Source organism: Aspergillus oryzae, chromosome 8 (genome assembly GCF_000184455.2).
Source record: "Aspergillus oryzae RIB40 DNA, chromosome 8".
NCBI classification, from domain to species: domain Eukaryota; kingdom Fungi; phylum Ascomycota; class Eurotiomycetes; order Eurotiales; family Aspergillaceae; genus Aspergillus; species Aspergillus oryzae.
Window position 1 is genome coordinate 1,355,299 of NC_036442.1, and position 54,851 is coordinate 1,410,149.

Genomic DNA, 54,851 nt, shown 5'->3' on the forward strand with positions numbered 1-54,851 from the left:
AGATTTTAATGAATATAGTATTAAAAAACTTAAAATTATTTAAAATTATATAGAAATTTCTTTATCTAATATAATAGAATAAATTACTTAAAAATTAAAATTCTCTATATAATTCTAATATAAATATATTTATATATTATATAAGCTAGTAGTCTATTAGTGACTTATTTATATAGGATCTAGTTATCTAAAATAATTACTATTATAATAATAGAATTTTTTTTAAATTTATTAATATTAATAATAATCTTTTTATATATTTTAATAAAAATTTTAATTATATTAATATTAATTATATAAAATATTTTAACATATAAAAATTAATTATTAAATATATTTTTATATTAATTAATAGTTTAATTTTATATTTATTTAAATTTTAATTTATAATAAATTTATTTATATATAAAATTAAGTATATCACTATATTTATAAAAAAGAAAAAAGAAAATAGAATATTAATATTCTAAAAAAATAGATTTTAAAAATATAATATTAATAATTTTATATATTAATTTTATATTAGCTATATAATTTATTTAAAATATATACTTTTATATCTATTTTAAATATATTATAATTTTAATATACTAGATTTATAAAATTATTTATAAAAATATGATTTAAATTGTTACTTAAAAAAATTAAAATCTATTAATAGATTTAAAATATTATAAATATTAAAAATATTATTTTTTTTAGAAAAGCTTTAAAATTTTAATTATACTATTAAAAAGATATATAATTATTTAAAAATTCTTTATTAAAATAAAGACTTTTTCTTTATAATTATATAATTTAGGCTAGTATAAAAGATCTTTATCTATGGAATTATTAAAGATTTAAGAATTTTATCTTTAGATAAGAAATTTATAGTCTTTATTTATCTATAATTATATATCCATCTATCTAATTATAATTTTATTATAATTTTTTAAACTATATTTTATTTATCCATCTATATATAGCTTGATTTGTAGTCTATCTATATATTAACTTTAATTAGCCTGCCTGTCTAAAGCCGCACCCTGACAGGTAAATCTCTGACTGTCTTAGATCTATTCTGACCCCGAGCCACTAATTAGTAATTTCTGACCCCCCCAGGAACTGGGACCCCAGCCATTTAAATAGAGAGAATTAGATCTAATTATCTATTAATTTTATCTCTTTGGTTTTAGGTCTATATCACTAGGTAATACTAAGTATCGCCGATTTCGATAATAGGATAGAAAAATCTATATAATTGGATATAATCAGAATATAGAGAATCGGCTCAAGGCTTCCAGTTGAAGATTGTATTATAACAGGTTCAAATATCCAGATGTATCTTGATCCTCAATATGGAGGGGTTGTTGTCTGATTACTTTCAAGTAGTGCCCGCAGTAGTGGGCAATCCAGGAAGTAGCATTAGCCCCGCCCGTTTCACATGGGATGTGAGTTGTAACTACGTAGATAACCTGATAACCACATGATAGATACTCGCCCATCCTCCTGCTCACAGTGTTAAGAAAACATATAACAAGTTATCTTTCCGTGTCCATCTAGTATCGCTATCTTAGGCTTTCTCTTCCTAATCCAAGATAAATGCACACCCGCGATCATACAAGTATTATAATCCCCCACTCTTCCTCTTGCCCCCAATACGGTGGTATTGCTACTATTACCTATCCAACTACTCTTTTCTTTCAACGTATTACATCCTGAGATGGTGGCAATAAGTCGGGCTTAAATCAGGGAATAATTAGGCGAAAAGGTAGGTACAATAAACGAAGAATTCATGTGCCACCATATTTATTCGAGGAAATGCCTAGAATAAATAATATACCTATCTGGAAGAAGGGGGAAGTGACGAGGGGACAGTTTAACTAGCAATATGTCATATCACACTACCGAGCCATCCAAACGGGTTAGGAGATTTTTACCTGAACCCATTGAAACTACTACACGCAAATCCGAGACACATCAGCCAATATCACACGTGGGGAGGAAGTTGCTACACGAACGAGATGACCTTAACACTGCAGAAGGGGGCAAAGAAAACACTGAGTCTCACTCAACCCGCCCTGCGACATCCACCAAATCTCTGCTAAATATAAAACTACCAGCTAGCACTGCATCGGAGGTTGATGGCAACTCACCAACTCGCCTACCATCTAATATTTATCTAGAGAGGCGGCATACTGGGGAGAAACATGCAACAGAATCGCGAGGATTGCTGCGACAAAGCCGTCTAAGTGGTAAACAGAATGAGCTGTTCTCCAACGCAGACAATCCACAACTGCGCCCGAGAAAATTTGTGCCTCAGCTAATGGAAACGGCCAGCCGCTCATTTCGCCGCGACTCGAGCCCACATGCACCCCACGATACATACCGATTGGAGCCTGAAACTGAGAATTTAAGACGTAGAAGTCTTATCGGGGACACACCGGTACATGCTGAGGGTCACTTGGCGCATGAGTCTCGATTTTCATACTCCAGGCTTCGGCAGCGTCAGGAGACAAGACGGCATTCTTTTAGAGTTCCTGATCTCCCCGTGATCCCCTCTAGTGGTAGTGAAGCATCTGAAGTGTCGGATTTATCATTGCCCGTGTCGCCATCTGCCTCCTCCCGACAATCAGTGATACGGCCGAAAGTGGAAGAAGATCGCAGGGAAAGTTGCGACGAGCTTTTTTCAAGCTATTTACTGTCCCTAGCTGCCCGCTCGGCGGAAAAGCAGTTAAGAGAGCAAGCCCTAGCAGCTTTCCCTAATGAACAAGTCTATCAGCCGGTAGATCACTTTGCCATTGACAGAGAAGAGGATTGTTCCAGCCAAGGTGAGCCAGCGATACCTGAAGCAGATGATGTTCTAACAAGGTACCGACGTGGGTCATCTGCGGATTTGTCGTGGGAGCTCGAGTATATGCGGCAACACAAAGAGGAAGCAGAAATGCGAGACCGTGCCATGGCTGGCACACAGGGTTTGCATCTTTCATCGGTTGCTCCTTCAAAACTAATGGCCTGCGGTCAACCAGACAACCATATAAATCCTGATAAAAGCCAGGAAAGAGATCGCAAGTTAGGCCAACAAAGACATGCCAAAAGCCCACCGATGTTAGGTGATGACCTTATATTCCCCCAGAGCTCGTCGCCCAAGACAACTTTCTGTGAGAACAGCCATTTGGCTGAGTGCAATAACGGCATTCACAACTTTCCCAGCCTTTGGCACGCGGCTCCTCATCGAAATGATCACTGTGGCAGAGACGGTCTGTGGATGGGAACATGCCAACGTGACAAGCATTGCTGGACCCCCAAGGACTCTCTTTCCTGCAGTACATTAGCTTCGGTTTCTCAAGTCAAAGGAGAGGGCTGGGTGTGGCCGAACGGAATGACTACATCTGAAGACAAAGCTCATCTCAAGCCCCAAAAGAAGCTAGAACTACCCGATGAGAAGGAGCGGGGCAGCTCTGATGGTGATACTGAACCCCAATTTCAGGATGGGTTCGTCACTCAGATTTATAACTACTTATCTCTAGGCTATCCTTGTGTTGCTCGTTATTATGACTATGAACTGAGTAGAGTGTCTGGCGTTCCCGTACCAGATCTCAGGCGAGATGATATGAACACAGATGCCAGGGGTTATGTTAGCGTCGCCGGAAACAATAGGACAGGAACTTCCGTTAGCGATGTTTGTATGCGTTGGCTGGCTCTTCGCTCGTACATACGTGAGTGGGCTAGGCAGCAACCTATTACGGCTGAAGACAACAGCAGTCATGGGACATGGGGTGTACGCGAGAGAAGAGGTAGTTGGGCGGGGTGAGACGTTTGCTGGAAAGGCATACACTAGGCTTCTCGGCTGAGGGCCGGGGTTTCATTGAATATCGCTTGGGGAAGAGGGAGGGGGCAGGCATCAATGAGCAAATTTTCCTTTTGGAAATGGTGCACAGGGTATCCTTGCACCTATATTGTCTCCTCTAGTGCCTCCGATATTAATCTCAGCCTACGGAGAGCCCAAAACTTGGCTGTAGAACACAAGAACTTCCAACTACAACGTGCCCACGGGAAAAGATTAACACTATTCTCTGATCTACTGAGTTGCCCCAAATAGTGAACGAAAGGCCAGTGATGTATGGGTGTGGCAACTATTGCCTGTCATGAACCACGACATAACCTATAGGACCGTGGCCCAGGTAAAACGGAGTACTATGCATGGCATCGCCCTGTACTAAGGCTGCCTCATGATGGACTTGGGCAATTTTTGACATCTTTACCCCCGTCTTTCGTATCCTTGTCATCTTCAGCCAATGCCCGAGTCAACATACTACCCCGCTGAGCCCTTTCGTGCACAATACCAGGGAATATCTTTTGTTCTGGTAACGTTTCGGGTCCAGTATCCTCGCTAGATTTGGGACCCGGGGGAGTGGAACTTGGGAAGCAAGCCTCTCCAGCGGCGTTGGTCTCAGACTGATTTTGTAAATATTTGGGAGGATTCACCGTATTAGAAGTCTGCAGAAATGCTGTAGCCTGAGCCTCCTTCCGCAAAGCTATCATTGCTGGTGAGTGAAATAGACCACTAGTTGACGGTGCGTAATGGGGCTTACGATGGCTTGGATTGTTCTCATTTTCCGTGGTCACGCTAGGATGCAACTGGCCTCTGAGGGGTAGTGCTTTTGAATATGTACTCAGACTGTCAACATATCTTCCAATCCTGTAGATTATTAGTTACTCTGGATGTCTTCACACGTGCCAGACAACTGAGCTAGGAATCCTTACAGTGCCAGCTCTCCTAACAAGGTTTCATGCCTAAATCTCTCTCGAATGTCTGGAACATTGCTTTTTGCAACATTGTTTCCCGAGACTCCTGCCGCTGAACAGTTTGTGCCAAGCCATCTTTGCTTTAAGGCGAGCTCGAAACCACTTTGTAAGACTGAGTGTTTCGCCAGCTCACACATATCAACCGCGCTAAACTTATAGATTTGTGCCGCAACCGAGTATTCTTCAATCAAGGGCTCCTTGGTGAACGCAAATTGTAATGGATCGTCAGTAGATAACGACACATTCAAGCCTCGCCTGAAAAAATTGGCAAATGGATTTTTGTCATACGTCAGAAACAGAGCATTGTTGCTGAGAGGCGACATGGCAATCCCAATTTGATCAAGGTAGAATAAATACTGCAGTAAAGGGACTTTCCGAAGCAGGATCCCATGGCTGATGCTGTGGCAGCAGAGGAACCCAACCGCAAGATGATCAGGGTCACCAGCTTCGCCACAGTGCGGCCTTAGGACAAACGTGTTGAATCCTCGCCGTTTGCGCCAGATATTCAGGGATGCGATGTTTGCAAACATGAAGTATATCCAATAGCTGTATGGTGGATTTTGTTTCGTATTCCATTCTCTTGGAATAGGATATTTCCTATACAGTCGTCGCTCTGCTTTGCTCTCGTCGTCGACACTGTCAAAACCGACTACACGCTGCAAGAATAAATGAAGTTTTGGATGGCTATTAGGATCCTTTGTCACTTCAAATAGCGGCTGGAAGACGTTGGTGATGACCTGCTCAAAGTTTTCCATCATGCCGCTCGACTTGTACACGTCATAAAGTCGGGGTATTTGGACAAGCCAGCGAACATTAGGGGAGAATAACTTATTGTCAACTACCCAGGCTGCAAGTTTATCCCATTCCTGGATAGACCTGCCGTAAATTGAGATACGCCATTCTACCATTTGGTATTTGCTGGATTCCAAGTCCGAGATGACCTCCTTTGTTATCTCTGCTAGATAACGCCCTTTGATATAATTGTCTGTCTTCAGGAATATTTCTCGCAGTCGAGATTCGCCGACAGGATTATATTTGAGGTTAAACTTGTCAAACCTGTGGAAAGAATCTGTGTGCGCCTTTAAAACTGTTAGTTGCAAACCAGGAATATAACATTGGGTTGTTTCCTACATACGTGCATGTCGAGCGTATCGATACTTAAATCGTAAGCTGTAAGATTGATACTCTCAAAAACCTCCTTCAACGTCAAATGTTTGCCATCCCTGAATAACACGACTTCATCAGGTGACTTTTTCATCTTGCTTTTGATGAAACGAAGGAGGTGCTTCTGATTCATACATGCAGAGTGATGCACATGTGTGTCGACTTTTCGAACATTGTAAAAATCTCTGTGAGGTACTTTCTTGCTGTCGGCTATTTCTTGATATTCATTTAGCAGAGTATAAAGCTGAAACTTTCCCTCCAGGTAAGAAAGGCGTTTAAACGCGAAGCTCTTTGCGGGCCCGTCCGTTGATACATCTATGACCGCGTCGAGATCCATGTAGAAATCTCTCAGGGAAGGAATTTGAACAACAGGTTCATTAGGACAGGCGGTGTCATAAGTTTCGTACACTTGATACACACTATTCCCATCGAGCTTGAAAACCCAGTCTGATGCCTCGGGAAGAGGTAGGCACTCGGCCATGTCAAAATCTTCTCCGATATCTTGACCCATCTTCCTTTTCTTCTGGTCGGGTCGGGAGGTGTCGTTAAATTTTCCAGTTTCATTGTCACCTTCCCATGCTGGTTCTGGCGGCGCAGGGTATACTTTCCAGTCGGAATGATCCTTAGGGTTATCTCCAGCACCTTGCAATGATAGCTGGATGTATTCGGATCGCCGATCGAGTAATCTTAGTATTTTGCGACAAATTACGTTCAATTCTGATGTAACAGCATCGTCGCCCGGAGTAGTATTCAATATGCCTTGGGCGGTACCCAACACATCACCAGCAGAATGGTCATTACCTGCCCCAAATGCAGTTTGACCCAATTGGTCCTGGACTCTGGATGGCATTGCATGCAACCCGAGAGTACCATGAGTATCGTTTACAGCGGAACCATTGGACTGGTACTCTTGAATGAAGTGCGAGTCACGACCAAGCAGCGAAGTGGGGTTTGCAGCGGGCTGAAACTTTGAAAATGTATCATTTTGGCACACGGTGCTGACTGTGTAGTCTTCGGAGCTATTGTGTTCCATCACGGTGGGTGTATAGCTTGGCGTACCCTCTGTCTGTGTGACGGCTGCATTGTGATTTGCAGGTACTGGGTTCAGGGTAGGCTCACTGTCGGCACTCCGTGAGGCGAATTGATGATGCTGATAGAAAAGTTTTGCTTCCGCATGGCTCATTGATTTTTCATACGCATAATCGTAGGTAGGAGTTTTGAGCAGTCTATCCCTTGGTAGAATGTCACCGGATGTTTTTGTCGACGCGGCAAAACTAGATTCATTGGCTGTAGTGTCACCTACGCGTGCCTGCGGATTCCCACTGTGGGAATGCAGGGAAGCCTCGTCTTCCGATGAGGTTTCAGCAGCGTTAACATTGGCATCAAGCCTAGGAGTCATGCTGAGCTGTGACGAAGCCATAAGACTATCCAGAGTTCGTCACACTTGTGCAGATGTTGTTGTGTTGCTGCTGTTGGAATGATTTCAATCAGTCGGTAATCTCTCCGCCCAAAATACTCACCGCAAAACTCTACTAATCAAACTCCTTGCGTTTACTACACACTGCACGGTTTGTTATGGATGTTAGTAAAAAGAAAAAACCAAGAAGAGGAAAACGTTCTATTGGGCATAAGTATTAGGCGCATTTGATAGTAGACTTGTGAATAGTCCAATCGTCTTGATTCCCATTTATCATAGAGGAGAAAATAAAAACGTGAAGAAATAAGGGATAGCGAAAGAGAGAGAGAAAAAGACCATATGCAGTTAGAAACTGTTTAAGATTATTGAAATCAAAAATAAAACCCAATGTACGGAGAGTATGAGAAAACATATGTGGTAACACTCACCTGAAAAGATGTGATAAAGAGTGAGTCTAGACTGTCAATTTATCATTCAGGTGATAGATTTGATTACCAGCCTCGAACTCAACAATTACTAGTACTTGCTACAGAGGTCTTGGCACGCATGTACTTTACTTTTTTCCTAGATACATATTGTGGACATGGATGGTCCCCGGGCGGCATTAGCATTTACTAACTTACTACTCCGTACTATATATAGTATCTAGTACTAGTAGTACACTACTAAATATAATAAGGAACTATTCCTGGATGTCAGGTCGCATCTTAGTACACGGTACCGTCCGTGACTCTCTGTGTACGTATGAGGGAGTACTCCGATCCTTACTACTAGTAGCTAGTGGTGTGACGTACCCTGTAACTTTGCCCCGTACAACAGACCGAAACGCCCACCTTCAGCTAGATACTCATTAGGCAGAGATCAAATCATCCCATAGTCAGAGTCTCTTATCATTCACACATTCTACATCACCCTACATAAGGTGGAATACATGCGAGCATAGTCGCCAATCACAACGCACAAAAGTGACAGTTACTTTCTTCTCCGCCTTTCTATATCCCGCATACGTCGTTCCAGGAGAAGGTGACACGGTAGGCATTTCTGTGTTTGGTCCGGCCCAAGTATGCTCTAATCCACGCTGTTCATGACAAAAACCTAGGACTAACTTGTGCAGCTCCTGATCACATTCTGCAGTTTGTAAAGTTTCACCAACACTGTCACTTTTCTTGGCTATTGTTGTGCCTTGTGGAATCTTTCTGAAAATGGCATCCCTTAACCTTTCATCCAATGGGCCTTCAATAGTAAAGAGCTATCAAGCTGTTGTCAACTCTTCCCCACCCACAAACTCTTCTTCGCCTACATATGGACAATGGGCAGTGTTTTCAGTTTCAGCACCGCTTGTTAGTGCTTTTCAGCAAGACACGGGCAGCAAGGAGAGCGTTCTAAAGGTCCAGAGCACCGGAGGTCAGTCAAACGCTCAATAACGAGGAACACTCGGGCTGACTGAATATGTTTAAGATGGTGAACTTGCCGATCTTATTGACGAATTCTCCGAAGGAAAGATGCAATTCGCCTTTGTTAAGGTCACCGACCCAAATACTGGACTTCCCAAGAGTGTGCTTATTGCATGGTGTGGGGAGGGCGTTCCCGAACGGACGAAGGGTTATTTTACTAGTCACCTATCTGCGGTCTCAAAATTGTTACATGTTAGTGACCTTTAGTCGCACACGTCTCCTAGAGCACTTATCCCATCATAGACTATGCTGCTGACCTTACGCTGCTAGGGTTACCATGTTCAAATCACTGCACGTGCGGACGGGGACTTGACTGCAGAAGGAATTATACGGAAAGTTGGGGACGCATCCGGTGCTAAATACTCTGCAGGAGCTGGACAGCCGGCCGCCGCTCCTACAAAGCCGCCAATCTCATCCAAGCCAGTTTTCACACCATCGCGGACCGATGGTATCAGCTCGAATGCCACACCAGCTGCTCCCCAGAAACCTCTCCAGAAAGATACGGACAATGATGGCTGGGGCCCAGATGCCCCTCCAGTCACCAGGACAGAACTTGAAAAGGTGCAGCCGGCCTACCAACCAACCAGGGTTAACATACAGGCCCTTAGATCAGGAAAGCCACATGTAGCAAACATGCAGGTTCAACATACCACCGAAGATCATAGCGACGTTGTCAAGGGCGGCTATCAACCAGTGGGCAAAGTAGACATTGCTGCCATAAGGAGGCAGGCACGTGAGGCAGGCGAAATGAAGGATGACCGGCCGGAACCAGTGAAGGGAGCATACGAACCAGTTGGCAAGATTGATATTGCTGCTATTCGAGCCAGGGCTCAAAAACCCAGCGAGTTGATGGCAGACGATAGCAAATTAGCTGCACCAAATAACGCCGAGAGGCAAGCGGAATCCGGAAACTACACAAATCCAGGACACTCCGAGCGTTTAACAAGTCTACCGAAGCCAAAGGTCGCGAATAAGTTCGGAGCGAACCAGTCGTTCGTTGGGACCAAACCTCCTCTGCCTAGTGGATCCATGCCAAAACCAACTTCAGCAGTTGCGCCCGTCGGTAGCGCAAGCAGAACTTTTGCAGATGAGGGAGGAAAGACTCCCGCACAACTTTGGGCAGAGAGAAAAGCGAAGGAACGGGGACAAGCTACTGCATCTGATGTACCACCATTGGGGCACGAGGAGCCCTCGCTTCAAACACAGCACAGCGGCAGAGCCGAGTGGAAGAGCTCATACAGCGGTAGAACGTGGACCCCTGTTCAGACCACACACACTGGAAAGTCTCTCGGCAGCAATACATCTCACCAGGCTACGGACCCTACTGCAAACGATGCCACGGCAACAGAGCCTCAAGTCCCCCAAAGTGTCAGTGCTCTTCGAGACCAATTTGCGGACAAGTCACTTGATGACTCGGCTCCCGAGGCTAGGTCCGATGAGCCGTGGGATACAGGACGTTCTGTACCTCTGCCCGGCTTACCAACGGGACCTGTGCAACCAGAAGCTAGCCAGGAGCCCGAAGCTCACCAAGTGGCTCCGAGCCCTCCTGAGCAGCCTCGGTCCCCTACTCCAACCCCTCCAGTACGGGAAGCATCGCCTATCCGTGTTGCCATGCCTGTTGGACGTGGTGCCACAGATATTCATGATGACCAGCGCTCGCCACCCGCTGTTTTGCCCACGGAAAGTCTTCGTCAGACGGTGCCGAAAGATGCAGACCTTGCAGATGACACGCAAGATGTCGCCCGGGCAACGGCAGAGGCTACAGTTGGGAGCAACCTCCAGACCAACGGCATTCAAGCCGTGGTGCAGTACGATTATGAAAGAGCGGAAGACAATGAGATTGAGCTCAGGGAAGGTGAATATGTGACGGAGATTGAAATGGTTGACAAGGACTGGTGGTTGGGTTCAAACGCTCGTGGTGAGAGGGGTCTCTTCCCGAGTAACTATGTTGAGCTACTGGAAGACAAGCCGCAGAATTCTACCTCGCCGGACTTGCATGAGCACAATTTGGACACAAACATTCAAGAGCCTCATGCGGAAATAGTGGCGCCTTTAGCCTCGAGCTCAGCTAATGGACCCACTGCTACAGCGTTGTATGATTATGAAGCCGCGGAAGACAACGAGCTTAGTTTTCCGGAGGGAGCTGAGATCACTCATATCGTAAGTTTTTCCCTCCCCGCACCCTTTCGATTTTCTGTCTTTCCCACGTTCATATCGACGTATGAAGTGTTCGGAAAACTTCTATGGCTAACTGCTAATGGCATGTAGGAATTCCCCGACGATGACTGGTGGTTTGGTAAATATCACAATAAAGAAGGCCTCTTCCCAGCAAATTATGTAGAACTTCGAAAGTGATCCAAGGTGGTGTCTTCCACAAAGACAGGGTTTCGATGGCCTGGAAGTCTAACGCGTTCTGCTTCCTATCTTTGGCTGCCAACTTTATTTGCTAAACCTTTAGGCTTTTTGGCTGAACATACTTTGTCACATTCATATCAGCAAGAAAAGGAAAGAAATGAGAAAGGAGTATTTCCCCTTGGTGCTGCCTTCGTAGATAGGACACGGGCCTTCAGCGGCATATGAAAGACTTTAGTTTGTTGCGTCATGATAGCAATTGTCTTAAACTTGCTATAGGAGCACTAAGAGAAGCGATTCATTTATGGTATTGTTCTAGTGAACTTTTCTGGACTCCATACGCGAACCAAGACTCTGCCAATTGGACAATGGCAGTATTCCTACATAAGTAGGCTATCTTATCAGTGATTGCTTTTCATCATTATAGTAGGAGCTCGTATCCATGTGCCCCTCCTATTACGTGACTATATAGTTGAGGATTAATAGGGTTAATAGATTATGGATGACACCCATATAGTGAAGAGTATATGATGGAAGAATATCCATTAGTACTCTTTAACGTAATAGTTGAATTGTTCAAGTTAATTTACTGTGTTCGTACTAATTCCTGAGTCATTGGAAGCTCTATGCCCATAGAGGCGACAAGTATTGGTACTAAGGTATTTTGTACTCCGTACTGGCGAACAGAAATGTTCAGGAGTCGTTTCACGGGAGGAAACGACCAATGGTATACCAATACTCCGTACTTGTCACCTTCCATATTGATGATAGGTACCAACAAAAAACAACCACGTGACGAATGTTGACATGTTATGGAGCGTACAGCCACCGCAAATCCCGATGTCACATGACCATAAAGTGTAATTTGCATTTACATCCTATCCGCAGAAGCAGAAGAAAGAAGGAAAGGGCGAGCTCCACTTTGTGGTGTATCCTAGGACCAGCCACCCACGACAACACTGAAGCAAGCAATTCGCATCAGACTCTTGCGGCCAAGATCAATAGCCGTGGCTTCCTGCTTGTTAGTGCTAGTTGGCAAGTTCAAAGCTGTACTTGGCGTACAATCTCTGTGTGGCACTTTCGTGAAACACTTTGTGACAGTTGGACAACAGAAAGGTATATCCAATTGAACTCTTTCGAAGAATAACAAGAAGAGACAAAGCCAAGGAGTCAAGAGAAACAGACGAACAAAAGACAAACTAGAGGGGAAAAAAGAAATAGAGATGGCGTCACTTAGCGAAGACTTGCTTGTAACCGTCAACAAGTTGCAAGACCTTGTTTTCAATACAATTGGGAATGATTCTCTTGACTTGCCGCAAATAGTAAGTTCCGTTTGGCTTACAACCTAGATTGATAGCCGGCGCTGATTTTATTTCGAAGGTTGTGGTAGGCTCTCAGTCGTCAGGGAAGTCGTCCGTGCTTGAGAATATTGTCGGTAGAGATTTCTTGCCGAGAGGAAGCGGCATAGTTACGAGGCGCCCTTTAATACTGCAGCTTATAAACATACCCAGCGAACGCCATGACAAACCTGACACCGATGAGATCCACGTTCCTCACACTGCCGCCAGTGTGGCTGGACAGCATGAATGGGCGGAATTTCATCACCTCCCTGGTCGGAAATTTGAGGACTTCGCCCTGGTGAAACAAGAAATTGAAGCCGAGACCGCAAGGATAGCCGGAAGCAATAAGGGAATCAATAGGCAACCCATCAATCTTAAGATATTTTCGCCTCATGTTCTTAATCTCACCATGGTTGACTTACCAGGGTTAACCAAAGTGCCCATTGGCGATCAACCGTCTGACATAGAGAAGCAGACTCGAGCGCTAATTTTGGAATATATAGCAAAGCCCAACAGCCTTGTCCTGGCGGTATCTCCGGCAAATGTCGACTTGGTGAACTCTGAAGCCCTGAAGCTTGCTCGCCAGGTAGATCCTATGGGGCGCAGAACAATCGGCGTTCTGACAAAGTTAGATCTCATGGACCACGGCACGAATGCTATGGATATTCTTTCGGGACGTGTCTATCCTCTGAAGCTGGGGTTCATTGGCGTTGTCAACAGATCCCAACAAGACATTCAATCAGGGAAATCCTTATCTGATGCTTTACAGGCAGAAGTTGATTTCTTCCGGCATCACCCTGCCTACCGTAACATGGCAAATCGTTGTGGAACACAGTTTTTGGCAAAAACACTGAATACGACTTTGATGTCTCACATTAGAGATCGACTCCCTGATATCAAAGCCCGTTTGAATACCCTCATGGGTCAAACACAACAGGAGCTTGCTAGCTATGGCAATAAACAGTTCAGTGGCAAGGAACATCGTGGTTCATTGATCCTGCAACTAATGACACGTTTTGCCTCCTCTTTTATATCTTCCATTGACGGAACTTCATCTGAAATCTCAACCAAGGAGCTTTGCGGTGGTGCCAGAATCTATTATATATTCAACTCCGTTTTCGGCAATTCTCTTGAAACAATTGACCCTACACACAACCTGACAGTGTCAGATATCAGAACAGCAATTCGAAACTCAACTGGCCCTCGTCCGAGTCTCTTTGTCCCTGAACTTGCTTTCGATTTGCTCGTGAAACCTCAGATCAAGATGTTGGAAGCTCCTAGTCAGAGATGTGTAGAGCTTGTGTACGAGGAACTTATAAAAATTTGCCATACTTGCGGATCACAAGAACTCCTACGCTTTCCACGCCTACAAGCAAAGCTTATTGAGGTAGTATCCGACCTCCTTCGTGAGCGCTTGGGGCCTTGTTCAGCATATGTGGAGTCGCTGATTTCCATACAAAGAGCCTATATAAATACAAATCATCCGAACTTTCTCGGTGCGGCGGCCGCGATGTCTTCCATCATTCAGAATAAACAGGAGCAAGAAAGGAAGTCTGCATTAGCAGAAGATAGAAGGAAGCGTGAGAAGCGACGACAGAGAGAACTTGGCGGAATTAACGGAAGTACAAGTCTCTCCCCCGAGGATGAGGAGGAGCAAGCACTAGAGCAAAAGGCTCAGAACATCCCTATCAGGAGTCAGTCTGCAAAAGGCACAAGAAACATGCCCCCTAATATTGGAAAGCTCCAAGAAAGTGGTATCGCGGCAACTTTGAACGGTGCACATCAAAATCCACATGCCATGTTCGGTGGCACAAACACCACACGTGATTCTTTCCTGAATTACTTTTTTGGCAAGGATGGCGCCCAGCCATCCCCATCGCTTCCTCAACCTTCGAGCCAAAGCAGACCTTCCAACCACACCAACGAAGTCAGTACCACCCAAAGTATTCGGCGGACGGAGGTGCGCTCTCCAGTGATGCCGCCCGATGACTATGTACCTGTTCCGGAATATATTGGCGAGATCAGCTCTCTTGTAAGTCGTGATTAGTTCGAATTTTGTTGGGTTACACTAGAGGCTCATACAATGCACAGGAAAATACCGAACCGACTCTCTCCGACCGTGAGCTGTTGGAGACGGAGTTGATTCGCCGCTTGATATCTTCCTACTTCGATATTGTTCGGGAAACTATTGCTGACCAGGTTCCCAAGGCTATCATGCACCTTCTTGTCAATCATAGTAAAGATGTTGTGCAAAATAGGCTTGTCAGCGAACTTTATAAGGAAGATCTTTTTGGGGAGCTTCTTTACGAGGATGATGGGATTAAGGCGGAGAGGGAGAAGTGCGAAAGACTTCTAGAAACCTACAAGGAGGCCGCGAAAATCGTAGGCGAGGTCCTGTAGTCTGTTCAAAATTCACGTCTGGTGGGTGGCCAGTAATCCCTTGATGATTTTTGTGCAGTAGAGGACAATAGGTCGAAGCCCTTCTGTAGCGCTAGCTGCAGCTGTATATTTTATATTTTATGCTAGAATTCTCACTTGAATATTGATTGAACTTTGTATCAAAGTAAGCTGTATCAATATCAACCGACTTTTAATGTTCTTATGATGAAAGCTCTGCATTTGGGGTCTAGTCTAACTGACACCCGTGAAGTGTATATAGAATGAGCTGTAGAAAAAGAAATGATAGTGAATCGTAGCCACGGACATAGATTTTATCAATGCAAGCACAATAATGAACCGGGATGGACGTAGAGGTCTATAACGTCCTCGGAAGAAAACACGCAAAGTCTAGCCCCGACATATTGAAGCCACGCAAATATGTCAATCTTTCTTGTTAGATGGTTTATATGTCTTCCTCAATCGTGCACCCTCGAAACCATACAAAGCACCCCCCACGAACACGAATAGAGCACCCACAAGCACACCAGGCGCAAGATCATTTCCAAACAGGTAGATGGATAGCAACAGCGATATGAGCTTTCGAACGTTGAGCACAATAGTTACTGTCAGTGAGGATGATTTCGCAGAGAGAAGATGCACCCCACGAATACACAGGTATTGTGTAAGTGCGTTCATTAGAAGATAGAATCCCTGTATTGGAATACAAGCCAACACGAATTGGAAAGACTTGAAGCGCTCAAGCTCTGCCAGCAGGTGAGAGGTTGTATTGATGATTGGCATAGGCACTGATTTCACAAAGGCCGTTTTTGAGGCAGTAGCTAAGCCGGTGCCGAGTAGTAGGGGAGAACTTGAGACAGACCCTTTTCTTGCAGCGATAGCAGAAATTCCAGAGAGTAACGACGGTGAAGACAACAACGCCCGCCACTGAGCCAAAAGGTGCGAGTAGGTTGGTAGGAAGAGGGGCAAAGAGAGTGTATGCGAATAAAAGAGGGCCTCCTTCCAATGGTTTCTGCCATAAGACTCATAGAGCCGGTCCGCGAAAATTCCTTGGAAAGCCGAGAGTGCCATTGCTAGGGCAAGGATACTGAACCCAATGAATGTACTAGCCATAGTGGAATCATTTTGATGATACCCAACGCTTATGGATTGACCTTTCGTACGAGCATCAGCTAACGCTGCAGCGATGACGCCTATGGTAAGCATAGCTACCGCGAGGATTTGTCCGTGTGAGTACCTCTTAGCATTGAATGCATACCCAACGATCATGGACGCCACGGGGCCCCCGGATCTCAAGATAATGTGTAATGGGACAGAGATCTTGTACGCAAAAGCCCAATTGTTTAGAAGGTTGACGGTCACAAAGAAAGCTGTGTATACCAGCCATGATCTTAGAGGGATTACACGCCGACTAAGAAACAGTGACTGAGGGCCCGCCGACAGAGACAGGAAGCTTGGAGATGTTAACAGTGCAGTCACGATGAACTGTGCAAATGTTATGAGGGGTCCTTGCGGTGCGAACATTAGAGAAGAAGACGAAAAAAAACTATTTTTGGGATCGAAGCGAGAGATAACAATTACCTGAGCTCGGTTGCTCCCTGTGTCGCGACATCAGTTATCGCTTCTTGGTACTTAATTTGCACACACGACTTACTTGATGATGGCTTCCAGGGCAAAGACCTGTAATTCAACTGTCAGAAAGAGAGGCAATTCATCAAGTACTACCCACCTACATTGGCACAACAACCACCGAAAATCAGCGAGATCATCAAAACTATAGTTGTCCAGCCGGGAAGGACAGTATAAGCCGCTGCAGTGGTTATGCTACCTAGGCTCGCATGTGGCTCCTTTGGTTCGTCACGCTCAGTCAGATGATCATCAATCTCTAAGGTTCCGGCATGTTGTTTGGACATCTTTTCTTGATGAGCGACTATATGAACGTCATAGAAAGGAGAGCCTTGGCTTGCAAAAGAGGATGGACGGGTCGGTTTAGCGCAATAGCGAAGTTGAAACGTCTCTGGATTTTAGTTAAAGAACACATGAAGCACTGTTTGAAGGAACAGATGATCACAGCTGATCAAGTCAATGAGCCTGGTGGAAATTACTCTCTGACTACTAGTTAATTCCTCCTTGTTGACTAGCTATATCTGACACTGATTAGTCATCAGTCACAACAGTACTCTATACATTACGGACGATTCCTGGTACATATGCACATATGTATAGCGGCTAGCCTTACCTTATCAGGCTCTTTTCCTTAACTGGCTCGCCTCCTCTATGGCAATCAACTATCATGACTCATGAGATATAACTAGCGAAAGCTTCGGCTTGATGCCTGCATTAAACTAAGAACTCAGGATCAGCTACTGCAACGAAAGATGTCACAAATCATCAACAATATCATCATCGCTCAAGATAAGCTTCTCCCCCTCTTGCTCGTAGTTTGGTGGCAGCTGAGGCCCAAAAGTGTTGCTTTTGAGATCTGTTGAGTATAGCATTTGAGAGGTACCGTGGCTGGCAGAAGCCAAACCTGAACGGTTTACATCAGGGTTATTTCCCAGGCAATTGTTTGGGCACCCGGATCCATGAAATCCAGTAATCCTCCGAAGCTGGGCAATCTCGGCCTCACCGCGATAAATCTTTGTAAGATATGGTAGGTGGTACAGCACGAGATCTTGGCGGGGTATCATGGTCACAATTCCCCCTGGATCATTGCGGTAATCTTCTACGCGACCTGACTTGCATCTTGTAAACGACGACGCGGACAAGCCAGGATCCGGGCCTGCCGATGTCCCGCGGTATGAATTCAGCAGCTTTTTAACCCAGACATTCGTAAGGCCTCCAATCTCCTCGGCTTCCTGCATCAGTCGCAACGTGCTCGGAAAGAGCATTTTATGGGTATCGCTCGATCGATCTTCACCAGTTGATGTCGCTATACGTCTTTTCACTGGGTAAGGGAGAGCAAACAGTAAACCACGAGCCGCAACTTGGTAACTTATGTCTTCCTGCCGCATGACATCGACACCGGCATTGCTTCTATTCGTACGACTCCCGTATGAACTTTTATGGTCGATACATAACATATCACTGTCTGATAGAGCGACTATACATGCATCGACACAATCCACGAACGACGGACCATCGCAAGATGGTACGTAATTTTCATGCAGGGCACTAATGAAAGTTTGTGTATCAGTTCCTGTCTCTTCCACGAGCTCATTAACAGGGACCTGTGACACTTTCGGCCTGTCATGATGCCGCATATACTCTGGAGGCGATGGTAGTATAGGGCCTTCGGTTGCGACACCCGTATCGTCTCGCTTGTTGTATACGACCTTCCCGACAGCATGAAATATTCCTAGGCTAGCCTCCCTTTGGGTTACTAGCTTCAGTGTCTCCTTCTCCGCGGATGTAAGGATTACGTTATTGCGAGAAGATTTCTTTGCCCTTGTAGCAGGAATTCCCCAACGCCCAACATCAAGGCAGAGAAATTCTAGGGAGGCGACTGCACTTCGAATATCCCCTGATCTAGAAATACTTTGCAATATGGCAGGGCCTGGATCCTTATTGCGCCTGGAATGGCGAGCTTCCTTTTCCAAAATCAATTTCATGGCTTTATACATAAAAGTTGGAGCGATACTGTTGAAATCAACAATGGTTGTGCCGGGGTGATTGAAAAGTACCGGTCCGAGTAGCCGATGGACTGTTAAACTTTCCGATGAGGAACCTGATGTGAGATGGGTTTCTGATACGATTATCACAACAGGAGAAGAGCTGGCTTGGGCCTTGACCCCGCTTCGATTAAGTCCGTGAGAGGGCAATGTATTTTCCATAGCAAGATACCGCTGTAAAGATAGCCTGAATGCAGCCAAACTAGAAGAGCCTCGGTGCAAGAGAGTTGGGAACTCTTCAATCAGAATGATGCGCTGGCGATGGTAGCGATTGGAGTCCTGTGGGAATTCAGTGAGCTCGTCTAAATCAAGCTTTCTAAACTGATCACCGCGGCCTAGGAATTCTTCAAATTGAGCAGCAACAGATACATATGCTTTTGTAGCGAACTCTGAGACCGGGGGGTTCTTCCACTCGAGTATATCAAACCCTAGCGTCTGGGACAATATGTTTATTGTGGTCGTTTTACCGCTCCCCGCAGGACCTCGGAGGACAAGTAGTTTCTGTTATCGTCAAGACATAAACTCTAACGTGGATGCAAAAACAACTCTGGATCAGAAGTACATAAACGGCAGAGGGTGAATACTTACATGTTCCCCAGTTCCTGCAAAGGCGTTGCGAAGCCAGCTTTGCACATCTGAGACCTTTCTCTTATGAACCACTAACTCATCTAGATTGGTAGGGGAATACTGCTGTGCCCAAGGCAGCTTATGGGCCTGAGAATGGATTGGTGATGAGTCGTTATTTTCATGATCAGAGACCAATGGTAGGACGAAGCGTTTGCGTGGGTCGGCAGATTTACGCGCAACACTGGTCCTTCCCTTGGGTGACTGCACTTGCCAAGGCGTTTGGTCTTTAGTCGTATTTCGCACTGCCTCTTCGTTGGCAAGATGTTGAGTAAATAGCTCATCGTAGGAATCATAATCATCATCTATTATATCGTCGTTGTCCTCCTCGTTGCCATTTATCCCTTCCATTGCTTCCTTTGTGGGAAGACATGTCGCCTCGAGATTTCGGGAGGGCCATCTTTGTTCAATAATTGCAGGCCCAAAGAATTTATGGAGGGACGATGCTGGTGTCGTGCGCGTCCCTTTATCGGAGGGTGGAGAGGAAGGGTGGACTCGGAGACTGGAGTAAGTTCGATTTGGACCCGACGGGATACGTCTCGTTTCGGGTTGTGAAGAGTTAGTTGAAAGAGCTCCAGGATCAGCTTTGGCCCTTCTGGAAGATATGCAAGTAGGTCTCTGTTTATTCTCCGTCCCAAGTTCAGCGTCCTGAGCTGACGGTTGAATGACCAATATTCGCTGACGTTTGCTGGGGCGATCAGCCATCATTGGGAGATATGAACATATATAGGAATCATTGTAGGAGAGCTCTTTGCAAAGACACCAAATGAACCTGGTATGCTTGTCCCTTCAATGAAAGCAAAGAGCAAGCCCTTCAACCTTAGCGTTGGGTTGAAGGATTAGAACAAAGGATGTCCTGTTCCCTAGTTATGTGTCAGGTAACGGTATTATATAATAGGTTACGTACGGTACCGTACCTCGTCTCAACAAGCCAAGAAGGTAAGTATTGATGTATGCGTGTACATACTACTTGGTATGTACTATGTCGTTGTCGTCCAGTAGGAGCTTACTGGGATTAAGGTACAGCGAATACAATTATATACTAGGTGAGATAACAGTTCAGGGTTAGGCGTTTAGATGATCTAGTTCAGGGGGTAGGAAAGAAAGGAAAGAAAGCAGAGAGTGGGCAAGATGGAGAAGAAAACAGACAGGGTATATATTAATCAGTGTCAAAAGCCAAGCTGGTTGATAACAGCGCGTGAACAAGCGTTCAACTGTTGTTGAAAACTCGCTGCTATAGTTCCATGGCCGGTAAATGATGAGAAAACAAAACAAAAGAAAAAAAAAGAAGAAAATTGTGAAAAGTATCCTAAGCCCCCCCAAAAACATCATAATAATAATCATCATCCAGGTCTTCCCGTGATGGAACATTTGGAGGTTCACCTGCAAATACTCCATCATCGAACCTAACATTCAATAACCGGATTTTGAGCCCATAGTCGCTGACTAAATTTACCAATTTGCTTGTCTCTGCCGTGATAGGCTGTTGGTTTAGAAGCATAAGCAAGCCGTCAAGCCACTCGGACGCAATACTTGGAGATTGTGGCCGCAGAGTCAATAGAACTGCTTCCCTGTGAGTTGCTTTGCTGGTTGAGCGTGCATGATCCTCGATCTTTCCTGACTCATCTGTGGACGACCTAGACTGAGCATGGCCATGAATAGTGATCTTGGTAGCAGAGAAGTGATGCGACACACTCTTGACCGTCGATGACGAGGAGTCATCGGAGGTCGCTGAAACATTGGAAACTACCGAAGATACAATTGAGAGGTCGACTAATATAGAGTACAGATGATTAGCACAGCAATGACATGGGGCAGGTAAAGGGAAGGAAGCATTCTTACGCTTCTCTGGAAGTGCGTCAAGCTCTGGGCACTGTGTTTTTACGCTATGGAAATGTCCAAAATGCAAAATCCTTCGGTTATGTGACAGCTGGACAAATTTCCAGCTGGGATCCCCGGAAGCCACCATATCCGCCTTGGAACTGCCGTCGTTAGGAAACCAAGCACCTTTCAACAGACATCTGATTCTCTGCTCCTTGACAAACTGTAGGGCTTCATGGTGTAGCTCTTCGCGCACCTGTCGCAAATGTTGCCCCCAAACATCTTCATAGGTAAGCTCCAGGAGTTCCATCTGTAGCTCCCGGAGCCGAGAATATTCAAATTCTGCTAGGTCGTCCTCCACATCTTGTACATCTTTTGTTCGTGGTGCTCCCCCAACAACTGATTCGACAAGGATACGAACAAGTTCCACAATTTTCTCATAATCTTCCACTTCCGCGCCAGTGACCTTCCATAATCGGAAAAAGGCATGTAGGCCTGCGACATGTAGGCGGGTCCAATGTAGCAGTAAAGGTTTGAATATCTTGTCAAAGTTAACGCGAGACTCCAATATCAAGTAACTTTTCGCATCTTCCATCTCTGACTTATCAACTTCAAAATGCTCGTAGAGGATCTGTGTGACAGACAAGGAAGCACGCGCTATGGGACACCGCTTTTGCGCCGGCTTCGTCGACTGCTCTAGAAGCAATTTTTGGAATTCATCTTGGTAGTTCCTGATATAATCTGCCAGATCCATCATTCCCAGAAAACCCATGGTTTCGAATTGCACGGTAGGGCTCTCCGACTCGAACCCCAGCCGGCGCCATTTTTCCGGGTTGTGCCTTTTTGAACGTCGGGCCTCATTGCCACTCTCGGCTTCCTTTTCTAGATCCCGTTCGCTGTTACTGGCCAAATGTATTCCTTTAAGTGCTCGTCTATGTTCTGGCTTTTCCAAATCTAGCGCGACGTCTCTCCATTTCCTCAGAAGGACTTTGGTTAAAGATTGGAATTCGATCAGAGGATGCGCATGATCCTGTAATGCGCTACCTTGCATGAGGGCATAAACTGCTCGAATAACACCTAGATCCTGTAGTTTTTGGATGAACTTGGGCCATTCCAACTCGGAGTCGTTCGTGATTGAGTCACGCATAAGCGAATTTATAAGTTGAAGCGCGTTGGCGCAAAGCGCATGGTCAGCCGATGAGAGCCTGCTAACAAGCATTTCCAAAAACTGCGGATAGAGAGCGATGGCCGGTTTCAAAGCACGAAAGCCGAATGTCCCATTCTGCGACAAGCGACTACCTGTATGAGGGTGTGATACAATGGAAACCAGGATAGACATTGCACCACGCAGAATGTTGACCAAAGGATGCGTTACTATAAGTTCGACGATCTAAAAGGGCCAGGGTCATTTATCAGCATGGGTGTTGACTGATACAGAACCTTGATTAATGCGCGCCAATCCCACGACATACTCTTTCAACTACTTCTTGATCGACAAACTCCCAGCCTTTGTCCACTTCGAGTAGTCTGGCAAGACTTGTCAGGCTATAGGCCAGCGTGTTTCCACTGGCATGTAAACTCAGATAGCGTAGTCGAGTTAGGCCTCCTTCTGCAATAAAAATATCGGCAAACGATGGGTCGCCAATGCTACTCTGAAGTTTAAAGACTGCCATTTTTCGTACCGCGTCTTCGTCGCTCCCTAACCTCTCAACTAGTTCGGAAATATTGTTCTCCATCGCGATGATGCCACGACTCTTTCTTGTCAATGGTCCCAACAGTGTCACTAGGTTTTAGAGACAAGGCGAGTCAAAAAGCCGCTTCTGCGTCACGAGAGTTATTTCTTAAGAAGGCAAGTGACATTGATCGTGGAAGGCGACAGCCATATGCTCGGTAATATCAACGGCATACACACTCCTTAGGGTGAAATTCAAAAGGGCTGATGGATAAGAGGAGCGACTCCCAACTCAGGGATTCGTTAATCGAGCCAAGAACAAGGTAAGATGACTGGTAAGGAGTACAAGTAACTAGACTAATTTAAGAGGTACCCAGAACATAGTAGGACCCACTTAAAATGGATGATGAATGGTCGTGTATTTAGTCTGAGTTCTATCACTATGTACTAAGGAAGTACTTGTTGAACTGTATGGAGTACCTATTAGGAAGGTTAACCGCGTGAAAGCAGGTAAATAACCCAGTCACTGAATTATTCATTGCTTCTGAGTAGTTCAGTGGGACTTCCACCCTTACGGAGTACACTACAAGAAAGGCACGTAGTAGCACTTCCATACCTACTGGTCTGCTCATGTACTCCCTTTACCAAAATTTCGTACGTCCCTTACCAAAGGAGGTGCTGTAATAAACTTTACACAAATTGTTTACGTATGTACTAGTGGGTACATGTATATATAATGTAACATTGTTATCTGTTCAATATTTGATGGAGTAGTCGTAATAAACTACGTATGGAGTACTACTCTACCTTATTACTATACATACAACTACCGGCCTAGAGCTGAAACACAGCGGATCTTTTACCTGTACCTGACGCCAAGCTTAAGCCCCAGAAGTGTGTTTTATATTATCCTTACCTCTTCTCGAGCTACATCTGTTACTTATGGCTGGTTAGCGCACTACGTTATGTTGACTTAAAAAAAGGCAACGAATTCGTTTCATTCAATTTACCTAATTCTCTCCGCTCGCACGGGAATGCTTTTCTTATTTCCCTGTTTGCAGCTCTAGCCCTTTCCCCAGGCGATGGACATATCCACATGTTTCTCGACAACAGCTCCCCATTCCACCATGCCCGGTATCATGTCTGAGCAAGACAACATATCTATTTTAAATTTGCAACTGAAGAAGCGAAAAAGGGACCCCACTTTGTCAGACGCTATTATTATACCTAATACGTAAGTAGGACAATTGCACCTGGGGGCACAGCTAAAGAAGATAAAAAAGGGAGAGAATACGACAACGAGGGTTTTACTTGAGCCGATTGACTGGGAAATCAACTAATCTGAAGGATATATCTTACAGCACCAAGTTTATTCCGACAACGCTTCATACGTCAAGCGCCCCATTTTGCTTGGACTGTCCAAACCTGTCCGGTGATAACATAGAGCTCTCCGCTCGCCAGCGATGCATTCCTCGAAAACGACGAGCTCTTCAACAGCCGTATATCCATCCGCAAAGTACAGATCCCTGGTCGGATGGCCTCACGCAGCCGCCAGAGTCAAGCATAGCGCAGGTGAAGATGCTATCACCAAATATCTATACCTCCGGATCCTCTAATGTCTCGTCCCCTCCTGTATCTCCTAGAACCCTTGTTCCGAGTCCTCACTCGCAACATAGTACTTGTGCATCTGCTTCATGTTTACGACCATGTCATATCTGCCACAGAAGGCCAACCACCAAAGAAGTACTTGATGCATATGCCGACTGTGATTTGTGCGGCGAGCGTAGCTGCTATATTTGTCTCCGCTATTGCGATGCGGTTAATTGCAGTGGCTCCATATATCTGCTCGGGGAGAGCCAGCTGTTTAAAGATACTACGACCCGGTTACAAGACGACACAAGCAAGAATAAGTCACATATCAGACAGCCGAGGAAGATATGCTCGTGCTGTGCGGTGGAAGGAGTGACAGAAACAGGAATAGAAGTGGTCCGATGCTTGGACTGTGTACGTGATCATTTATCACACTGGCAGGTCCATCCTCTAGGCCAGCAGAGACAAGCAGCACCCGGTCATCAAGTTACATTTGGGAGATAATGTGAGTAAGCTCGGGGTTCGCTCCATTTGGACCTTGATGCTGATCTGTAACTTTCAGCTCATAAGCGATTGAGCTAATCGGCTTGACAACGAGACGAATTGACATGGCAGAGTGCCTCGATTTATTGATCATACTAAGCAATTGATTAAGTCATCCCTTTGTTATTCACAGCACCGATGATTTGAGGTACTCCACTTAGAATAACCAGTTCAGAATGATATACATAGTAGGCCCCCTACAGCGGCTAATATCAGAGTTAATGGAGATATATGTGGACTGTCGCAAAGATGCTGTATATACATAATGAATGTCCACAGTCCTGGATCATTCTACAGTATAAGAGTTACATTTTTATTAATACTTCATCAGAGGCGCATCTACCGAAGCACTGCATAGAGTGAACTAGTAAACAAGCCTAACACTACTCCTGTAAGCCATTACAGAATTAGCCAATAGAACATCATTACTTTCCGAGGCAAAACAGCGAAGTCTGGGCTTGCTAATCTCATCCAAATACTGGAAACATCTACACAAAGGCAAAGGTATGTAATGAAGTACGCCGAATAAGGGACGCATACATGGGAAGGAGTAACCTACTCTACAGCATAGTCGTTCAAAAAGTCGACGAAAAGCAAATTATATAGGCACGGCCGGACACTTTACCTATCATGGGAATTCAGTCAATTTGTGATGTGCGTGTTATCTTACACCGAAAATGTATGTGGCCTGCGGGAAATGTAGGTGTAGTACATTATTCTAGGACCATCTTCCCAAAGTCACTCATCAAGAAACAATCTGACGCTTAATACGAAGCCTCGATTCAGGTCCTTCCAACAACGGGAAAGAGGTGAGCATGGAAGTAACGAAAGCCAGGAGGGAGAGAGGGCTCAACGCCCGAACCTCATTTGAGCCCCTGCATAATGCCATAAACCCCTAAGAAAGCCCTGGTATTCGACAGCCTCCCCATAGCCTGTTATGCTGTTGCTCTTGTCACCTGTACAATACATCTCCGTAAGTCGAATATGCCAGGGTGGATAGCCATCTAATTTCAAGAAGGGCCTGAATACTAATAGTAAATCAGGTTCTGGCTTTACGGAAACGTCCGGGATAGATATTGTTTTGTTCCCAGCGGCAGTCGGTAACGCTGTCTGAGACGGCTGTGTCGTGATCTCGCTAATTTCTGCATCAACCAATTCCATTGTGATATCTTCTGGCGATAGTTTTCCATTCTGGGACATCTCAGCGAGCGTCTTAGTCAAGTCCACAAACGTTTCTCGGCCATCGGTAGCCGACAATAGAAGCACAGTCAGAGAATCAGTATTGGTTTTCTCAGTTGAGTGGCTGTCCTGTGGTTGATACACAGGGTGGTGAGGGGCAAAAAGACGCAACGTTGGTTGTTGGGAAGGAGAGCCGTAATACGCAGAGAGCTTGTTTGTAACGATGCGGTGCAGTGTGGGAATGCATGATTTTAGGACCCCTAGGCATAATGATTCGTTAGGAGGATTATTTCGCACTGTTTTGACCTGTAGAGGGCAGACACACCACTCTTCTCATAAACGCTTAACACAGGGATCCCAGCACTGACGCTCCACGCAGCAAGTTCTGCCACTTCATCCATTAAAATCGTTAAAGAATCCTCCTCTTGCCGCAGTGACAATATAACACTCAAGTGCTCCGGCAAACGATCCAAATTCTTCACATCCTTTCTGATCAATTCGGGGGTGCGGTGGTGATAATAGACGATGGCAAACACCCTATCTACGACGGCATGATAGCTCTGGACGAGGCGAACGACAATACCAAAGAAAATGTGAATGAGAGTGTAGGTCAGCTGGTGCAGTTGCGACTTCAGGAAAGTCCGGATAGGTGTCTTCCTGGGCGATGTTTTTCTGCGCCGCTGCGGTGGCCGAAGTGGAAGCTCCGAGGGATCTGGTAGGTATGGTTTCAAAAGGCTCTCACGATCAGCAGCACTAAGTTTTGTTCCCCGGGCACGAACATCATCTCTGAGCAGCTCTTTATCCCGTTGTGATACCATGGTTTTGAGTGTGAGTGCTCGAGAAGGAGCTGAGATGAAATGGCCAGGTGTTTGTTGGATCAATTAGTGGTGCCGAAAATCTGAAAGTGGTCAGTGTGAGCAGGTAGGAAGGTACCAAAGTGCGACCTTGTCTTTCTAAGTATCTCTTTGCGCAAAGCATCACCAAAGACATCGTAGATGACTACGTTTATTTTAGCATTACAGGTCCAGGCAACCATAGAGCCTGACCTACTAATTGGACAACGAAGTGGATTTGCTCGTCCATATTTCCACTCCCATCTACGGAGTATAATCCACTTAAAATACGTAAGGCGTATGTACATATGTACGGACCTACAGTGCATTGCCACAGTGACAATCCAGTGGTCGTAAACATATGCAAACCAACCATTGCAGATGGACATTAGTGGCATTCATGTATTAGAGCCATCTGTCTCTCTTGATATCCCTGGGAAAGATGATGTAGTACGTATGGAGCATACTGTATGTATGTTATTAGATACGTTACATACATACGTTACGTGATTGTATATACATGTACAAATTACGGAGTACTACACGAACATATAGTATGTACCTGTAGTAGGCACTGTACTACTTACTAGTGGTAATGTGTCCTCTAGATAGTTGAAACCTTCTTACAGCTGAGCCTGAGTTTACAAACCTCTTGAGACTTACACCGGCCATATCATTCTACCAGACAGTCTGGCTACATAGATCTCAGTGCGTACACTTGAGGAGTCAGATCCGTTTGTCACACGCAGGCCTCCCCTGTTATTATGGTGTACTATACGGAAGGGAAACACAATTACGCAATCGAACTGCTCGGCACTCCATACTAATACGACTCCGTAGTAAGCTATTATCCTGCATTCCCTAGAAGTGAAACTAAGAGAAGAGTTCCATTTTCCACACCCATCAGGATTTCACGATTCTACATGCGAACATATATCTTACTCTGCCGCATATAAGCATCGTAATCAAAACTACGCCTTTTAATAGCCCGATGCCGACGAAGCCTTGCCGTTAGCTAGAACGATGCCGGATAGTGCGTCTATTACCTCTATAAATCCCACGTCGCGATCTGTCTTCCCTCAGGGCCCCAGTTTCACTCTTGAGGACTTTTCGAGCCGCGATTTTATAGTCAAAGAATTCATCGAAGCGCTTTCTGACAGTGCCATTTCAAACCGTCGCTCTACGCTAGGCCCCACTACTGGGAATCAACTATTCGATCCCAAACCACTCATTCGGACCCTCGAACATGCACAGAGGAGACTGGCTGAACTTTCTGGTGACTTAGAGATCAAGGAGAATGAGCTTTCGGCTGCAGTCCGCCGAGCCGAGGCCCAGCACTCACAGAATATCAACACACTTGGCAGGAAGCTGAAACAGACCATTGAATCTTTCCAACAACTTGATACGTCGCTCAATGGTACAGGTGCTGGACCCGGGCCTACTGGGAGCGAACTTTCAGGATCTACCGGTAATATGGCTGTTGAAACAGGCCGGAAGCTGGAAGAGCTTGACCGACAAAGACGCCGAGCACTTGACGCCCACTTCCTCCTTGAGTGTTGGGATAGCGTAAGTAACAGGGGAGAACTTACGCTTTTGGAGAACTTGAGGAGATCTGGGACTGGTGAAGCCAAAGTTCGCTCCGCACAGATAGCGCGGCAATTACTGAGGATTAGCCAAAGGCTTGATCAGAAAAGCTGGAACAACTCGGGGGGGAAGAACAATGGGGCGTCCGGGCATGGGGCTGCAGAAGAGGGCACGGTTGAAGAGACGGGATTGACCAGACTAAATACAAGGGAGATCATTGAGAAGTTCTCAGAGACGTTAGAGAAGGATCTCTTGAAACAGTTCGACGACTTCTATCGTAAGGCAAATTTTGAAGGTATGAAGGATTGTGCAACTGTGCTCCAGGATTTCAATGGGGGCTCCAGTGTTATTGCTTTATTTGTCAATCAGCACCAGTTCTTCATCGACCGAAGTCAGCTGGTTACAGAAGAAGTAGGTGGGGATCTAGAAGCTTGGGAACAACTCGCAGACCCGGATTCGGAGCCTCTGAAGGTGGAACCTAGTCTTCAGTCACTCATTGACGAGGTTAAGGTCGTAGTTCAGGAGGAATCAGCTATTATAAAGCGAGCCTTCCCTTACTACGAACAGGTCCTCGGGAAGTTTTTGCAGCGCGTGTTTCAGCAATCCATCCAACAGAGACTTGAAATGGTTCTGGAGAAGGCTAATAGCATCTCATCTCTCGCCTTCTTACGCTCCCTACAGAGCTCTCGCAGTTATATCGGTGCTCTAGTGGAAGATTTAAAAGCTCATGGTCTAACTGAACATCCCGATACCATTTCCGCTCAGACGGCATTGATTCTCGATCAGCAGCTGGAGGATCTCTTCGTGCCATACTTTGTCGGTTCCTCTTATATCGAGAGGGAGAAGAAAACACTGGAGGAGCTGTACACCTCCTTGCTTTTCAAATTCACCACGTTCCATGCACGTAGAAAGAAGGCAGCAACTACCTTCATGGCATCTCTTTCGAAGTCAGGTACTGAACTTCTATCTTCTGCACGGGATGCGTACATAAATCGCCTTGAGTCCTCGGATTTCTCACCGACACAGCGAAGGATGTTACTTCAGGTGGCGGGCTTGAGGGATGCCAATGACCTCTTAAGACGAACTGAAATTAAACTTACTGAGGAGGATGGCCTTCCTAGCATATCACACGCCAAAAGAATGCTCAAATGGCTTGCTGAGGGAGTCAGTCGGGGCTTGGAGCTAAGTGTAAGCAGCGAAACCCCAAAGGACATGTTGGCTCTGTTGACTCTTCTCCTTTCTATTATGGGAGAAGGCTACATTGAGGTTTGTCTCGATGCCGCATTGGAGACAGCGACATCACAAGAATTAGGGAAAACGGAGCCTGATTTTGCTTACCTCCCAGCGGTCAGGAGCGCAATCGGCATTGCAAACTTGATGGTAATGTGCATAAACACATTACTCATTCCCCTAGCAACAGGGAGCATCACAGTTCGCCGAGAAATGGAAAAGAAGACAAACTTGACAACTATGCGAATCGAGGAGAAAGTAAATACGATTGAGCAGAAAATCATTGACGCTTCTTTGGTGTGGATTAATAAACTTCTTTCTGGCCAGAGGAAGAATGACTTTCGGCCCAAGGAAGGAGATAATGCAGCTTGGTTGGAGAAGCTGCAGACACCGGTTAGTTGGATGATCGCCGTGTGCTAGGATATGCAATACTAACTGACAAACATTCAGACTTGTTCTTCGATTTGCACCTTTCTCTCTCGTGTACATAACATGACAGCAACATCACTACCGCCTGGTGGCTCCAATCTGCGACAGTTGCTAACAGAGATAGCCATGGGGACCCGCAGCTTACTTCTGGAGCATTTTAAGCGCTTCGCGGTCAATGGACCTGGTGGCCTCATGGTCACTAAGGATATGACACAGTACACAGATCTGCTCAAATCCTGGGACATAGACGAGCAGGTCAAGGGCCCTGGCGGTGCGCTGGACGTCTTGCTGGAGGTTGGTAGCCTTTTTGTTGTAGGTTCTGAGGCTTTACGAGAAAGAGTTTGGAGTGGCGCTGCGAGTAGCAGCAGCAGGCCTGGGAACAATACCGGGACAAGTTCTGGGCGAGGCGCGGGAGGTGGACAAGTCGAAGCTGGCCTCAGCGTGCAAGAAGTCCGGGCTTATGTCTCTCGAAGAGAGGATTCCAACACAGCTGCGATGCAGAATGTCCTCAGTGTCCTTTGAAGGTAGCTTTATTTGTGGGATACTCCATTATTCTAGGGACTTCGCATGGCAGGTAACCTGACATGACTTCTTGTTTCAGGGTTAGCTCTTCTTGTGTTGGAATACTATTTTCAAAGGCTTGTAAACCATCTCTAATAATACACAGCAGTATCGCTCGACCACTTCATTTATTCCTGTATTTGTAAAATCTTGACGGGCCTTACTTCCATGCGCATGCAACGGGATAAAAACCCTTGCCCCAATTGTGTTATATAATGCTCTTCTATAGAGAGGATGAGAAGATGAGACTATTGTGTTGCTCCTATGCCCGCTAAAACTGACAAGGTTACCCGCCGGCGAAGCGCAGAGACGGATTCTCGAATTTGCGATCACCATGTCTAGGCAAGGTATACGCAGAATCATAGTTTCAGCCGTGGTCTCTGTTGTATTATTGTCGCCCTTGCACATGAGCATAATCTGCCGTCTCCTATAAATGTAGTGACTGGATAAAACGTACATACTGGAGAGAGATTTTCTTCTTCTTCTTCTATTTTATTTTATATCCCCCCCTACGATAACACCGACAACTACTAGTAGTGCAAGATAGAAAGTGTGCGTCGTTGAATACTTAATCTCACGTGCTACCTAAAGTATAGGTCTCTCAATTTCATCCTATCTACTTATAACACGCATTTTGTACCACACAACTAGACTCCCAGTTCGTTCAATCAAGTACTAGCGAGTCCCGACAATCACAACATAGCTAGATCTAGTGACCAGTTACTGGTTGTCTCCTCTCGCCCTTTTCTTCCTCTCTATATCTAGATTATCCTCTCCCATGTAACCTCCATTTCTCTTTCACACACAGTTAAATATATATATCTATATATAGCTTTCTTGTAGCCCGTTCCATGGGGGATGTCCAGTGTCTCTGGTTGACGCATGAAAGCTGCAATAGGAGGAGAAACAGAGTAGAGTATCCACCCTGGCGCTAAGAAGGAAGAGAGGTTTTAGCATCACAGCTATCACATAATCTGATTTGTTCTGCTGTGTGTGGATGTGCGTGCGTGTGTGCAATGTGACAACCCGGCGCCAAGAAAAGGTACTCCTGAAACAAATACCACGTAGGTACCATCCAATGACAAACCAGTATTGTTGGTTGGATACTATAGTTTGGTCACCACAAGCGGTAGAGTTTGACTTGGCCCATCCTCATAGGATGAGCTGTTCAACTATCAGTGCTATGGGCGCGCACGCGCGCGCGAAAGGATGAACCAACCAACATTGAGCCCTGCTTGCAATCCTCTATGTTAGTTCCCACTCACCCCAACTAAGTACCTGGTATGATTCCTGCGTGAGGGGGAAAAGTGGGGAATTTCTGATGAACCGTCTGCTGGTGGTCAATTTTTGCCGCTGGGATGAAAGAGGGCTCTGTATAGTAGACACTCTATCTGCCATTGGAGAACGAGGTCCCTCTCGATGGATGCTCTATAACATCACCGGAACATAATGGTTTTACTTTAAAAGGAATGCAAACTCCCACAATGTCATGCATGCTGGAGATTTTCAGGCAACTGGGCACGGGCTGCAGTGAAACATACTCATATATGCTGACTACCCGTATTGATAATCTGCACCCCTCCGTTGTACGGAGTAGGCCTGACATTATTGCTTATCTTGCTATTTGAAACTGCGTTGGGAAAGAAGCGAACAGAACAGAGAAGGGGAGGGGAGAAGATGAAAGCGGAACCACACGAGGAATTGGATTTTGAATCCCTGCCCCCAGCTTTGCAACGAAAGGTATGTGAAGAGAAGATTATTATTTATATTACTGGATTGAGGGATTATTGCGGCTGCCCTGACTTTCACCCCACCCCATCTGTTCCAAACTACCAGTATTTTTCGTATCTCCCCTATCCTTTTGTCAGCTCTCCTTTCCCTCATCCTCTTCGGTTTCAAATGGCGAAAAGCGCGGGACCCTCTAGTCATCATTCTAGCGTTACTTTAGGAGCAATGGTTTGGCCCATGTTCGGATCCTAGTTGCTATAGTCGGATGATTTGTGGATGGATTCCACTAGCGGCTCGTACTACTGGAGTCGAAATGTCAAACTATTATATATGGTGTGGACTGGGCTCTGGAGTCGCGCGAGGCTGCGAGCCATGGCTGCTTGGCAGTGCTTGCTATTCTAGAGAAATGGTTCCTACGAGCTCCACTCAGATCTTGGTGGCTAACGTGGTCTCCTTATCCTCTATCATAGTTCTTCTCCAATGTCGAACGCCTTCGTCTAGCTCATGGTGATCGCTGGGATGGTTTTCCCTATCAACGCCGCTTGGCTAAAGTGCCTCGCCGCCTCCCCTTTTGTACCCTTCAGGGTCGCTCTTATCCAACATCCGCAATAAAACCCCTCAACAAGAACAGGAAGTGCCACCCGCATAAGTCTTCCTTTCCAAACACGACTAAGAAGCTCCGCAAAGTCAACTCGCTACAGTTGGTCCATCTTGCCGCCCAAGTGGACTCGCGATGCTTTCATTCATTGCCGCCTAAAATCCAGCAGAAACTCTTCTCGAAAGAAGAACAGGATTGGTTTTACCGAGCGCAGTTTGAAGCTCGGTTCTTCGATGCTGCCGGTGAAGCGCCTCACCCGCTGGAGAAAGCAAGACATTGTTCCCGGCATCAACCTCCTGAAATTCGGTTCTCGGACGGAAACTCTATTGCGACCTCACGGTCATCCACATTATACTTCGACCTCTCGGATTCGGACCTGAGTTCTGATACCGACATGGACTACTCGCTTTGCGATAACTTCCGTTGGTTTGATGACAATGGAGATCTTGACCTAAGGCTGGACGAGTATCACGCGCATGTTGCTAAGACGTTGCCGAACTCGCCGCCTCGAAGGCGGCCTTCTCTTCGAACGGCACTGTCGTTTAATCCAGACGTTTCAATTCGACAACCAACATCGGCAGTGTCGCGTCAAAAAGCGCAATCCGCGCGTCGATCCTCGACGTTTCCGACAGCGCCGATGAATATCACGGCTCGTAATTCAAGTTCTCGACCGTCATCGAGCCAAAGTCAAACCCATGTGCCTCGATCTTCCACGTCCAGTATCGATCCATCAGCGCAATATTATCAGGACCCTGAGGCCCGCCTCAAATTGCGGGTTTACCTGGCCTCTCCGCAAAACTTTGATGAAGCTGTTGAGTTTGGTTTTCCGGCTCAAAACAATGAGAGAACCATGCCAGCCGAACGCAAAACGAAGCCTCCAATGTTTACTGGCACGTTCCTCGACGAGGAGGACACGTCAGTTTCAGACGAACGATGTGATAAGCGGATGAACGTAGCTCGACTCTCATATGTGCACAATTCTCGCTCATCAGACTCTGGACGCCCATATCCAAGGCACCAGTCATGGCTGCTACCTCCAAGACCTGGCAACCAGCAGAATACTGGTAGCAACCGCGAAATGACCCTGAAGATGACGCTGACGAGACCCGACCTTCGGACGACCGTGCCACCACCCAGGGTGGACCCACTGAAGCTGCCACTGGAGGATAGCGGTTCCCATCTATGGGGATCCTGTGAGGACGAGCAAGGGTTGATGAAGAAAATGTGGCGTAAGTTTCGGAAACAGAAATGCTGAGCTTTTTGTCCTTTCATAATTTCTTCTTTACTCAATGATTAATGATTCTTTGAACTTCTCATCAAACAGCACCCATTAGTATTGCTTGTAAGGCTTTCCCTAGCAGCCCAATCAGAAACAAGATACAGTACTGTACCTTCCATACTTGAGAATTCAGCAAACCCCCTCGGTAGCCACCGGTAACTTCAGAACAGAATCTAGCAAGTTGTTTTCTAGGATTGCACGGATGTTCACCCCATGGTTGAGATTTTATTATAAAATTAATACGTATCATGGATCGATACTGGATGGTGTGCTGCAGGTACTTTTAGGGTCAATCGGCAAAAATAAAAAAGCTAATGCTTCGATAAGCAATCTCTACACGTGACCATGCAGCTCCTCAGAGGCCACGCAGCTATCCACCACGTATTACATTCTTAGTTTGAAGCCATTCGCGTTGCGGCCCTGAAATTTTACCTATCTACTATCCTTTTATCCCGTACAATTTGGGTAGCGCGTATTCGAGATCGACACCATTCTTCCTCCCTCCCGCATCACCCAAACGTCATCGGAGCATCAGCTCCTCACAGAAGCATAAGCTCCTCGCCGAAACGTAAGCCTTTGTGTGCGTTGTTTCAAATGTTTCAAGAGTAGCGGTCATGATTTATCGATGGCTACTGCTGGTGAGCTGCCTGCTATTGGCGCTCCTTGCGCAGCGCGGTGCTGCAAAGTCAAGTTCGCCAAAAATTGCACCACCGACTAAGATCGATCATAAACCGAGCTCCCTCTTCTACTTCGAGGACACGGACACTGTTCTCATGAACACGGTCAATGGCGATCTGCTTCGGTCAGTCGATGCAGGCGAAACTTGGTCAGTTGTTGAGGGCGACGACGGTGGCATGAAACATCATGTTCTTTTAATCAGACAGCACCCATATGACAATAAGAAGGCCTACGCCTTGGGGCCCAACGGCCGTCACTGGGTTACAACGGACCAGGCGAAAACATGGGCATCGTTTAATATTGCCGAATTTCCCGCGATAAGGCATTACCCCCTCGTATTCCATGGCGGGGACTCCAGCAAAGTGATATTCCAGGGCGAGGAATGCGCAGGCCGGTATTGCATTGTGAGGTCATACTACACGACAGATGACTTCGCTACGGTCAAACTACTGCGTGAGAGCACTGGTGGATGTGCTTGGGCTGTGGGACACCCGCAATTTGCTGAAGATCTGAATTTAGCCGAGGAGATCAAGGACCGTTCGTTCTGTGTCGTCCCCGGTTTGAAAGTGCCGCTTCCACACGCCAATCGTCTTGTCTACTCTGATGACTACTTCAAGGGCAACGCTGAAGGCACGGAGACTAAGCTCCAAGAAGGGCGGCCTGTGTCAGGGGTCATTAGCACCGCTGCAGTTAAGAAATTCATCGTAGCTGCGGCCAAATCTAAAGGGACCGAAGAACTCGCGTTGTACGTGACAGTTGATGCTAAAAATTGGCACCGTGCAGAGTTCGATGGTCACCGAATAGAGGAGGATGCATACACGATGCTAGAGAGTACAAATTACAGCCTTCAGGTGGATGTGCTGACTAGTCCAAGAAGTGGCATGGGTGTGCTTTTTACTTCAAACTCGAATGGCACCTATTTCACCCGCAATATTGAACACACTAATCGTAACTCGGAAGGCATGGTCGACTTTGAAAAGATTGCCGGTATCCAAGGGATTGTGCTGGTCAACACTGTACAGAATCCGGAGGAAGTTGAATCTGGTTCCGCCAAAAAGAAGATTACCAGCAGAATTAGTTTTGACGATGGCAGGACATTTCAACCCTTGAAATCAGATGGGGAAAACCTGCATCTTCACTCTGTAACTGCGCTTAGAAATATAGGGCGGGTGTTCTCAAGCCCAGCACCGGGGCTAGTGATGGGAATAGGAAATACAGGAAATCATCTCCAAGAATACGCTGAATGCAATCTCTATATCTCAGATGACGCGGGAGTGACGTGGCGCCGTGCTATCAAGCATCCCCACAAGTATGAGTTTGGGGATCAGGGTGCCGTTGTTATAGCGGTGCGTGATGAGGGTAGAGTGGACAAGATCAACTACTCCCTTGATCATGGTAAGGAATGGGCATCTGTCGAGCTCCAGCATAAGATTTACCCCACAATGGTCACCACCACACCCGATTCCACTAGTTTGAAGTTTATTGTTGTTGGCTCCTTAAAGGAAAGTCAAGATGGTGAACATGTCATTTACTCGATCGACTTCGATGGTCTCCATGAGAGGAAATGCGAGGAGGATGACTTTGAGAAATGGCCGGCTAGACTGGACGAACATGGCAAACCCGATTGCTTGATGGGTCATAAGCAATTTTACATGCGCAGAAGGGCCAACGCGAACTGTTTTGTGGACGAGGAATTTAAAGACCCCCAGCCGATTTTTGAAGCATGCAAGTGCACAGCGGAGGATTTCGAGTGTGAATACAGGCGCACCGAAGATGGGAAAGGGTGTGTCATTCCCTCCCCACTAACCCCTCCAGAAGGCGAGTGCAAAAAACCTGATGATAAATTCATGGGCCCATCGGGCTGGAGGCTTATCCCAGGAGATGCTTGCATCCGAGATGGTGGCGAAAATCTGGACAAGGAAATCGAAAGATCTTGCAAGGACGCCAGTAGTCCATCAACTGACGGCAAAATCAGAGTGACTTTGCAGTTGCTCGAGGCAAGAGACTACGCGCAGTATTATTATCTAGAACGCCAGTCCAGTAGCTCCGGCAGTGACGAAACCATCATAATGCTAAGCAGTGAGCACGAAGTTTATGTGACGCATGATCATGGTAAGACATGGGAAAGGCCGCTTAAGGGAGAAGAAATTACCAGAGTCTATCTGCACCCGTATAGCAGCGACGTGGCTTTCCTTCTTACCGATGGCAAAGAGGGCTTTTGGACTGAAGATCGTGGCCATACTTTCAAACCATTTCAGGCTCCGGCTCCGCCCACTCAGGATCGCTTCCTTCAAGTTATGGCGTTCCACCCAGTGCACAAGGATCGGCTAATCTGGACCGGCGCCGTGGATTGCCACTCCGGTGACTGTCATTCGGACGCTTTTATAAAGAAAGGGCGTGGTAAGAACTGGGAACCTTTACTGAGCTATGTCCAGAAATGCGAGTTCGAAAGTAGAGAAACCCGGCCGAACAGTACAAATCTCGTATACTGCGAGCAATTTGAAAAGCAGAGCAAGAACGGTCGACTGCAATTGTTGTCAAGTGATGACTTTTTCAATGACAACGAGGTCCAATTCGTCGATGTCATCAACTACGCTACAATGTCGGAGTTCATCATTGTAGCATCGCGGCAGCCAGAAAACCCCGATTCACTGGTAGCTAGTACGAGCGTTGACGGTAGGACTTTCGCAAGAGCACAGTTCCCACCAAACGTTCAAGTGCCTGTTCAAACCGCCTATACCGTACTCGAAAGCTCAACGCACGCTGTTTTCCTGCATGTGACGGCCAGCAGCACAGAAGGGGGCGAGTATGGCCCTATTATCAAGAGTAATAGCAACGGAACATCGTACGTTCTTAGCATCAGTGCAGTCAACCGAAACAGTCTGGGTTATGTCGATTTTGAAAAGGCGCAGGGCTTAGAAGGGGTGGCTGTTGTGAATGTTGTCAGTAACGTCGCTGACGTCTCGAAGAAAGTGCCAAAAAAGCTCAAGACTATGATCACTCATAATGATGGAGCGCAATGGATGTTACTTCCCCCTCCAACCAAGGACGCGGATGGCAAGAGCTTTGGCTGTTCGGTCGTAGCAGGGAAAGGCACGGATGACTGCTCACTCCATCTCCATGGCTATACCGAGCGCAAAGATGAAAGGGACACTTTTGCTTCTGGATCCGCAATTGGTCTGATGATGGCTGTGGGTAATGTGGGTGACCATTTAGCCGGTGGAGATGAAGCGGATACGTTCATCACAAATGATGGTGGAATTAGCTGGAAGTCCGTCAAAAAAGGGAAATACATGTGGGAATATGGTGACTCCGGCTCGGTTATTGTTATTGTGCCCGAGTCTAAGCCCACTAAAACTATACACTATAGCCTCGATGAGGGCGATACCTGGGAAGAGTTTCAGTTTTCGGATGTAGAAGTGCGGATTAATGATATTTCAACCGTGCCATCCGATACCTCAAAGAACTTCCTTCTTTGGGCTAGACTATCGAATTCTGAAGTCCAAGATAAGTTCGCCACGTTTAACATTGACTTCAGCGGAGTCCGCCCGAGACCATGCTTGTTGGATGAGAATCAAGGGAATAGTGATGACTACTATATCTGGGAGCCAAAGCACCCTTTCCAGGAGAACAATTGCCTGTTTGGCCACAGTGAACAATACCATCGCAAAAAGCCGTCAGCCCAATGTTGGAACGATTGGCGAGAATCTCACGTTCACAGCATCGGAACGAACTGTACATGCACGAGAGCTGATTATGAATGGTAATTGTTTCGTTTATTCCTCCACACCTCCACTGATAATGTGCGAAGACTAACGTTGACCAGTGATTACAACTATGAGCCTCAGAGTGATGGTAGCTGTGCTCTCGTTCCCGGACTTCCTAAGCCGGATGCTATGGAAATCTGCAAAAAGGATCCTGACACAATCGAGTATTGGGAGCCAACCGGATACCGCCGCATTCCACAAACAACTTGCCAGGGCGGTCTGAACCTGGACCATTTTGTCTCCAAACCATGTCCTAACAAGGAGGAGGAATATAAGCAAAAGCACGGCATAAGTGGCGTGGGCCTGTTCTTTGCCATCGTGACCCCCCTTGCAGTAGCAGGAGCTGCTGGTTATTATGCCTATAGCAAGTGGGATGGCAAGTTTGGGCAGATTCGCCTTGGCGAATCTGCCGGCACCTCGCAGAGCTTCCTGTCCCGAGACTCATGGTTAGTCACAGTGCCAATTGCGATTGTGGCAGGCACCGTGGCCGTTGCTAGAGCTCTTCCGCTTCTAGTTACGAGTTTGTGGCGGGGTGCCAGTGGATTTATTCGCCTTGGACGGGGCAGGGGTTATTCAAGGCCCTACGCATCTCGCGGTTCGTTTGCAGCACGCCGAGGCGATTATACTAGCATCGTCGACGATGAGGATGAGCTTCTCGGCGTGGAAGACGCCGAATTGGATGAAGATGACGAGGCTTGATCGTTTCCTTTATATCTCAATGCTTTCGGTCAATTCCTAGGTGATTCTACGATTTATGTTATAAAACGGAAGTAGTATGTCTTGTATACTGTTATGAATCTATAGTGTACGGTTGTGGGCTCCGCCGTATCCATGATTTTAATCAACTCTACACTAGAGAAGATCGCTCCTTCCTCTTCTGTTCCCTCTTTCACCTTTCACCTTTCCCCAAATCCCCCTTATCATTAATTCTTAGACGGATGACGAACCGACAGAATAAGAGGACAACCTGATTCATCCGATTTAGCGGTCTTGCGTGACCTTGGGTTTCTTAATAGCATATTCATGTCTCCGAAATGTGACATCTGGGAGCATAATCGACAAGATGATGCCAATCGGAAGCTCCGCAGCTTCTTTGATTGTAGCAGCTTAGTAGTCAAATATCTTATCATTCGAAGCACGTCTTCCTTATGGCGAAAAGAGCTTCTTGGTCGACCATGATAATTTGACCTAAATTTTAATACGACATGAGGTGGCCATTATGTAGGTCCACGCAAACTGGTTTCTTCCCTTAACAATAGTGACAGAGACTCTCTACAACAGTGCCGTTATATGCAAACCTCTTAAAAGGCAACATAACAGAGTAGCCTTCAGGGGAAAACCTAAAGAACTTGGAGGGAGATAAATCGCCGTAACTACGAAGACTGTACCCTTTCCTTTGAGAAATCCTCCGGTCCAAACGAGTCGGGGAGAAGCTGCAGGAAGAGCGTGAGTCAGTACCAGTGGGTGTGTCACGTTTCCAGTGAGCATTTGGGTATGAAAAATAAAAAAGGCGACACGGTAGGAACCATCTAACAAAAGCGGTCACGTACCTCGCGCATTGTCTTGATAGTGTAGGTTCCTTCAGAGCCATACATGTAAATGGGGAAAGAGGGAGTCGTAAATTCGTTCATGCTATACAATTATCGTCAGCGGTGTAAACGATGCTAGCAAGAAAGCATCAATAAAATACTCGAGAGGGTCATGGTGCGAGCCCTCATCATGCCAGTCTGCCGAAGACAGAATTGAAGCAAGCAAAGACAAGACTAGGAGGGTACGAACTTACAACTGTCTACACATGCCGCACGGGGAGGCTGGGGGGTTACTATCGGTAGCGACAGCAACAGCTTTGAAGTCATGATATCCAGCGACCTGCAAAGATCATCTTGAGTGAGCGGGGAAATCCCGTGTAATTCACGAGGAGGCTAACAGGGTTCACAACTTACAACAGCAGTACCGAAGGCCACTCGTTCTGCGCAGGTGCCGACAGGATAGGATGCGTTTTCGACATTGGCGCCAACGATGTACTCACCAGACTGGGTGAGAATACATGCCCCGACGCGGAATTTAGAGTACGGGCCTTTAGATACACTTAGAAACTGGAAAGTGCATAGAGCAGTGGCAACGAGTAATGAAACTCTGTGATGCATTAGTTGCGGCTGACTTACAGTAGGCCGTAGCTTTAGCAGCGATCGCCTTGGAGGCAAGGGTCTGGAGTTCCTGGGTAGTAAGAGAGGGTTTAGAAGAAGACATGTTTAACAGCGCCTGAAGTATCTCATTTATCTCAGTGGGAATGAGCGACAGGTCAGAAGTGTAAGTTGAGTTATTAAGAGGGGAGGGGAGGGGTATGAGTTCGGCCGTGGAAAGAAGCTCCGCTATCAGGATGATGTCGTTCGGCTTGCAGCTAGTACGGCCCATACCCCACTTACGGTTATGCTGGTATCATCGTTTGGGGTGATTTTCAGATATGAGATGGGCGAAGACTATGGAACTATGTAGGCAATCAAGGGAGTTCCCTCGAAAGAGAGCTTCAGGTCTCGGTGCACGTTTCAATGCATAAAAATGTTCATCAGTCGGCCCTTTGTTTTGTTTCTTATAACGAAGATATGAACTAGCTATACAAAATATCTAGGACGTGGCGTGGGTTCATGAAAAGGAAAGAAGAGTAAAGATTATATGAACATGGAAAAGGCTTTTCGACTGTCACGCCAACGCCCGATGGGTTCTCTTGGAAACAACAATAATGCAATTGAGGGGTCAAAAAATACTCTAGTTGCAAGAAAGAAACCCCTCCGTAACAATGGACAAAGAATATAAAAAAGAATAAAGAAAAAAGAAAAAAGAAAAAAGAAAGAGAAGAACATGGTCAGAGGTATCATCCGATATAAGAGAAGAAAAAATGAACGTCTAATGTAAAGCAGGTTATGCGAAATAATTTCGTAGTCCTTCGTACACTGTAAATATGAAGGCTGAACTGGGTGCTGATCGCGCGCAAGTTATCCCGCAGCCTCGGTACAAAGCCTTGAGCCCTTGTTGCTTCCATAGAGCCTTGCCGGCGCCCCAGAAAGTTTGTCGTTGACCATTGATGGAGCCGTGAGTTATATCTTCTGTTTGCATACGGGATTTGATTGTGTCGGCCGGATAGAATAGAAAATTGTAGCTTATACCAGCTGCTGCACCAGCAATCATTTGCTGATAAAGCGGGAGAGAAGCCGATTGATGCTCTGAACTGTTTTTTGAAGCGGATGTGGGATATGCTCGGAAAAGCGCTGAGACCCCTTCGTAGCCCCCAAACCAGGCGGCACCTCCACCAGTCTCTCGAATGAGAGTCCCCAACTGCCCTCGCCAAAATCCCAGGATACCATCTTGACGGAATATGGATGCGACCAAAGCGAGTGGACTAGCAGCCCTCGTATTGACACCTTCCAGAGGTACTTGCATTTTGCACTTGATGAGTTCAATGGGAGTGAGAGCAAGTGAAGTGATGGACCCAGATGCAGCGCCACTGACCAGTAGGGCTGAGAAGGGTAGCGGGTCCGTTGAAGAGTAACATGTTGACTTTAGGACATCTTGGATCATGCGGTAGCTCCAGAACAAGCAGCTATTTTCTATGGCAGCGCCGGCCATAGGAGCGCTGAGACCTCGATATAACCCTCTAAAGCCATCGGCCTGAAATGACTGCCGAAAACAGTCTATTGGCCCTTTGTATCGAAGCGGTAGATGGTCGGGTTGAGATTGCAACCGCACCTTCACCGTGTCAAAAGGGTACTCGATGACTTTTCCGGCCATTCCTGCTGTCTGTAGGGGATAGTTAACACAAGCAGCGTTCTCTTGAGCGCGGTGGGCAGGATTACTTACGGACCCGAACATTATATCCTTAAACGCCTCAACCCCCTGATTGGGGGGAAGTGTAGGGAGCTCCATTGACATATCATTCTTGATTGTGATCGCATGTTCTGCAGCCGCCATGGGGTTGAGGAGGTGATTTATGTCTGGTCCAACCAAGAAAACAGTAAATGGAAGGGGAGAGATGAGAGGGGGAGAGACGAAACCCTATCGGCAGGACATTGTATGGTTCCGTGTAGAATCGGAGGGAAAGAGTATTTAAGGTAAGATTTCGGAGGGAGGAGGAGGAGGGGGCGGTGTGGTGTAGTAATCAACGAGGGGTTTCTTCTAAGTCAGCCCGAGCCCACGCGCGATAAAATCAGCAAGTGAGCATCGCCTGCAGATGAAAAATGAAGCCAAGACGCGGGATTTTGGGAACAGTGGGGAGCTTCTGCAGCAGTGGTGGTGATAATTTCAACTAGAACAACGACCGGGTAAGGATCGTGGCTGGCAAATCCCTCATTGCAGACGTCAAAGTGGGCATCGGATGAAGACTTCTGCCGAGATCCGTTTATCTGATCGGTCTAAGATAACTTTTTCCTCAAAATTTCGATTGCCGCAAAGCGGCCAGTCCCTCCGCCGAGGAAAACCAAAATTATATCAACCGCTCTCCATCTCTCACAGAGCCCTTTTCCGAGTTTCGCCTCTTTGCGCCGTTCTACTTGGTCTACAATTTTCCTTTCTTTGCCGGCCATGTCCTCCACGGTATCGGCCACTCCGGCTGATCCCACAAAGGGTATGCGTAAAAACGGTATGTAATAGATTCTCGCTCCCCACTTATCCCACTCTGCCCTGCTAATTTTTCCTGCCTTGGACCCGCAGGAAAAAACTGGCACGATAACAAAAAGCCGTTCCGTCCTAACGCTGGTCTGACCTCGTACGAAAAGCGACTGGAGGCTCGCAAGCACCAGGAAGCTGTTAAAGAACACGAAAGAGAACTCAAAGAAGAGAAGGAGGCCGAACGGAAGGTATGCGGAACGAATATCATTGAGCATCGGGAGCTTTTATGTGCGAGCTTACTGATATTGTTGCACAGGCGCATATCCAGAGAATCAAGGAGCGTAGGGCTGCAAAGGAGGAGAAGGAACGCTACGAGAAGATGGCGGAGAAGATGCATCGCAAACGTGTTGAGCGATTGAAGCGTAAGGAAAAGCGCAACAAATTGCTCAACTCGTAATTGTGGTGGGAAAAATTTCTTCTTGGTTTCTTCTTTTCCTTTCCTTTTGTTTTTCCTTTTTACCCCCCTTATCACCACTACTATTATTTTTGCGCCGTATTATCATCGTCACCGCATTCATGATTTGTTCGGCGTGTATGGCGGGGAATGCGCTTTTTCCTTTATATTCGCCGCGTTCTTAAATTTGACTCTTGGGCAATACAAAGACAAGGCTTACGATGTGAGTCATTGGTTGGATAGTGATACAAGGAGTTGGGCGTATGATATTTGTATGTACATATGTATCTATCCTTAAGATCAGGATATTTGCTGTTTTTCGGTTCTCGTGTTATGTACAGTTAGACTGGACTAGATATAGGTGATCCGATTTGTCTCTCTATTCCCTAGATATGTTTCCGTGCGTAACCATTGCACTTGTATAAATGAGGCCCGTTGATCCTTTCCAAATTCTAGGAGATACGTACGTATTATGACACCAGCTGGAAGGCAAGCGTCGATCAGTCTTGGCGTCGTGTTATGTATGCATAATCACATAGCGAGGTTGTGGGTGACACATGCAAGTATAGTTTCCCATCCTCCGTACTGTCTTTACTTTCTGGTTATAAGTAACAGGGATGGTGGTGACGCGGAAAAGAATAAGAAAAAGAATAAAAAAATGGAGTCTTCACTGAGAAACCCTTTGCCTGCGTTGCTGTCGCCATCCAGACAACTCTCCGCTTCTCATCCTTTCACTACCCATGGCTCCAGTACCGCCGGAAACCACAAACCCACTCCCACTCCCACTCAGATCCCGCCCAACGCCGATGGACCATTTACAGACCCCAGAAACGGTGATTATGTTGCCTGGAACAGCAGCCGAGAACCACCGGTGCTCCAAACACATCATGACCGTAACGATCGCGAAAACGCTTCAGGGGCGCCTCGAGAAAAACATCACCGCCATTTGGCCTTTGACCCTGCCAGCTTAGATCCTACCAAATTCAGGCCACGTCATAAGCATAAACATAGCAAATCCCGTGACGGGCGGTTCCCTCGAATAATGAACCCCATCGCCTCCTCCGCTAGTACCAGGGGCTTGTTGCCCCCATGGTCTGGTGGTCGCGAGAAGGAAAGCGATCTCGACGATGGACTCGCATTACTTAGACCCGTGACAAGGGAGACAACTCGGTCGCGCTGGGGATCTGAATCTACTACGGGACTGGGTACTGGTAGCAGGAAAGGCAGTATATTCGATGACATTGACCGGAACAATCACCTGGGTCTGATCAGACGACAGGAGGTACGCTCGCTAGACGACTTGGAGCAAGTAAGATATAGAAGGAAACAGGGGGAGCGGTAGGTAATTTTCTGTCCTGTTCGTTCCGGTTGATCTAACGGGCTCGCTGGCAGCTACTTACGATCCGCTTTATCGATGATCGGCACCCTTGCAACAGATATCACTCGCAGGCTCGACTATACTTACTATAATCTGTTGGAGAAGCTCGCCGCTCTCCACGTCACGATTGCTTGCTTCCAAGAACTCTCTGATTCGACGTCGACACTCCTCACAGACTTTGAGCGAGAGACCACTAACCTGGACCAGGACACTCGAAAGCAAATTGGGGACCTCAAAGACTTTCAGCCGCAGATACAGAAGATCGAGGCCTTGGAAGAACGTATGAAGGCGGGAAGAATGAGGGCTGAAGCGCTTAGCTGTAGGCTCGAAGGAATGCGGAACGAAATTGACCGCTGGGAGAGAAAAGAGGCAGAGTGCCAAATACGAATCAGTCGCCGCCTCCGTATATTTTGGGGGTTGATCACAGCAGGAATTCTCGCTCTCGCCGTAGCTCTTATTGTCCAAAACTGGATTATTTCAGAGTCGCCGGAGTCTGACATGACCTCGCAAGCAGCGACCGTGACAAACAGCTCTACTGAGGCCCTTGTGCACGAGCAAGAAAGTGGGATCCATTGGCTGGCCACAGATATTCCTGAAGATAGATATGCGCTGTCTCAATATTCATCGAAGCTAATCTCTCGTCACGATACCCGCTACGCTACTGACCCGGTAACCTGGACGTCTGCTAATCCCGAGGATGCGAGGGCTACTGACCAAGATCGGTTGAGAATTTTCGACGAACTCTGACAAGGCGATATTCCCAGAGTCCTAGAGCGCAACGGGATACACATTTCTTGTCAAGGCCAGCCTTGAATTCCTTTGACAACCTATCGAGACTTTTGTATAATATTGACACGATACCCAATATGCAATACTGAACTTGTACATTTATGCGCCTACGCTGTCAACCAAAGATAGTTCATCGTTGGCTAACTGCTTCCCTTCTTTTTCTTGTCCTCAATGATTTCAATATTCGCTTCTGGTATTTCCTTCCCATAGACCTCCAATAACCAGTCCTGGACATCATCGCTCACGTCACCTTGTACTGTAATTTCTTCATTTCCCGCAGCAGATCGTGTCACTGAAGAACCAGTTGCAAATTTCTTGCCAAGCTCCTTGGCAACCTTCTTATTTTCTAAACCATATACTTCCAAGCCTGCGATGACTGTGACGTGCTTGCGTTTGTTCCGTTCAACACGTTTGATTTGAACCTTGGAGGCTGCCTTGCGCTCTGCGTCGCGTGCTTCTGCCAGAGCAGCTTTTGCCTCCTTCTTAGCAGCGTCCTTCGCTGCACGCTCCTGGGCAGATATAGAAAGTGTCGATAAATTAGCGCTGATGGCTTCTGCAAAGGAACACAATCCTGTTAGTCTGTTCTTTACTACACTATGCTGTAGTGATGTTTTGCTGTACCTTCAGAGTGGAGTCGTTGGTACAGTTCCGGTTGTTTCTCTTTCAGCCATTCTTCGCATTTCTTCGCTGTCCCACCAAACTCACAGTACTAGGAAAATCGCAAGTTAGTCAAACTGCAAGTTATGGTATTTCCTGCCCAACAACCGGTGCGGGGCAAATCCCCAAAAAAAAAAAAAAAAAAAAAAAAAAAAAAAAAAAAAAAGCGAAGAAGAAAAAGAAAGACAAGAGAACAAGAAAGTTTATCGCGACGGATAAAGAGATTTCATACCTCCGGAGGCAGTGTGCAAACTGTAAATCGGATAAGTCAGTGATATCTATTCACAGTCCCTGTATTGCGTCACGCAGAGTAAAAGAGGCGACTCACCCCCGCAATAGACAACATGGCGGGCCTGTGCTTCAACAGGGCCAGATTGCACTACTTCGGCCATTCTAAAGAGTGGGTATTGTGTTCTCTTGGATTTTTCCTGGGTGTATGGGCAACAGATTGATTTGCTGGTAGGTAGAATCAATTATCGAAACCCAAGCCCAGAGTACGCGATATCGCCGCGGGGTTGGCCTTGCCCGTCGCACTAAACTTCTTGGAGTATAGATCTACTCCCTAATCATGTGATTCTGAGTATAAGAGAGTACATACCTGATTCTCCTCTTGACATCTATCTCTTCTATCAAGCTTTGTAGTATTACACTGATAGATGTATGTTATATAGTAATGCATCCCCTCAAACTTCTACGGTAGCAGCACGATTGATCCGCCAGAAGGTGAAAACCTTAGCTTCTGAGTAGATTCAATTGCCAGATGGCCTGTAGGTTGTGGATAGGGAAAACCAGAAAAGAGGATTCTCCCACGAATCTTACAGTGGAGGGTGAGGGGCGCGATAAAAACCCGAGATGATCAAAGAGCGGATCGAAAAAGAATTGATATTGGGTAACTTGATGAAAGTATTAAACGAAGCGATTAGCTGTGCAGTATGTATAGGAGCAGGCATATTAGCACTTCTGGCAGCGTTATAATAGTCCGATGCCTATATTAGAGTCTGAGGTGAGATTCCACCTGTTTCCAAAGAAAGGTCTATGCCTATAGTAAAAAGATAACCAACAAGAGGATCACATTATGTCTCGAATCACTTCAGCTTGAACCCACACTATAGAGCGGCACCCGGGCAGAGCCATTATCATTGATACTTAGGTGTTATAGATTTCTGAATTGGGATCAAATCCCCATAAGCTACTGCATTACAGCACTTCTGTCCTAATCACTAACGTTCAGAATCCTAGCCAACCAGGAGCCCCTAATGATAGTAGTGACCCTGCACATTTTCTGCCTAGAGTAAGATAAAGGGCAGTAACGATTATATCTGTCCCCCAAAGGCGAGATAACATCTGGAAGGCAGCTACTCCTGTCTGAGTCCTGACTCGCACTGGTCATCAGATGAGTCATAAATTTTGTGTAAAGGTCAGCAACCGCGATTTGATGAAGACATATATGACATGGTTAACGATATGAACCTCGACATATGCATCTTTCGATAGAGGAAGAGGTTGCAATAGAATAACCGCCATTTATCAAGGGTCAGATACAGCACAGCTTGTTTTAAGCTAGGATTGGTCCAATTGAAAGAGAGTTGCGAGTCATTTTGGGAGTGATAGGACCGTTGTCCTTTTGATCTAGACTGTCACATCTAGAATCAGGATCGAATGGTCCTTGAAAGGTCGAGCCACATACTTGTCAATACCTGCTACACAGTAGGAGTTCGGTCCGCTGTGCCAAGGGAGGCGGCCAAAATGCTTCCAAGAGGGACCTCCTCAGTCAAGGGGGAAGGACATGAGTTGGTAGGCTGTAGAATTATTTTTGGGCTGCCTTGACACAGGAGTTTCTCCGCATCCGATCCTTTCCGTTCGCAATCAAGATTCACCCAGGTGAACAGCTGGCAAGCCCTAGGGGTTAATGGGTGAGCCATCTTAATCAGGAAAGGTTAACAAGGAAGGGATGCAGGAGCACGGGCGCCAGTTTTTGGACTCAGAACTCCCGTGCCGGGCTTAGGCGCCGTCAGTGCTTCGGTGAGTTGAGACGCTCCTTTCACCCGATGATCGCAAGGCCGCGCGGACCGTTACTAGTACTTTATTCTACATGCAAAAGTCGTCGGAGCGTTAGTTTGGTGGTGCAGAGGTGCCTCACGCTAGGACATAGATACTAAGAATCTAAGATAGTGCTGGTAAGATGATCGACAACGGACACAGATATCGTCCTCACCTCATCATGGAAGATCCACTCAACTAACAGGATTAGTACGTAGTTAGTATCTACGTTAGCCAGCCGTTGCTGCAAGTGGAGTCAGAACGAGGTTGCACTGAACCAGATTATTGGGCTAACGAGGAAGGGGTGGACTGATGTATCCCTCAGAGCTTCGAGGGATTTGAATGAAAGATGACTCTTGTTATCCCATTCTCTCGCCAAGCTGACGTAGCAAGGCCCCAAGGTTGCGTTATCTACGGGTAGACCAATGCGCACAGGCGAACACACTGTATACACAACAGTTACCTCCTTTTCTGTTCCTCTTCCGAAGTGATTTCTTGAAAGCCAAAAGAAAAGAAAAGAAAAGAAAAGGAGAGCAAAAAAAAAAGGGAAAGATCTCTTGTCGGAGAATTTATGTACTCCGTACCTTTGGAATTGACCACTTGAATCCTATCGGTCTGACATGCATTAACGATAGTACATAGTGGTACTCCATCCAGAACCCCACCTCCTGTTTCTCATCGCCTTAGGGCTTTCCGACAGCATCGAGAGGGACTCAATCCAGAGAGCAATATGATAGATGAGAGAAACAACGAACGAGACAGAAAAGATAAGAGAAAAGAAACGGATGACAACGATGACTCGGAAGACCTCAAATCGTATAGGTTAATGTCCATTGCCACTTCATCTGCGTTTCCTCGGTCCGACAAACTTTGACACTGGACAGGCCTTTTTCTTTTACCTGTTACCTAAAAGAGGAAGTCTGTTTGTCCATCACTAAAGATAGTAAAGGAATGACGAGTGGAGTGATTAGCAGCGCTCGGATCCTCGAGCCTAGATTTGAACTTATCGGTGGTTATGTATGTTTGTATGCATGTACTGTAACCCGTAAATGAAGTGTCTAGGTAGATTACTAGTATATCATGGATTGTACAAGGTGTTGGAATCAACCAAGATGTTCTTGACAAAGATCCAACATCATATGAGAGGGATGTTCTTTTGCCACCCAAAGACTTGTTTGTATCGGGAAGATCAGGGTCGTCTTTCTTTCTTTCTTTTATTTTTTTTTGTGAATGGCTTATTACCTATCTAGTAGCACATATTACCTCGAAGGAAGTCCTGTATGTATCTGCAGGTTGTCAACATGCGACGCCCATGCATTGGTATTGAGTTGACCTTCCGTGTTGCTCCGAAGGGAAGAGAATAAATAAAAAAAAAACCCCTCAAATGACTACCAAGAGGTATTTTGAACAACAGAAGCGCCTCTCTTAATTAATTTTCTTAGTGTATAAATTACTAAACAAAAGGGACTCCACCATTTTTGACTTCCGTCTAATCAGTGGCTAGGCCGTTTGGCCGGTAGTCGGAATGAACATGAGAGGTTCATTTTTATCTCAAAGCCGAAGATCTGGAATCTGAACTATCCAAGACGCCCCTGCAGCCATCAAAAATTCCTCTCCTTTCTTCTTTTTTTTCCTTTTGTTATCTTTTTGTAGCTTTTCTGTGTGATAAAGGGAAAAAAAATTATATCTAAGATAGCACTTCCACAAGAAGCCAAAAAAAAAAGGAATAATCAAGCTATTGACAGTACAACAACTGTTGAACAAGAAAACGATTTACCAATGACATTATAGATTCACAATCATGATATGGTTGATTGCGTTCCAGACAAATCACCGTAGCCTTGAAAAAGATTAGGTGTTGGCCCTAAAGTTAAGGTGGTGCAACGCACGTCCCATTTCGCCATCAATACGGACTACGTATAGATTGGGGGAGGGGCAAAGAGAACGAAAAAAAAAAAAAAAAAATAAATAAATAAAAAAAAATAAAAAAAAAAGAAATCGATTTAGATATATAACATACCTAATAAATCAATGGATAAAGATATACACACCCGAAACAAGAATATGTACAGGAGGATGATCCGCAGTAGAAGGGAAGTCTAAAAGACCGAACTAAAAGGATCTAGACAGTGTTCTATTGAGGTTCACACAAGAGCCTGGAGGTTTCTCCATGGGGTTTTGATCCCAGTGGTGAAATGACGAGCAAATCCAAAAGGTCTGGACAGCTAAACTCCACCTTTAAAGGTGTGGTTTAAAAGAGGGGGCACAAATCACGCTTCTCGCGGTGGAGCCCCAGTCCCTCCGTGCTCCAGCCAATAATGTCTTCCCCTGCCGCCGTTCAGGCGCATGGTAATGAAATACCAAACCCTGTAAACTTACGAGGAGTTAAGTTCAACTCGTCCCTTGGTGGCAACCTTGCTCTTTTTTTCTTTTTTCTTTTTTCTTTTTTGTCTCACTCTGCGTATGTACATTAGTTTTATAGGTACTTCCCTTCCCTTTCCATCTCACCTTCAATACCTGGTTATAGACTACGATGTATATGTATCTATGCATGTATGTACATTCAAACACATCATTTCACCAAATCTTGTCCTCCAACTTCTTTCCGCTATTATCGCGCCCCAATCAAAGTATCTACGACTACCTCCGAGGTGGTATTACTTCATTGGCTTGAATTCAAGCTTGGTAGATCGCCGCTTCCGCTTGGAATGATATTATAAGATCACTACCTCATTCTTCCTTTCTTACTCTTGAACCTCCTCTCCCGTGAGTACTTCGATTCTCTTTTGGAATCATCGATTTATCTCTCAATTTTTATACTTTCCCTGCCATTTCCGTTCAATGATTTCCTTATATTTCTGACTAGATCGACTGGGACACAGAATAAATTACAATTCCATACATACATTCCTTACTTGAACGGATCCTCCCTCCCCCCAAAAAGGTCTTACCCAAAAGGCCCGCTGATACCTTGGAAATCTTAAAAAAAGGCACCCTCTCATTCATCGAGCTTGCTGTCCCGAGCCATATCTACCTTTGAGCTATTCTTGATCTCATCTTCCGGATACGTGCTTCTCCGCCCCATTAAGTTCTACGCCATCTCTTGTCTCAAACATGCACGTCTGGTCCTGAAACCTCTCATTATCTTGTTGATCTCTCGTACTTCGTCGTGGGCCTCTACTTGACATCCTGGCAATCTTGCCCTTTTATTCTCCCCTCATTCATAATCAGTAGCCTAGTCGGCGAAAGAAGCAACGAGGAAGGGGGAAAAAAATCAGACCGAGTTATTGCGCATTATATTTAACTCCAATGATTACCATTTGCCCGTGAAGATGGCTGCCGTGCTTCCCGCCTCACAGGAGAGGCACTCGCGACTTTCCCCCGATCCTCTACGGTGCCCTATCGCTCAAAGATATTTCTTGGATGACTCGGACGTGATTACAGTAAAGTCGCCTGCCAATGATTACTCCCCAAAAGATTGTCCGAGTCCAACTGTATCCTCGGCGCTTTCTCCATTTCCCCATTCTCCCGATTTCGCTGGAACGGCTCCTGTTCATTTACTTCCTCCTTCTACAACCCTCAGTAGCCTCTCATTCTGTGTACGTGATGGGCAGGATGATGATGAAGATGGTGTTGATGAGATAATACTGCCATCATATGACGCAGGTCCATGTGCCCCGAAGCTACCTGAAGCTCCTAGCGAAGCCTCGACCGAGTCCTCGACAGACATACATCGTGTGAACTTGCCGAGACCGGCCGACGACAGTTCGATTGAAGAAGAACCATCGAGACATGTTGATTACCTTGCCCATGAGTGGAAGGAGGAGGATATATGGGCCTCTTGGCGATATGTGGTTGCTCGACGAGAAATATACGATCACGGCGTGAGGCTAGAGAATGCGTCGTGGAGGACTTGGGCAAAGCTGAAGTTGAACAGGGGAACAGTATCGCCGGAAACCCTCAACTGGTTAGTGCTTCAACCGGCTTTCCCTTCTCTCTCCCCCTTTAATTTCTGTGTTTAACCATATGCGTCCAGGCTGAAGGACTATGACGTGACCTGGTTGTATGGCCCGTTAAAGTCGTGTAGGAAGCGCAAGACTGTCTCTAACGTCTCGCCACCCCCAAGCCGCCTTGAAACGCCTACGGATAGAAAGCCGATCCTCAAGAAAAGGACGGCTTCTGAAACAATACTGCAGCGTTCCTTGTCGCAGCATACTCTCCTACAGCATGCAGGCGCCATTTTGAAGGCACAGGAAGCGGAGGTCAGCCGTAATCGACCGTCCTTCTATCGATACCCGTCGAAACTGGGACAAACATTCAGTCAGTCTTCTGAGGGTTATTCGCGAACGTCCTGCACGGCCACGCCAATCAACGGGTCTTCGGGAACAGGCTCACCCTGCGAAAAGCGTCATATACATTTCAACAACGAAGTAGTGCAGTGTATCGCAGTGGAGGCAAAAGATGATGATGACGACGATTGGCCCGCAATGAACGATGGCTCATCTTCGGAGGATGGCGTTGTCATGATGAGACGGGGCTCATGGCAAACCTCGACAAGCGAGAGGAGTACTACTCCGCGAAGCAGCTTTAGCAGTGACAACAGGACCATTGCACCACTCCCATCTACCACACTCAAGTATCGGGGCGACACCCCGGAGCCACCGGTGGATTCCATACTCAATCGCTGGTCCGGTTACTTTACATCGTACTCTTCTCCCTCTATTGAGACAAGCCAAGCCTCAGAGCTGGCGGCGAATTTCTTTCTGGACGAAGCGGACAACGATCTAGATTTCAATTGGGAGCCCACTCAAAGATTACACGACTCGACGAATCAAAATCGACCTTGGTTTGTTAACCCTGAAGACGATGCGGAACTTGACCGACATTGTCTTTTATCTTCGGGAGTTTCATATGATGATGCGGAACCCGCCAATGCCACTATTTTTGATCGAGTAGTCGACACCGTCAACACTGCTAAAGACATCGCTCATGTAATATGGAATGTGGGCTGGCGGCGATAACTGGCCTTGTACCCGTCAACTCGAGGAGAATGACGATCAATTGACGTCGACGTCCTATCTTTGGGGGATATCTCTTTTATTTTCTCTTTCACATGGACTTCGGATGGCTAGGCTGGTATCCTATGGCTTTTTTTCGGAATGCGATACACTGACTATTGGCGTTACAGCGATTTTCTTTCCCTCCTCCTCTTTTTCTATTTTATCCCTGTCTCTTTCTGTGTCCTTTTAATCTTCTGAAAACACCGGGTGTGGGCGTTCTTCGGAGCATATAACGTATGAGCGGCAATTGCTTCATGTCTCTTTTTACAGGGAGGGCTATTTTCTGGTTAAAGAAAGTTGATTTTTTTTTCTTTAAATTACTGCTAAGTCCTGGGGCTACATTGATTGTTCCTCCTTACTCAGGGGAGACCCGATACATGATTAATGACCAATATATACAGAAGAATTCTATGCGTGAATGTGATCTTTTAGAATATAAAGTCTGAAACAAGGGTGATTGATTGACTGGACAGCAATCTCTAGTGAGGACGGGATGGGAATCACTTGCAAGAACCATCTCTTCAATCCATGGATCATGTTTCTTCGTCCAAATCGAGGCCCCTGCTGCCATTGTCTCGTTACCCTGATATATGGATCGTAGTTTCCCTTCTTGTTTGGACACCCTCATGCTGGGATTTGTGGAGATGTCCAGTTCCCCTTTTAAGGGATGATGTGCGGCGAGCCGTGCGGGAGGAGACCAAGAATACAGACCCTGAATTTGCCCTTTACAACCGCCTACAGGTGCGGGGGTGCCACGGGCTTTTGGCCGATAACTGGAAAGACGATGTCAAGGCACCGCTGGGGAACCCAGGCAACCCGGGATGAAGCTTGATAAATGAAACTTTGTGCTAATCTTAAACGAAGCACATTTGGTTCGACCCGGTGCCAAGTGGCCCGAAGCTGATTCATACGCTGTATGGCCGAATCTGATCGCGTGGCTGTCGCAGCTAAATCTCGCACTATATTGGTGCTCCCATACAGATAGGCGATACAATGTATGGGAATGAGAGGTCGGGCATCATCCTCTCAAGAGAGGCTTTGCCTCGAGTCTCTCAGCATTGTGCGGAATAGCCGATAGAGGCGGAGAAGGTCACCACGAACACGTTGGGCGGGGAACTGTGCGTTGCGTAAAAATCCTCTATGACGTAGATGTCCCACTGCTCTGGTCA

General features: G+C 46.2%; 16 protein-coding genes across 16 annotated transcripts; 9 read left to right on the plus strand and 7 right to left on the minus strand.

Annotated features, from left to right (window-relative positions):
* Positions 1 to 4,212: 4,212 nt before the first annotated feature.
* AO090010000778 (AMP deaminase) lies at positions 4,213 to 8,411 on the minus strand (the record flags this gene model as incomplete). Its single annotated transcript, XM_023233493.1, has 4 exons — positions 4,213 to 4,684; positions 4,750 to 5,870; positions 5,927 to 7,360; positions 8,334 to 8,411. The coding sequence occupies 4 exons, from the start codon at positions 8,409 to 8,411 to the stop codon at positions 4,213 to 4,215; spliced, it is 3,105 nt and encodes a 1,034-aa protein (XP_023094328.1).
* Positions 8,412 to 8,574: 163 nt separating this feature from the next.
* Positions 8,575 to 11,181, plus strand: AO090010000777 (putative actin binding protein; the record flags this gene model as incomplete). The annotated part of the gene is made up of 4 exons (XM_001827675.3): positions 8,575 to 8,776; positions 8,831 to 9,018; positions 9,097 to 10,986; positions 11,095 to 11,181. The coding sequence occupies 4 exons, from the start codon at positions 8,575 to 8,577 to the stop codon at positions 11,179 to 11,181; spliced, it is 2,367 nt and encodes a 788-aa protein (XP_001827727.1).
* Positions 11,182 to 12,401: 1,220 nt separating this feature from the next.
* AO090010000776 (dynamin-related GTPase DNM1) lies at positions 12,402 to 14,918 on the plus strand (the record flags this gene model as incomplete). The annotated part of the gene is made up of 3 exons (XM_001827674.1): positions 12,402 to 12,500; positions 12,559 to 14,550; positions 14,610 to 14,918. The coding sequence occupies 3 exons, from the start codon at positions 12,402 to 12,404 to the stop codon at positions 14,916 to 14,918; spliced, it is 2,400 nt and encodes a 799-aa protein (XP_001827726.1).
* Positions 14,919 to 15,338: 420 nt separating this feature from the next.
* Positions 15,339 to 16,828, minus strand: AO090010000775 (putative UPD-GlcNAc transporter (Mnn2-2); the record flags this gene model as incomplete). Its single annotated transcript, XM_023233494.1, has 2 exons — positions 15,339 to 16,461; positions 16,641 to 16,828. The coding sequence occupies 2 exons, from the start codon at positions 16,826 to 16,828 to the stop codon at positions 15,339 to 15,341; spliced, it is 1,311 nt and encodes a 436-aa protein (XP_023094327.1).
* A 468-nt stretch (positions 16,829 to 17,296) lies between these two features.
* Positions 17,297 to 19,915, minus strand: AO090010000774 (putative cell cycle checkpoint protein Rad17; the record flags this gene model as incomplete). The annotated part of the gene is made up of 2 exons (XM_001827672.3): positions 17,297 to 19,087; positions 19,175 to 19,915. The coding sequence occupies 2 exons, from the start codon at positions 19,913 to 19,915 to the stop codon at positions 17,297 to 17,299; spliced, it is 2,532 nt and encodes an 843-aa protein (XP_001827724.3).
* A 604-nt stretch (positions 19,916 to 20,519) lies between these two features.
* Positions 20,520 to 22,767, minus strand: AO090010000773 (ELMO/CED-12 family protein; the record flags this gene model as incomplete). Its single annotated transcript, XM_001827671.1, has 3 exons — positions 20,520 to 20,983; positions 21,053 to 22,421; positions 22,504 to 22,767. The coding sequence occupies 3 exons, from the start codon at positions 22,765 to 22,767 to the stop codon at positions 20,520 to 20,522; spliced, it is 2,097 nt and encodes a 698-aa protein (XP_001827723.1).
* Positions 22,768 to 25,685: 2,918 nt separating this feature from the next.
* On the minus strand, positions 25,686 to 27,098 carry AO090010000772 (ditrans,polycis-polyprenyl diphosphate synthase; the record flags this gene model as incomplete). The annotated part of the gene is made up of 3 exons (XM_023233495.1): positions 25,686 to 26,275; positions 26,341 to 26,695; positions 27,066 to 27,098. The coding sequence occupies 3 exons, from the start codon at positions 27,096 to 27,098 to the stop codon at positions 25,686 to 25,688; spliced, it is 978 nt and encodes a 325-aa protein (XP_023094326.1).
* Positions 27,099 to 27,871: 773 nt separating this feature from the next.
* On the plus strand, positions 27,872 to 30,613 carry AO090010000771 (exocyst subunit SEC10; the record flags this gene model as incomplete). Its single annotated transcript, XM_001827669.1, has 2 exons — positions 27,872 to 30,055; positions 30,113 to 30,613. The coding sequence occupies 2 exons, from the start codon at positions 27,872 to 27,874 to the stop codon at positions 30,611 to 30,613; spliced, it is 2,685 nt and encodes an 894-aa protein (XP_001827721.1).
* Positions 30,614 to 33,372: 2,759 nt separating this feature from the next.
* On the plus strand, positions 33,373 to 34,233 carry AO090010000770 (uncharacterized protein; the record flags this gene model as incomplete). Its single annotated transcript, XM_001827668.3, has 1 exon — positions 33,373 to 34,233. The coding sequence occupies one exon, from the start codon at positions 33,373 to 33,375 to the stop codon at positions 34,231 to 34,233; it is 861 nt and encodes a 286-aa protein (XP_001827720.3).
* Positions 34,234 to 34,871: 638 nt separating this feature from the next.
* AO090010000769 (vacuolar protein sorting/targeting protein 10) lies at positions 34,872 to 39,401 on the plus strand (the record flags this gene model as incomplete). Its single annotated transcript, XM_001827667.1, has 2 exons — positions 34,872 to 38,698; positions 38,762 to 39,401. The coding sequence occupies 2 exons, from the start codon at positions 34,872 to 34,874 to the stop codon at positions 39,399 to 39,401; spliced, it is 4,467 nt and encodes a 1,488-aa protein (XP_001827719.1).
* A 2,220-nt stretch (positions 39,402 to 41,621) lies between these two features.
* Positions 41,622 to 42,668, minus strand: amcA (putative mitochondrial ornithine carrier protein AmcA/Ort1; the record flags this gene model as incomplete). Its single annotated transcript, XM_001827666.3, has 2 exons — positions 41,622 to 42,497; positions 42,558 to 42,668. The coding sequence occupies 2 exons, from the start codon at positions 42,666 to 42,668 to the stop codon at positions 41,622 to 41,624; spliced, it is 987 nt and encodes a 328-aa protein (XP_001827718.1).
* A 609-nt stretch (positions 42,669 to 43,277) lies between these two features.
* AO090010000767 (CGR1 family protein) lies at positions 43,278 to 43,761 on the plus strand (the record flags this gene model as incomplete). Its single annotated transcript, XM_001827665.3, has 3 exons — positions 43,278 to 43,335; positions 43,407 to 43,552; positions 43,621 to 43,761. 3 exons carry the CDS (start codon positions 43,278 to 43,280, stop codon positions 43,759 to 43,761), a joined length of 345 nt encoding a protein of 114 aa, XP_001827717.1.
* Positions 43,762 to 44,416: 655 nt separating this feature from the next.
* On the plus strand, positions 44,417 to 45,100 carry AO090010000766 (uncharacterized protein; the record flags this gene model as incomplete). The annotated part of the gene is made up of 1 exon (XM_001827664.3): positions 44,417 to 45,100. The coding sequence occupies one exon, from the start codon at positions 44,417 to 44,419 to the stop codon at positions 45,098 to 45,100; it is 684 nt and encodes a 227-aa protein (XP_001827716.3).
* A 72-nt stretch (positions 45,101 to 45,172) lies between these two features.
* On the plus strand, positions 45,173 to 45,883 carry AO090010000765 (uncharacterized protein; the record flags this gene model as incomplete). The annotated part of the gene is made up of 1 exon (XM_023233497.1): positions 45,173 to 45,883. One exon carries the CDS (start codon positions 45,173 to 45,175, stop codon positions 45,881 to 45,883), a length of 711 nt encoding a protein of 236 aa, XP_023094325.1.
* A 182-nt stretch (positions 45,884 to 46,065) lies between these two features.
* tma22 (putative RNA binding protein Tma22) lies at positions 46,066 to 46,974 on the minus strand (the record flags this gene model as incomplete). The annotated part of the gene is made up of 4 exons (XM_001827662.3): positions 46,066 to 46,478; positions 46,547 to 46,634; positions 46,815 to 46,834; positions 46,911 to 46,974. 4 exons carry the CDS (start codon positions 46,972 to 46,974, stop codon positions 46,066 to 46,068), a joined length of 585 nt encoding a protein of 194 aa, XP_001827714.1.
* Positions 46,975 to 51,954: 4,980 nt separating this feature from the next.
* Positions 51,955 to 53,643, plus strand: AO090010000763 (protein phosphatase regulator REG1; the record flags this gene model as incomplete). The annotated part of the gene is made up of 2 exons (XM_001827661.1): positions 51,955 to 52,589; positions 52,659 to 53,643. 2 exons carry the CDS (start codon positions 51,955 to 51,957, stop codon positions 53,641 to 53,643), a joined length of 1,620 nt encoding a protein of 539 aa, XP_001827713.1.
* Positions 53,644 to 54,851: the final 1,208 nt, after the last annotated feature.